This window comes from Macaca fascicularis, chromosome 11, assembly GCF_037993035.2.
Source record: "Macaca fascicularis isolate 582-1 chromosome 11, T2T-MFA8v1.1".
NCBI classification, from domain to species: Eukaryota; Metazoa; Chordata; class Mammalia; order Primates; family Cercopithecidae; genus Macaca; species Macaca fascicularis.
In genome coordinates this window covers 5,269,056-5,340,978 of record NC_088385.1, presented here as the reverse complement: position 1 = coordinate 5,340,978, position 71,923 = coordinate 5,269,056, and the positions used below count along the sequence as shown (strand labels likewise).

Genomic DNA, 71,923 nt, shown 5'->3' with positions numbered 1-71,923 from the left:
CTCCAGCCTCATTTCTGGATACTCTCCAACTCCTTTCCCCAAACAATATTCTCTAGACCAGCATAGTAACTATTTTAGAATTAGAGGACCATGTGTTGTCCATTGCAGTTACTCAGCTCTGTAGTTGTAGTGCAACAGCAGCCATAGCTAATATGCAAATGGATGAGTGGGACTGTGTTTAAATAAAACTTTAATTACAAAAACAGATGGCTTGCTGGATTAGGCTTATGGGCTATTACATGATGATACCTGCTTTAGACAACTGAACTACCTACAGATCTGTGTAGATGACATTTTCTTTCATGTCTTGAGTACTGTACAATCTGCAATATCTCCCTCCTTGATCTGGTTACCTTCAATTCACCACCAGGCCTCAATTTGGATGCCACTTCTTTAAGGAACTAAAGAGTCTTTATCCCTCTACCACCATTGTTGCACTTACCACGCTAATATATTTATCTGTTCATTTGTCTGGCTTTCCCTATTTGTCTATAATCTTTTCAAGGGCAGAAACTGCCATGTCTACACTTTAATCTCTAGTGCCTAGCAGAATACTATTACCAGGCACATGTAACCCTCAATAAAGCTTACATTTCCCATTGAGTGAGTAGAAGCCGACTAGCCCTCTGGCTGACCCAGCTCTAGTCCTAAAACTTTAGGGTTGGCAAAACACTGCCTGACTATGTAGTTGTATCTCCATGGAAGCTGTGATCTGTTTTGGGCAAGTCATCCCTTTCCTTTGGCCTGGACTTTTCTCCCAGGGCAGTAGGTCCAAAATTAAGGACCAACCACTATATCTCTTCTTGGGCAGCACCCGTCCCATCCACCAGGCAGCTCAGAGCCCTCAGCTCTGTCTGACCCCACTTCCGACAAGCACTCTCAGCCACTGACTTTAAAAATAAGCCCTGAGGGGGAAATTGCTACATCTCTTTCCAAATACTGTTGCAAATGCCAAAAGTGGTGGACAATGAACCATTTGTGGTTAAGGGTGGAGCAACCACCATTCAGCCAGGCATCCTGGGGACTCTCTCTGCCTGTTCAGTGTCCTCCCTTGTCAGTGCACCACCAATAAAATGCCAAAGGCATAACTCTCTCTGCCAAGCCATCAGGTAATTAAGCAGCTGAAGGGTCTAACTCACTCAGCGGTCAACCAGATGTCCTGTTCTGAACTTGTGCTAAATCTCAAATACAGATGTAGACCCTTTCTGCAAGACCTTACAGTCAAGTTGAAGAAACAAGACAAGCACATATGAACCATTTAGAAATTAGTAAAAATGCAGTTTATACATTCACTTTTCAAAGTGTATACTCAGTGCCAGGCTCTGTGCAGGATGCTGAGTTACAGAGATGAAAAAGAAGGGTCTCTGCATTCAAAGAGCTGTCATACTAAAATGTATGCCAAAGTAGGAATACTATAAAAGCAAAGAGGGTTTAGAGTCCAAAGAAATTAACAAAGACTAGCTTTCAGAAATGTAGGGCTTGAACTGAGCTTGAGGAAACTATGGGATAGAGACGAACGGAAGGAGAAAAGGATTTTAATTAAGAGAAATAACATGACCAGAGATGTGGAGGAGGACTGGGTATGGAGAGTGGAAAGGACAGCTGAATAGTGGGAGATGAAATTAGACCGGAGAGATAATGAAGGATCATATTGTGGAAGATCTTGAAGATCTAGAATTTAACTCCAAAGGGGGAGATGATAAAATACCTTTCCTCCTTTTCAAAATTAGGCTTTAATTCACACCATCAAACCCATCCTTTTAAAGTGTAAAATTCAGTGGTTTTTAGTATAGCCACAAAGTTATGTAACCATCACCATGATCTAATTCCAGAACAGATAACATCTTTCTGAATATTTCTGAACAGAGAGTTCATGGATAAAATTGTTTTTCAAGCAGATTACCCTAGCTACAAGAGCAGGAATGATTATGTGTGATATAGAATTGGACATGGAAGGAAGCTAACAGGCTCAGAGGCTTGGGAACCCAGGTCAGAAAAGGTCACAGTGCCACCTCCTTTCTATGATATTCTCACCTCATCCATGATAGTGGGATAATTAGCTGAAATAATAATCCGTATTTTTTTCTCCTTGTATTTTTCCTCCCTCATGCCAAGAGCATGGCCAGACGTTTGTGTTCCCTAGCCTAAGCAGTACTGGAAGCTAAGCTAAAATCCTTTCCTGACTTCTGTTTTAGGAATTCTGAACTAAGTGTTAGGATTACATTTGGGGAGGGGAGAAAGGGGACTATTTGGGAGCAGTGGAAGCTGAAGCTGAGAGAGCAGAGATTCCCCGAAGCTGGTTGTAAGTCACAGTGGTTAACAGAACAGATTCTGGTGCTTGACCACCTGGAAATGAGCCTTGACCTTGGGCATGTCACTGAACTTCTATCTGGGTTTCCTTGAAATGGGGATAATGAGAATCAATGATCTTGTTCTGAGGACTAAACTAATGCACATATGTGAAATACTTATAACACTGCCTGTCAGATAAGGAAAGCTATATAAGGCTTTGCTTGTTACTATTAATAAATGAGAGAAAAATAAATCATTGGCACAGGGTGGTGGAGTGTTGTCCTGTGAGGACTATTGGGTGGAAACAAGGGTAGGAAAAGATTTATGAGTAATGAAGAAGAAAAACCTGAAAAATAGAGGGAATATTAAGGATGCAAGACTTTTAAAAATTAATTTTTATTGACAAAAATTATACTATTTATGGTATGCAAATGTTTTGATAGATGTATACATGGTGGAAATGCTCAATCAAGCTAATTAACATATTCATTACCTCATATACTTTTTTGTCTTAAGAACATTTAAAATTGACTCTGTTAGCTATTGTCAAGTATGCAATATATTTTTATTAACTGTAGCCACCCTGTTGTACAGTAGACTTCCTGAACTTATTTCTTCTGTCTAACTGAACATCTGCCTAATTCTCCCCCTAATTTCTTCAACATCTTCCTAATTCTTGCCCCTCACCCAGCCCTTGGTAACCACCATTCTACTCTCCGCTTCTATGAGTTCAACTTGTTAAGATTCCACATATGAATGATATCATGCAGTATTTGCCTTTCAGTGCTTTGCTTATTTCACTCAGCATAATGTCTTCAAGTTTCATCTATGTTGTTGCAAATAGAAGGACTGCTGTCTTTTTAAAGGCTAAATAGTATTCCATGGTGAATACAGGAATACATATTCCTATATTCCTCACAATTCTATGTTAAGGCTGAATAGTATTCCATTGTGAATATGGGAATATATATTCCTATATTCCTTGCATTTTATTGTGTGCAAGGATTCTCTTTTCTCCACGTCTTCACCAACATTTGTTATCCTATCTTTTTGATAGATAATAGACATCCTATTATCTATGTCATCTCATTGTCATTTCAATTTGCATTTCCCTGATAATTACTGATATTGAGCATTTTTTTCATATACTCGGCCATTTATATGTCTTAAGTCTTTTTTTTTTCTTTTAGAAAAAGCTACTCAAGTCCTTTTTAAATGAGGTTACTTGTGTTCTTGTTCTCTAGTTGTTTGAGTTCACTGCATATTTTGCATACTCCCTAGCAGGTATATGATCCCCAAATATTTTCTTCCATTCTGTAGATTTTTTCTTTATTCTGTTGATTGTTTCCTATGCTGCCATATAAGCTTTTAGTTTGATGAAAGCCCGCTTGTCTATTTTTGTTTCTGTTGCCTGTGCTTTTGGGGTCATATCCATCAAATCTTTGCTAGACCAACATCAAGAAGCTTTTCAGGTCTTACATTTAAGCATTCAATCCATTTCAAGTTGATTTTTATATATGGTGTGAGACAGGGGTTAAATTTCATTCTTTTGCATGTGGATGTTAGTTTTCCCCACAGCATTTTGTGAATAGACTGTCCTTTCTGGGTTGTATGTTCTTGGCACCTTTGTGGAAGATTTGCTCATTGTAAATCCATGGATTTATTTCTGGGCTCTCTGTTCTGTTCCATGGGTCTATAATGTCTATCTTTGTAGCAATACCATGGATTTTTCATTACTATGGCTTCATAGTCTATTTTGAGATCAAGTAGTGTGATGCCTCCATCTTTGTTCCTTGTGCTCAAACAAAATTGCTTTGGTTATTCAGGGTCTTTTGTGCTTCCATAAGTTTTAGAACTCTTTTTTGCCATTTCTATGGGGAAAGCCACTGGAATTTTCATAGGGATTGCATTGAGTCTCAGATCACTATGGATAGTATGAACATTTTAACAATATTAATTCTTCCAGTCCATGAACACAGGATATCTTTTCATTTATTTATGTCTTCTTAAATTTCTTTTGTCAATATTTTATAGTTTTCAGTGTACAGATCTTTCACCTGTTTAAATTTATGCCTTTTTTTACATTATACATATTTTGATATTATTGTAAATAAAATTGTTTTCTTGATTCCCTTTTTGTATATTAGTGTGTAGAAAATGCTACTGCTTTTTTATCTTGATTTTGTGTCCCACAACTTCACTAAATCATTTGTTAGTCCTGAGCTTTTTGGTGGAGTTTTTAGGGTTTTCTATATATGAGATTGTGTCATCTGCAAATGGAAACAGTTTAATTTATTAGAATGAAAGACGTAAGGCAGATAACCATTTAGACATAAAAGAGAAAGGGCAGGAAAGTAAAAACAGATGATAATAAATAGGGGTAGAGAAATACATTATTTGACAGACAATAGATAGGGAAATAGATATGAAATAACAAGATTGAGAAGTAAATATATCACACAATGAAACTATAATAGAAATAGAAAATAGTGGCAAAAACAAGCTGATGAAACTGAAAGATCAACTAATGTAGATAAACGACATGCTCAGAGTGGTATATAAAAAATAGTGTTAAATGCTAAATGGAAATAAGTCATAATGGGAAGGCAAAATGGAGCGTGGAGGTAAGAACTAGCTCAGGGGGATTAAGTGGCTTCAGTCTGTGGGATGGAGGAGACTGCTGTCCTAGCCCTGCCCCTTCCTCTCTGCCCACCCCACCCCCACTAACTCAGCTCTGTCTTCTCCAACTTCTAGACCATGTTGTCCTCTTCCTTCAGTTAGGAACACTCTGTTCTGAACGGTTCAGAAATCTGTTTTTTTCTGTCTGGTTGTCTAATGGTTTTGTGTACGCAATTCTTTGTCTTTATTCCAGAAGACTGTGTTCCCAGTGAGAGTGGATCTCCCACTCCACTCTTAGTATCCTACTCAGTGTGAGGCTAAGAGAAAATGTGTTGCGAGACAGCCCTGGTATAGAAGTTGGACAAGTAGGGGCACAACAGTCTCCAAATACCCACTGTCATCACCTGGAGAACATCACCAGTCACTCCTGGAAGGGTCCTCTCTAAAAGCATAAAATAGCAGAAACTTGTCCAGCCTGCCTTGGCACAGAAAAAAAAACATATATGCAGTATCTGAAATATATTTCCCTCTGTGCTTCTTAAGGGTCAGACCTCTGGAACTCTGTATTTTCCTACAAATAATTCGTCTCCCCTACAAAACGGCAAGCTCCCAGAGGACACGGACTATGTGCGTAGAGTTGCGAAAACATTATAGAATGAGCAGGAGCTCATATTCTGTATCCATCACTTCCAACCATCTGAAAGTTTCCACCATCCTGTAGTTTTTGTACTTGGTCCTAAGGACAGAAATTGTGTGGCAAGGGGAAGGGAGATTTTGGTATAATAAAAGAGACATAAGAATTTCCATGACACATGTTCTGAATATAGGACAGGAACCCTGTTAGGATCCAGAAGGAGTTCTGGTCATCTCCGTCAAAGGAAACTCCCCCAGACTGATCTAAACCAGTTCCTTTCCTCCTAGACAAGAGGAAGGAAAAGTCCCATTCATAACCACAGAGAAATAAAAGTCTTCCTCTCTGATTATATGCAATTTACAACAGAGTGTTTCATTTGGTGCCCAAGAACCTGTAATAGCTGGAATTACCCTTGTTCCTCTTCCTCTTTGAAGGGTCAGAGCTGAGAAGTGCTCTGTGATTATGTGTCAGGGGATGGCATCTCCATGCCAAACTCGCCCAGCTCTGGTTTTGTGTGTGTTTGTGTGTGTGTGTGTGTGTGTGTGTGCATGTGTGTGTCCCACAGCCAAAATTTTCCCATCTCCTTGCACTGTTTCTCAATTCGTAAGTAATGAATTCAAATGATTCTGCCATCTTGCCCATCCTTTTTGGGGAGAAGGAAGGAAGAGAGAGGAAAGAAAGGAAATAAGGGAGAACAGAAAGAACCATGCCCCCATCCCACAGCTTCACATGTGGAGTGAGAACTCTAGTGTGAACAAAGCAGGAAACTGAAGTGGGGTGAGTTGTGATATACCAATGGTTATTGCGGGCTGGAAAATGAGACCCTGGAATGACAGACTCCCCAGATTGTGAGGGTGAATGCTGCCACACGAAGATATGTTGTGCCCAGTTCTGCCCAGGAGTTTTGCAGCAGAAGCCCCAGGTAGGCTGGTACACAATATGAAATATTAGAAACCTAACTCTGGTGGTGCAAACTTAAGTGTTGTGAGCCATATGATTTCTGTTACCACCACTCAACTTTGCCATTGTACTGCAAAAGCAGACATAGACGATATGTAAACAAAGAAACATGGCTATGGTGCAACAAAACTTTATTTACCAAAACAGGTAGAAGGTCCAACCTGGCTGACGGACCATAGTTTTCTGACTCCTGCTCTGAGTGATTGTAAGGACCTAGTTCTGAAAAATCTTGCAACTGTTAGAGTAACTGCAGAATCAGAAAGGATAGAGACAGAAAGGAAGAAGAGGAAGAGGCGGTGAATAACTATAGCTGTTTTAAGAACAGGGACGACCTGATGCATCTGGATCTATGGCCTGGGTACACAAAGGATAAAAATCCTAGTGTGAGTAATTTTTTGGATAAATTTAGCAAAGCCTCAGTAGGGCTTTGAGTAATTGTAAGGAAAGCAGTTGTGACTAAGAACTGAGGAATAAAACGTTGGGTCCTAAGATAAAAGAACTTGCTACCTGTATTAATCTATTTCTATGTAACAATTTTACTCAAAATTGGTGACTTAAAAATAAATATTTATAATCTCTAATAGTTTCTATGGGTCAGGAATTTCAGAATGGCTTGGCCAGGTGGCCTGGCTCATGGTTTCTCATAAGGCAGAGTCAGAGGTCAGCCAGATTGCAGTCATCTACAGGCTTGGCTGAGCTGCAGGGCCTCCTTCATGTGCCTGACAAGCTGGGACTGGCTATGGTGAGAGGCCTCAGTTCTTCTCCACATGGGCCTCTCCACAGGCTGCTTGAGTATCCTCTCAACATGGTGGCTAGCTTCCCACAGGGAAGCAATTCAAGAGAACAAGTAGAAGTTTCAATGTCCTTCATCAACAAGCTTCGGAAGTCACACATCATCACTTCCGCCATCACCTATGGTAACCTGATAAAAGAGTCTGTAACAGGGATCCCTATATAGGATAAAAAGTTTGCGTAATATAACCATGAAGCACCTTCCTCCAAAATCAATTATTCTATATTTATTGCTGGGATTTCTTCCTCATGTCAAGCCTAACCTTGTTTTCCTAGGCTTTCAACCTCTTTCATGAAGTCATGGAGTATCAGAGCTGAGGTCACCTTAGAGATTATGTGCCCCTGTATTTCTCAAACACTTTCAGTCAGTGCTTCTAATTATATAGAATAAATACTGTCTGACCTTCCTTTGTTATTTGGAATTTCAAAATCATATTTGAATCAATGTTTTAAAAATATAATATACATAGAATAAAATATAGTCATTTAAGTATACTATTTTAATACATTTTGAAAAATGTGCATGCATCACAACAGTCAAGACACAGATTATTTCCATCACCCCAAAATGTTCCCACATGCCCCTTTGCATTCAGTTCCCACCACTCCTGGCTCAGCGCACCACTGAGCTGCCTTCCGTCAGTATTGGGGTTTTGGGGGTTTTTTCCTATTCTAGTATTTTATTTCTTAAGAAATTGAATCATGAAGTCTGAACTCTCTTGTGTAGCTTGGGCTCAGCAAATGGTTTTGAGATTCATACATGTTACTGCGTTTAACAGTGTCATTGTGCAGCAGTTGTCCATTGTATGGATGTACCACATTTTGTCAATCATTCTCTGGTTGACGTACATGTGAGTTGTTTCCAGTTCAGAGCAATTATGTACATATCTGCTATTAATTTTCATGTACAAGTTTACAGTTTTTGCATGAAATGAATGTCTCTTGGGCAAAGGCCTAGCATGAAATTGTTGAGCTGTATAGTAAGTACACTTTAAGCTTTATAAGAACTGCCAAGAGGTTGTGCCATTGACATTCCCACCAGCAGTGTTTGAGAGCTCCAAGTTGTTCCTCATCCTCATCCATACGTGGCATTCTCATACCGTTTAATTTTAGCTATCCTAGTGGGTATGAAATAGCCTCTTATTGGGGTATCAATTTGCCTTTTCCAGGCAAAAATGATGTTCAGCCTCTTTTCATGTGCTAATTGACCATTTGTATATTTCTTTTATGGAGGGTCTGCTCAAACCTTTTGCCCAATTGAGTTGTGTCATATTATTGAGCTGCAGGATTTCTTTATGTATTCTGAACATCAGTCCTTTCTCACATATATGTGAGATATTTTGCAAATATTGCAAATATTTTCTTGGGGTTGTGGCTTGTTTTTTTATTTTCTTAACAACATTAATTTTATCAAAATTAAAAACTTCTGGCCGGGCATGGTGGCTCCTGCCTGTAATCCCACTACTTTTGGGAGGCTGAGGCAGGTGGATCACTTGAGGCCATAAGTTCAAGGCCAGCCTGGCCAAAATGGTGAAACTCCATCTCTACCTAAAATACAAAAAATTAGCTAGGCATGATGGCACGCACCTGTAGTCCCAGCTACAGGGGTGGCTGAGGCGTGAGAATCGCTTGAACCTGGGAGGTGAAGGCTGCAGTGAGCTGAGATGGTGCCACTGCACTCCAGCCTGGGCAACAGAGTGAGACTCTGTCTCCAAAAATAATTAATTAATTAATTTTAAAAAAACTTCTGGTCTTCAAAAGACACATCTAATTTAAAATTATTTTCTTTTATAGATCCTGCTTTTAGTATAGTACCTAAGAAACTACCTCCTAACCAAAGTCATAAATGTTCTTTTCTGGATACCCTACAAGATAATCTCCATTTCTTTGCCTTTCCAGCTTCTAGATGCCAGCCATATTCTACTCCTTTGCTCATGACCTCTTCTCTCCATCTTCAGAGGCAGAAACACTGCGTTACTCTATGCCTTCCTCTTGTAGTCACATCTTCCTCTCTTTCCTCCCTGTTTCTTCCATGTTTAAGGACTCTCATACTTACGCTGGGCTCACCTGAATAATCCAGGATAATCTCCCCATCTGAAAGTCCTTCATTTGATCACACATGCGACATCCTATTTTTCCGTATAAGGTAACATCCTCATGGTCTAGGGATTAGAACATGGACATCTTGGGGTGGGGATAGCTGAGCATCATTCTGTCTGCCCCACCTGTGGATTGTTCCAGCATCATTTATTGAAATACCTTTTTGTTTTTGCTGAAAGCAGTTGTCTATGCATATGTGAATCTGCCTGGATTCTATTCAGCTGCACTGATCTATACATCTGTCTTGCAACAGTATCACACCCTCTTGATTTCTGCAGCTTTAGAGAAATCTTCACATAAGTTGTCCGACTTTGTTCTTCCCTTTCGGAATTGTTTTCACTATGTTTGGACATTGCCACTTCTTATACATTTTAGAGTCAAATTGTCAATTTCTATAAGAAGTTCTCCTGTGTTTTTAGGCAGCTTTATTGAAGTATAATTTGCATATTATAAAATTTACTTGTTTCAAATATAAAGTTCCAAGAGTTTCAGTAAATTTGCACTTGTGCAACCATCACCAAAATTCAATTTTAAAACATTTCTTCAACTCCAAAAGATCCCTCATGTTCATCTGGAGTAACCACCCTTCTTCACTTGTAGTCTCTGGCAACCACTAATTTACTTTCTGTCTCTATAGATTTGCCTTTTAGCGATATTTTATATAATAGAATCATACAATATGTGATTTTGGGGGCCCGGCTTCTTTAATTCAGCATAAAGCTTTTAAAGTTTTTCCATTGTATAGCATGTATTCGTATTTTGTACCATTTATTGCCAAATAGTATTCCCCGTAAGGATAGACCACATTTTGTTCCTTCATTAAGCAGGCATTTTATTGTTACCACTTTTGGGGTTACCATGAATAATGGTGCTGTGACCATTCCTATATAAGTCGTTGTGTGGATACATGTTTTTATGTCTTTTGGGAAGATATCTAGGAGTGGAAATGCTGGATCATACTGTAAATTTACAGTTAGCTTTCTGAGGAGCCACTAAGCTATTCTTCAAGGGTGTGTCATTTTACCTTCTCTCTAGCAGTACATGGGGGTTTCAGTTTTTCCTTTTCCACAATCTCACAAACCCTCGTTATTGTCTGTGTTTTTTATTATAGAGCCTTTCTAGTGGGTGTGAAAGGATATCTCACTGTAGTTTTAATTTGTATTTCTCTAATGACACCTCATCTATTACCTCATGCATTTATCATTTCTTTGTGGTGAGAACATTCAAAAGCCTCTCTTCTAGCCATTTTGTAATATACAGTATTTTACTATTAGCCATAATCACCCTACCATACAATAGAACACCAGAACTTACTCTTCCCATCAATGGTGACTTTGCTCCCATTGATCAAGCCCTCCCCATCTGCTTCTTCCCCTTCCCCTTCCCTGTCTCTGGTAACCACTGTTCTACTCTCTGCTTCTATAATATCAACTGTTATTTTTTTAGATTCCATATATGAGTGAGATAATGCAGTATTTGTCTTTCTATGTCTGGCTTATTTCACTTAACATGGTGTCTTCCACGTCCATCCATATTGTCATGAATGACAGGATTGCATCCTTTTTATAGCTGAATAGTATTTCATCATATATATATGATGAAATGTGTATACACACACACACACACACACATTTTCTTTCTCCATTTATCTGTTGATGGACACTTAAGTTGATTCCATATCTTGGCTATTGTAAATAGTGGTGCAATAATCATGAAAGAGCAGATATCTCTTTGGCATACTGATTTCATTTCCTTTGGACTTACACTTTGTAGTAGGATTGCTGGGTAATATGGTAGTTCTATTTTTAATATTTTTAGGAAACTCCATACTGTTTTTCATAATGGCTGTACTAGTTTACAATTCCACCAACAATGTGTAAGTATTCCCTTTTCTCCACATCCTCACTAACACTTGCCTTCTTTCATCTTTTTTATCATAGCCATTCTAACTGGAGTGAGATAGTGGTTCATTGTAGTTTTGATTTGCATTTCGCTGATGATTAGTGATGTTGAGCATTTCTTCATATGCCTGTTGGCCATTTCTGTGTCTTATTTTAAGAAATGTCTGTTAAGGTCTTTTGCCCATTTTAAATCAGGCATTTTTGTTTGTTCATTTGTTTGTTTTGCTTTGTTTTGTTTTTTGTTTTGTTTTTTTGCTGTTGAGTTCTTTGAATTCTTTATCTATTCTGGATATTAATCCTTCAACAGATGTAGAGTTTGCAAATATCTTCTCTCATTCTGTAGGTTGTCTCTTAACTCTGTTGTTTTTTATTTTTGTTTTTGCCTTGGAAACCTTTTTAGTTTGATATAATCTCATTTTTCCATTTTTGCTTTTGTTACCTGTGCTTTTGAGGTCTTATTTAAAAACTCCTTATCCAACCCAATGTTGTCAAGTACTTCCCCTATGTTTTCTTACAGTAGTTTCATAGTTTTGGGTTTTATGTTTTAAGTCTTTAATCCATTTTGAGTTGATTTTTGTATATGGTCTTGTATACGTAGTTGGTTTTGTGTACGTAGAGGTAGAGGTTTAAGCTAAAGACCACCTGCTGCAGAATCCCTTCTTGCTCAGGGGAGGTCGGCCCTTTTGTTCTACTCTGGCCTTCCACTGACCGGGTGAGACTCATTCACATTATGGAGGAGAACATGCTTTATTCAAAGTTGACCCATTTCAATGTTAAACGTATCTAAAAACAGCCTCCCAGGAACAGCCAGAATAATGTTGGACCTAGTATCTGCGCACCGTAACCCAACAAAGTTGACACAAAATTCACCATCACAAATGACTATGCATTTATTTAGATCTTTTAACATTTCTCTCAGTAACCCTTTGTGGTTTTCAGTGTGTACGTTTGGAATGTCTTTGGCTAAATTTATTCCTGAGTATTATCTTCTTTTTGCTGCTATTGTGAATAGAATTATTTTCTTAATTTCACTTGTGGGTTGTTCATTATACTACCAACATTTTTGTTGTTGTTGTTAACTCCTTGGGACTTTCTCTCTAAAGAATCATATTCTCTGCAAATACAGTTTTTCTTCTTTCTCTCCAATAGAGATGACTTTTACTTCTTTTTCTTGCCTACCTGCACTGGCTAGAACCTTTAGTATAATGTCGAATAGAAGTAATGACAGCAAATATGTTTGACTTGTTTCAAATATCAGGGTGAAAGTGCTTAATCTTAAACCATTAAGTTTAATGTTAGCATAGGTTTTTCACAGATACCCGTTACCAAGCTTAGGAATTTCCAGTTTTTTCTTAATTTTCTGAGAGTTTTCATTAGGAGTGGATATTAATTCTGTTACATGCTCTTTCTGTGTACATTGAGATTATTATAATTCTTTTTTGTTTTGTTTTGTTTTGTTTTGTTTTGAGACGGAGTCTCACGCTGTTGCCCAGGCTGGAGTGCAGTGGCCGGATCTCAGCTCACTGCAAGCTCCGCCTCCCGGGTTCACGCCATTCTCCTGCCTCAGCCTCCCGAGTAGCTGGGACTACAGGCGCCCGCCACCGCGCCCGGCTAATTTTTTGTATTTTTAGTAGAGACGGGGTTTCACTGTGGTCTCCATCTCCTGACCTTGTGATCCGCCCGCCTCGGCCTCCCAAAGTGCTGGGATTACAGGCTTGAGCCACCGCGCCCGGCCTCTTTTTTGTTTGTTAAATGGTGAATCACATTGATTGATTTTTGACTGTTAAACTAAGATTGCATTTTTGGGAAAAATCCCATGAAGTTATGATATGTTATCCTTTTATATATTGCTGTAATTGATTTGCTAAAATTGTATTAAGAATGTTTGCATCTGGCCAGACGTGGTGGCTCATGCCTGTAATCCTAGCACTTTGGGAGGCCAAGGCGGGCAGATCACAAGGTCAGGAGATCGAGACCATTCTGGCTAACAGTGAAACCCCGTCTCTACTAAAAATACAAAAAATTAGCTGGGCGTGGTGGTGGCGGGCACCTGTAGTCCCAGCTACTCGGGAAGCTGAGGCAGGAGAATGGCGTGAACCCGGGAGGCGGGAGCTTGCAGTGAGCCGAGATCGCGCCACTGCACTCCAACCTGGCAACAGAGCAAGACTCTGTCTCAAAAAAAAAAAAAAAAGAAGAAGAAGAAGAAAGAAGAAAAAAAAGGAAGAAGAATGTTTGCATCTATGTTCATGAAGGATATCGGTCTATAATTGTTGTTATTATTATTTTAATTCTAACATTTTTATCTGAGTATGTTATTATTTTAATTCTAACGTTTTTATCTGGGTGTGGTAAAAATGCTGGTTTAATCAATATTATATGCTGGTTTAATCAACACTATAGAAGAGTTTGTAGAACAGATATTATTTCTTCCTTAAGTGTTTGGTAAAATTTACCAGTGAAGCCATGATCTACTTGGGTAAACGTACCATGTGCCCTTCAAAATAATGAGTATTCTGCTATTGTTGGATGGAGAGTTCTTGAAATTTATATTAGGTAAGATTTGTTGATAACCTCTATCCCTACTAATTTTCAGTCTACGTGTTCTATGACTTACTGAGACACAGTATTGAAATCTCTGACTGTAGTTGTGGATTTGTTTATTTCTTTCTGTAATTATATCAGTTTTGCATCATGTTTTCTAAAATTCTACTATCAGGTACATAAATAGTTATGATTGTATGCTCACTTCTATTATTTGACTCCTTTTCCATTATGAAATCACCTTCTTTGTTGTTTGTAGTATTCTTTGCTTTGAAATCTATTTTGGCACTCCAGCTTTTAGACACTCAAGCTTTCTCTTGATTTATTTTCGAGATATTTGTATCTTTATATTTACAATGTCTTTGTTCTAGGCAGCATACATCATCATTCTGTTTTATCTAATATGCCAATCTCAGCTGTTAATTGACATATTTATACTTTTTGTATTTAATGTGATTATTGGTATGACTGAGTTTAAATCTAACATTGCTATTTTTCTGTTTGTCTCATCTCTGTTCCCTTTTTCTTCTTTGTCTGCTTTTGAGTTAACTGAGTACTTTTAAACATCCCATTTTTGTTGACTTATTAACTGGAAGTCTGTTATTCTTTTAGTAGTTGCTTTATCATTTATAGTACATTTTTAACTTATCACACTCTACCTTCAAGTGTCATTATCTTATTTCCTGTGTAACATAAGAACTTTATAACATTTGTCTCTTCCTGAACTTCCTATTATCATAAATTCTATTTCTACATATATTATAAACTCTATGCTACATTGTTGTGTTTAACCAATTATCTATTAAATATATTTAAATGACTTTTTAAAAAAACTTATTATATATTTGCCAACATATTTACCATTTTGGGTGCTTTTCATTCCTTTATGTAGTCCACATTTCTATCTGGCATCATTTTTCTTCCCCCTAAAGGACTTACTTTAATATTTAACTCTTAGTGGCCAAAAAGTCATCATTTTGCCTTTTTAAAATATATTTTGTTAGGCATAGAATTCTAGATTGACTGTTTTCTTGCAGTATTTTAAATATGTTGGTCCACTGTCTTCTTGCTTTCAATATATCCTACAAAAATGTATGGTCATCCTCAACTTTGTTTTTTCTTTTGGTTGCTTTAAGATTTTTTTTTTTTTTTTTTTTTTTTTTTTTTTTTGAGATGGAGTCTCGCTCTGTCGCCAGGCTGGAGTGCAGTGGCACCATCTCGGCTCACTGCAATGTCTACCTCCCAGGTTCAAGTGATTCTTCTGCCTCAGCCTCCCAAGTAGCTGGGACTATAGGCAAGTGCCACCATGCCCAGCTAATTTTTGTATTTTTAGTAGAGACAGGGTTTCGCCATGTTGGCCAGGATGGTCTGGATCTCTTGACCTCATGATCTGCCTGCCTTGGCCTCCCAAATGCTTTAAGATTTTTTTGTAAGAAAATGTTGTACATATATACAATAGAACACTATTCAGCTATATAAAATAATGAAATCCTGTCATTTGAAGCAACATGGATGAACCTGATGACATCATACCAAGTGAAATAAGCCAGGCACAGAAAGACAAATGCAGTATGATCTCACTCACATGTGAAATCTAAGAGTTGGTCTCATAGAAGTACAGAATAGAATAGTGGCTATTAGAGGTTAGGAGAAAGAGTGCAAACAAGGAAAGGCTGGTCAATGGGTATAAAGCTACAGCTAGGAAAAATAAGTTGGGACGTTCAATTACATAGCGTGGTAATATAGCCAATAACAATGTAGTTAAATTTCAAAATAGCTAGAAAAGAGGATCTTGAAAGTTATCACCACAATGAAATGATAAAGCTTCGAGGCCACAGACATGCTAACTACCTGCCTTGATCATTATGCAATGTATATGTCTACTGAAACACCACATTGTACCCCATAAACATATATAATTATTATGTATCAATTATAGACAAAGTAAAAATAAATACAGAAAAGTGAAATTTTTAGAAGAATTTTTATCCCTGTTTTTCAGCAATTTGATTATGTCACACCTCATAGTTTTCTTTTTTTCTTTTTTTCTTTTTTTTTTTTCTAAGATGGACTCTCACTCTGTCGCCCAGGCTGCAGTGCGGTGGTGCGATCCCGGCTCACTGCAAGCTCCTCCTCCTGGGTTCACACCATTCTCCTGCCTCAGCCTCCCGAGTAGCTGGGACCATAGGCGCCGCCACCACGCCCGGCTAGTTTTTTGTATTTTTAGTAGAGACGGGGTTTCACCGTGTTAGCCAGGATGGTCTCGATCTCCTGACCTCGTGATCCGCCCACCGCGGCCTCCCAAAGTGCTGGGATCACAGGCATGAGCCACCGCACACGGCCCACACCTCACAAATGTCTTCATGCTTCTTCTACTTGAGCTTCTTAGATCTGTGACTTTATAGTTTTCCTCAGATTTGGAAAATTTGAGCCATTATTTCTTCAAATATTTTTTCCATCCCTTCCCCTCTATTCGAGACTACCATTACACATGTATTAGGTTGCTTAAATGATGCTCTGTTCATCAGAAATGTTAGTTGTTTTCAGAGCAGTTTTAGGGTCACAGCAAAATTGACCAGAAAGTACAGTTCCCATATATCACCTGCTCCCACACACATACAACCCTCCTATCATCATCCTGCACCACAGCTGTACTTTTATTACAGTTGATGAACCTCCTCTTACATGTCATTATCATCCAAAGTCCATAACTTACGTAGGAGTTCACTCCCGGTCGTGGACGCTCTATGGGTTTTGAAAAATGTGTAATGACACGTATCCACCATTTTCATATCATACCAAATCGTTTCACCACCCTAAAATTCCGGTGTTCTCTACGTATTCATCCTTCCCACCCCACAACCCCTAGTGACTACTAATCTTTTTACTGTCTTTCTAGTTTGGCCTTTTCCAGAATGTCATAGAGTTGGAATCATACAATGAGCGGCCTTTTCAGATTGGGTCCTTTACACTCAGTGATATGCATTTAAGGTTCCTCTGTGTCTTTTCATAGATTGATAGCTCTTTTTTTTTCTTTTCTTTTCTTTTTAGTTAACATCCCATTGTCTGGATGTACTATAGTCTATTTATCTACTTTTTTTTTTTTTCTTTTTTGTTTTTTTTTTTGTTTGTTTGTTTGTTTGAGATGGAGTCTTGCTTTGTCACGCAGGCTGGAATGCAGTGGAGTGATCTCGGCTCACTGCAACCTCCACCTCCCAAGTTCAAGCAATTCTCCTGCCTCGGCCTCCCGAGCAGCTGGGATTACAGGCACGCGCCACCAAGCCCAGCTAATTTTTGTATTTTTAGTATAGACGGGGTTTCACCGTATTGGCCAGGCTGGTCTTGAACTCCTGACCTCGTGATCTCCCAACCTCGGCCTCCCAAAGTGCTGGGATTACACATGTGAGCCACCACGCCCAGCCCTATTTACCTATTAAAGAACATATGGATTGCTTCCAAGTCTTAACAATTATGAATGAAGCTGGTATGGACTTTTGTATGCAAGTTTTGTGTGGACATTAAGTTTTCAGTTCATTTGGGTTAATACCAAGGAGTGTGATTGCTGATGAGAGTTATGTTTTGTTCTTTTTATAAACTTACAAACAATATTCCAAAGTAGCTATACCATTTTGCATTTCTACCAGCAATGGATGAGTGTTGCTATTATTCCACATATTCACCGGCATTTGGTGTGGTATTTTGGATTTTTGCCCTTCTAATAGATATGCCCTTCTAATAGATATCCCTACATATCCAATAGATATGTTAATATCTAATAGATATCCCTACATATCCAATAGATATGTTAATATCCAATAGATATGTGATTGGATATGTAGGGATACCTCATTGCTTTAATTTACATTCCCTAATGACATGTGATGTTGAACATCGTTCATATACTAACTTGCCATCTGTGTATCTTCTTTGGTGGGGTAACTGTTAAGGTCTTTGGCACATTTTTCATTCAGGTTGTTCCTTTTCTTACTGTTAGGTTTTAAGATTTCTTTGTGTACTTTGGATAACGGTCCTTTATTAGATGTGTCTTTTGCAAGTATTTTCAGCCGGTGGCTTGTCTTCTCATTCTCTTGACATTGTCTTTCACAGAGCTGAAGTTTTTAATTTAATGAGGTCTAGCCTGTCAATTCTTTCTTTCATGGATTGTGCCTTTCCTGTTGTATCTAAACAGTCACTGCCATATCCAAAATCATATTGGCTTTCTCCTATGTTATATTCTAGGAGTTTTATAGTTTTGCATTTTACATTTAGATCTATGATCCATCTTGAGTAAATTTTTGTGAAAAGTATAAGGTTTGTTTAGATTCATTTTTCTCCACATGGATGTCCAAGTATTCCAGCACCATTTGTTGAAAGAATTGTCTTTTCTCCATTATATTGCCTTTGCTCCTTTGTCAAAAGCAACTGACTATATTTATGTCAGTCTATTTTTGAGCTCTCTATTCTATTCCATTGATCTCTTTGTCTCTTCTTTCACCAATACCACACCGTCTCAATTAGTATAGCTTTATAGTGAGTCTTGATGTCCTGTCTATTCTCCAACTTAGTTCTCCTTCAATATTTTGTCGGCTATTCTGGGTCTTTTGCTTTTCCATATAAACTTTAGAATAAGTTTGCTGATATCTATAAAACAATTTACTGGGATTTTAATCGATATTGCATTCAATCTACAGATTAGGTTGGGAAGAATGGACATTTTGATAATATTGAGTCTTCCTATCCATGAACATAAAATGTCTCTCTGTTTGTTATTTTTTGATATCTTTCATTAGAGTTTTGTAGTTTTCCTTATAAAGCTCTTATACATACTTTGTTATGTTTATACCTAAGTATTTCCATTTTATGGGTGCCAATTTAAATTTTTTTTTCTTTTCAAGACAGAGTCTCATTCTGTTGCCCAGGATGGAGTGCAATGGCGCAACCTTGGCTCACTGCAACGTCCGCCTCCTGGGTTCAAGCGATTCTCCCACCTCAGCATCCCAAGTAGCTGGGATCACAGGCGCCTGCCACCATGCCTGGCTAAGTTTTTTGTATTTTTAGTAGAGACGGGGTTTCGCCATGATGGCCAGACTGGTCTCGGACTCCTGACCTCATGATCCTCCCCCCTCGGCTTCCCAAAGTGCTGGGATTACAGGCGTGAGCCACTGCACTAGTCAATAATGTGTTTTTAATTTCAAATTCCGCTTGTTCATTGCTGACATATAGGAAAGTGATGAACTTTTGTACATTAACCTTGTATCCTGCAACCTGTTATTATTGCTTGTTAGTTCTAGGAGAGTTCTTTGTTGATTTTTTAAAAGTTTTTCTCCATAGACAATAATATTATCTGCAAACGAAGACGATTTTCTTTCTTCCTACCCAATCTGTATACCTTTTCTTTCTTGTTTCATCGCATGAGCTAGAACTTCCAGTATGAGTTGAAAAGCAGTGGTTAGAGGAGACGTCCTTTCCTTATTTCTGACGGTAATGGGAAAGCATCTAGTTTCTCACCATTAAGTATGATGTTAACTCTTGGGCATTTGTAAATGTTCTTTATTAAGTTGAGAAAGTTCTCCTCCATTCCTAGTATACTAAGAGTTTTCTTTATTATGCATAGATGTTGGATTTTGTCAAATGCTTTTTCTGCATTTTATGACATAATTATGTGATTTTTCTTTGTTAGCCTATTAATGTGATTGATTACACTAATTGATTTTTGAATGTTGAAACAGACTTGCATACCTCAGGTAAATTGCATTTGGTTCTGGTATAAAATTCTTTTTATAAATTAATGGATTCAATTTGCTAATATTTCACTGAGAATTTTTGCATCGACTTTCATGAGAGATGTTAGTATGTGATTTTCTTTTCTTGAATGTCCTTGCCTAGATTTGGTTTAGAGTAATGTGGGCCTCACAGAATGAATTAAAAAATATTCCCTCTTTTTATCTTCTGGAAGAGTTTGCAGTGAATTGGTATAATTTCTTTCTTAAGTGTTTGGGAGAATTCACCAGATAAATCTGTAAGGGTCTAGTGCTTTCTGTTTTAGAAGATTATTAGTTATTAATTCAATTTATTTTAGTGAAGATAGGCCTATTTAGGTTGTCTATTTTTGTTTGTTGGTTTGTTTTTGTTTTAGCAGATTGTGTCTTCTAAGGACTTGAATAATTTTACCTAAGTTGTCAAATTTGTGAGCATAGAGTTGTTCATCATTTTCCTTTATTATCCTTTTAATGTCCTTGGAACTTGTAGTGATGTGCCCTCTTTCATTTCTTATATTAGCAATTTGTGTCTTTTCTCTTTTTTTTCTTAGTTAGCTTGGCAAAAGGCTTATATATTTTATCAATCCATTCCAAAAATCAGCTTTTGGTTTTGTTGATTTTCTCTATTGATTTTCTCTTTTCAATTTCATTAATTTCTACTATAATTTTTATTTTTTTCACTTAATTTGGATTTTATTTTCTATTCTTTTTCTAGTTTCCTAAGGTGAAAGCTAGATTATTGATTTTTAGATATTTCTTCCTTTCAAATACATGAATTCAATTCTGTAAATTTCCCTAAAGCACTGCTTTCACTGAATCCCACAATTTTCAGTAAGTTGCCTTTTCATTTTTATTTAGTTAAAAGTATTTTTACATTTATCTTGAAATTTTTTCTTTGACCCATGTGTTATTTAGAAGCACACTGTTTAGTCTCCAAGTATTTGGGGATTTTCCATCTGTAGTTCTCTTATTGATTTCTAGTTTAATTCCATTACAGTCTGAGAGCAGACATTATGTTATTTCCGTGCTTTCACATTTTTTCAGGTGTGTTTTATGGCCTGAATATCCCATACATGTTTGAGAATAATGTTAAATTTGCTGTTGTTAGATGGAGTCGTCTATAGATGTAAATTATATTCAGATGATTGATGTTGCTGTTGAGTTCAACTATGCCATAACTGATTTTCTGCCTGCTAGAACTGTCTATTTCTGATAGAGGGGTGCTAAAGTCTCTACCTATAATAGTGGATTCATTTATTAAGAATTGCTATGTCTTCCTGGAGTATTGACAGCTTCATCATTTTATAATGTCCTGCTTTATCCCTGATAAGTTTTCTTGCTCTGAAGTCTGCACAGTCTGAAATTAATACAGCTACTCCCACTTTATTTTGATTAGTGTTAACATAGTATTTCTTTCTCCACTCCTGAACTTTTCATCTATATATGTTTTTGTATTTAAAGTGGATTTCTTGTAGACAACAGAGAGTTGGGTCTTGTTTTTGGATCCACGCTGACAGTCTCTGTCTTTTAATTAGTCTATTTAGACTATTGGTGTTTACAGTGATTATTGGTATCATCAAATTAATATCTTTCATATTTGTTACTTTATTTCTATTCATTGCCCTTGGTATTTGTTCCTATTTTTGTTGCCTGCTCTTTTTATGCCTTTTTTAGTTTTAGTTGAACATTTTATATAATTCTCTTTTCTCTCATTTCTTCCCATATCAACTATATATTTTTTTTACTTTTTTTCCAGTGGTTGCACTAGTGTTTACAACATACGTTGACAATAAATTCAAGCCCACTTTTACTTTTTGCTTTTGTTTATTTAACTTTTTTTTTTTTTTAATAGAGATGAGGTTTCACTATGTTGACCAGGCTGGTTTCAAACTCCTGGACTCAAACTGTCCTCTTACCTCAGCCTCCCAAAGTGCTAGAATTACAGGTGTGAGTCATCATGCCCATCCTCAGGTTCACTTTTTGTTTGTTTGTTTGTTTGTTTTGAGACGGCGTCTCACTGTGTCACCCATGCTGGAGTGCAGTGGCACAATCTCAGCTCACTGCAACCTCTGACTCCCAGGTTCAAGCGATTCTCCTGCCTCAGCCTCCTGAGTAGTTGGGATTTCAGGCATGTACCACCACACCTGGCTAATTTTTGTTATTTTTAGTAGAGACAGGGTTTCACCACGTTGGCCAGGCTGGTCTCAAACTCCTGACCTTAAGTGATCTGCCCACCTCAGCCTCTCAAAGTGCTGGGATTACAGGCATGAGCCACCACGCCAGGCCAAGTTCACTTTTAAGTAGCACAATACAACTTCACAGATAGTGCAAGTACCTTATAATAAAACATTTCTAATTTTCCCTCCCATTTATTGTATAATAGTATATTTCATTTCTACATAAGCATACATAATTATATTATACATACATAAACATACATAATTGAATACCTTATTGCTATTATCATTTTTTTCTCGTTGGCCATGAACCTTGTGATTTGTGAGGAAAAGTATCACATCTATTCATTCCCACAGGAGCCAAGATAAGAATTATATCTGACATCCTCAAAAACCATGCAAATGAGAGTGGAGTGAAATATTTAAAGTGTTGAGAGAAAAATCCACCAAACTAGAATTCTGTACCCTGTGAAATCATCCTTTAAAAATGAAAGAAAAATTGAGACTTCAGAAATGAAGACACAAGGACCCAGGGGAAACTTTCTGTTTTTGTGCTTTAATGGACAGCCATGTAGAAATGGAATTGGACTAAAAGGTATGATCTAATGGTAATAGAGTGAAAAGGGGAAACCCAGCAATGCCTGTCTGTTCAGATTTTTCTTGGCCTCTCTGTGTAGCCTTCCTTCCTCCTGGGAATGGAGCAGGACCTCTCTGAATGAGGGTCTTCAAGGGAGAAGGGAAAAGGGAGAGAGTGACCCTCCTTGTTTTTATGGCTTGCTTTGGGGGAGAGGGGTTCTAGTTTCTATGACTCACCCTGGGGAAGCAGGAATCGTTTTTCTGGTGGGGGTGGGAGCGGGCGGGATAGGGTCTCCCTTTGTCACCCAGGCTGGAGTGCAGGGGCACGATCTCGGCTGCAACCTCCACCTCCCAGGTTCAAGCGATCCTCCTGTCTCAGCCTTCTGAGTAGCCAGGATTACAGGTGTGCGCCACCACAGCCCGGCTAATTTTTGTATTTTTAGTAGAGACAGCGTTTCACCTTATTGGTCAGGCTGGTCTTGAACTCCCAACCTCAGCTGATCTGCCTGCCTTGGCCTCCCGAAGTGCTGGGATTACAGGCATGAGCCACCCTGCCCAGCTGGATTCTTTCGGTTTCTATGACTCACTTTGTGGAGGGGCAGGAGGTAGGAAGACAGAAGGAGGTCAGACAGACCTTGCTTCTGAGACCTTTCCAATCTTCAGTTCCAAGTAATCAGCATGCCAAGGCACCATACTTCAGGGTGTGCCCCAATACTGCTCTGTAAGTCAGGTGTTTGTTCCTCTGGCTCCTTTCAAGAATTTGTTTTTAATCTTCAATTTTCTGAAATTTGAATATAATTTCCTACAGGCAGTTTCTGGCATTTATTTGGTTTGGTGTTCTCTGAACTTTCTGTATCTGTGGTTTGACTTCTGACATTAATTTGGGGAAATTCTCAGTCATTATTGCTGCAAATATTGGTTCTATTTCTTTCTTTTCCTTCTCCTTCTGATATCCCATTGTGCATATATTAGTTACATCGTCTGTAGCGCCTGAGTTCTTGGATATTCTGTTCTGTTTTTTTCATTTTTCTCTTCGCTTTTAAGTTGCAATTGTCATATCCTCAAGTTCAGAGCTTCTTTCCTCAGCCATGTCCAGTCTACGAATGAGCCCATCAAAGGCATTCTTCATTTCTGTTACAGTGTTTTTGATCTAGATTTCTCCGATATTCACCATGAGAACCTGGTAGAGCTTCTGGAGGCAAAAGTCACAAAAGTGTACCACCCCCCACCACCCTCCACTGGAGTTTTTATCACTCCGTCTTATTCACTAAGCCTCCAACAATCGATCAGTTACAGGTCTCGTTTCCCTGCTCCAGCTCTGGTTTCCACGGAGGTTTCAGCTCTAGCAAGTTGTGATTCTTTGTGTGCGCCTGTCTCTCTAGTTTTTCAAGCAACAGGTTGCCCTGTGACACCATCTCTCTCACAAATCTGAGAAAAAGCGTTGATTGTTTTTTAGTGTGTTTGGGTTTTTCCTTGTTGTTAGGATGGAATGACAACTTTCAAGCTACTTATATACCAGACCATAACCCAGACGTCTGTTCTGTTCATGTTTTAGATTATTTTTTTCTCTGTGATTCATGTTGAAAGTTTCTATGGTTACGTTTTCACTTTCACTAATGCTTTCTACTGTAATGTCCAACCTGTCATTAACCCCATCCAGTGCATTTTTCATCTCAAGCATTGTACTTTTTATCTTCAGAAGTTTGATTTAGATCTTTTTTACGTCTCCCATGTCTCTACTTAACGTTTTTTAATCTTCTCTTTAACTTTTGGAACATATTAAATACAGTTATGATAACTGTTTTAATGCCTCTGTCTGCTAATTCTAACATCTGTGTTAATTCCAGGTTGGTTTCAACTTTATTATTATTCTCCTCATTATGACTCATATTATCCTACCTCTCTGCATGACTGGCCTTTTTTACTATATGTTGATTTAATATACAAATTTTGCCCTGTTCAGGGCTGGATGTATTTTATTTCTTTTTCTTTTTTTCTTGAGATAGAGTCTCGCTGTGTCACCCAGGCTGGAGTGCAGTGGCGCGATCTCAGATCACTGCAACCTCCACCTCCTAGGTTTAAGCGATTCTCCTGCCTCAGCCTCCTGAGTAGCTGGGATTATGGCACACGCCACCACGCCCAACTAATTTTTGTATTTTTAGTAGAGACGGGGTTTTACCATGTTGGTCAGGCTGGTCTCGTGATCTGCCTGCCTTGAGCCTCCCAAAGTGCTGGGATTACAGGCCTGAGCCACCACACCTGGCCTGATGTTCTATAAATATTCTTGAAATTTGTCCTAGAGTGCATTTAATATACTTGGAAAGAGATTGATCCTTTTTGTGTTTGCTTGTAATATTTGTTAGGGGGGATCAGAGCAGCATTTGGTCTGAGGATAATCATTCCCCACTAGTGAGGCAAGACTCAACCCAGCACCCCAGGAATGAGGATATTTTCCAGTCTGGCTGGTGGGAACAGGTACTGTTTCCAGTCTTGTATGAGCTCCAGATACTGCTCCCTCTAATCTTTTCCCCTAGTTCCTTCTCCAGCCACAGGTACTGTACACACGTGCTAATCAGGACTCTGTGACCACTTGAGGGGGTCCCTCAATGCATCTCTACGTTCTTTTTTTGTGCAGCTCTCTCTTCTCTGGTTCTCTTCCCTGAAAGCCCTCTTTGCCTTAGTCTTTCTCAGTTCGCTTCATCTCCTCAATTCAAGGTGTCTTCCAGGATCCAACAAGGTTTCTCCTCCCTGCGCCATGCCTGAAATCTCTATTAAATCAGTAAGCCGGTAGACGTGTAGGAGTCATCTCAGCTCCTCGTTTCTCAAGAATCACTGTTCTTTGCTGCCTGATGTCTAATGTCTTGAAAACTGTTCTTTGATGTATTTTTCCAATGTTTTTGTTATCTGCGGCAAGAGAATAAATCCAGTCCCTGCAGAGCCTATTTATCCCTGTTACCAAGACGTGACCCTTCTGGGGTCTCTACTGAATATTCTCCACTGAGAACACCTAGTTCTCTCCACCTGGCTGGTCTGAACAAAGCTTCCCCGTGTGAGCGCTCAGGATGGCTCACCTTACTGCTTTCTGGCAGTGCTTTTCCTAGTTTCACGGAGTTTCATCCATGCTTATGTGGCTTTGCTTTCAGCAACAAACACAAGAGCAAACCTCTGCCGGTTTCTGCACTCTTTCTCTAAGCTGCTTCCTCTGCTTTGGCTTCTGTCCTGCAAATTGTGACTGCCTTAGCCTCACCAAACTTCAGTCTCCGAACCCTCCACTCACTGTCACCCCTGCACTCTGCGTGGGTTCTCCTTTCCTGCGCTGAGGTCTGGAGAGTGCCTCCAGGCAGAAAGAAGAGGGGATCGTGGGATCCATCTCACTTGTTTCCTTTTTTTCAGGGATCATAGTCCTGCGCTTTCTGTTATCCAGTGTTTAAAAACTGCTGTTTCATTTGCCCAGTTTTCTCGTTGTTTATTATGGGAGCACAAGTCAAGTATAGGTTTCTCCATCACAGTGAAAGCAGAAGTCTTCAATGTAAGTGTTTTAAATGACAACATGCAAAGCATTATATTGAAAGTGCTTTTTTAAATGAATATCCCACTCCTACCAAAATTCTGATCACTCCTCTACAGAGGGCTGGCCCTTGTTTGAGAATAGCTCGTCTAGTGAAATCCATGGATGTAAAGCCTTTAATTCAACCACATTTATTCAAACATTTCATAAACCATATCGCATGGCGGGCACGGTGCTCGGTTCTGAAGATCTAGAGACAGTAAGACGCCACTGGTGCCTTAAGGATTTCACTCTCAAAGTCAGCACCTTGTCAGAGTGTTAAAACCCAGTAAGGGCAGTGACAGAGATAATCGTGGGAAATACCAATGAGGCAGGGAAAGCGGGGAGGGGAACAGGCTGCTGAATCCAGTTTAGAGACAGGTGGAAGGTTGTCAAGGATTACTTCCGGAGGTGACACTTAAGCTGACTCTTTAAAGAGGAAAGCAACTCACCACGCAAAGAGAGGACAGTTTGAGCAAAAACATGAGGCAGAAACAGCACACAGTATACCTGGGAACAACAGGCCATTTGAGGTTGCTGAAGCAAAAATTCCCAGAGAGGGAGAGGCAGGGGATGGAGCTGGAGAGGCTGGGAGAGGTCACGACAGGGAGGGCCTTCTGTGTCACACTGGGGAGCCTGCCACTAAGGGCTGAGTCTTTTACATAACTTTGCATGGTGGCTGGCAGGGTGCATGCCCGCCTCAGCACGCAGCAGGTATTATTAGATGATGATCATGAAAGATAAATCTGAGAAACCGCAAAACTCTGAGCGGAGCCAAAATCCCTTAGGTTCCGAGGTTCCAGAAAGTTATCCGACTCCTCTGCCCCTTTGCAAATTCAGCTGAGATGTGTGGCAGTGGTGGTCAGCCAGCCCTGAGGTGCTGCTTTCTCGGCAATTGGCTGAGCCTCTAGACTTGCATCTATGGCTGGAGCATAGTAAGGAGGGAGAAGGGGAGAGCGTGAGTGAGACAGAGAAGAAAGACAGCAGTAGGGGACAGGAAGTCACGCTGAGAGACACAGCCACAGTGGGGCTCAGATTGAAGGGATAGATCAAGAAACACTTTAACGCAAGAAGATGATTTCTGGTGTCAAGAGGAGAATCATATGCTTTCTCCCAGAAAACTCTGCAAATACTTGGTGACCAACCAGACCACAAAGCCACGCGTTCAGGGGCTCCCTCCCTCCCCATCGTAGGGGTCTCTGGGAGTGGGGCAGAGTCTCCAGTCTAAACTCAAGCCAGGATTCAGACACATATGGACAATGCAGATGGGCCGGCCCCAGCAGAAGTCTATTTGTCTGAGGGGTTGAGGGGCCTCCAGAAAAATAATCCACATGGAAGGAAATGGGAATACCACCTGATCAGCTCAACCCATAACAAGACTGAGTCCTTTGCAGGGCAGGGAGTCTGAAAAAACTTCAAATGAGCAGATCGCCAGGGCATGAGTAGTACTGGCCAGGTATTTCTTTCACAGGTATAACATGAAGACAGGGGCTAAGGTACTCTTCCTGGCTTTGAAACAGAACATAAAGCTGCTCTGGCTCCTTGAGGGCTTCAGGTGCTGAGCTGTAGTGAGAAAGGGAACACGCCCGGGCTGCCCAGCAGGAGGTGGAAGGGCTGGAGAACAGCGTGAGCCACACAGGTGCCTGGCAGTGTGCCCAGGAACACTGTGCTCGTGGCCATGTGTGAGACACGCTCTGGAACTGCAGAAATCTCTCGGGGGTGATTTGTAGTGGGGTGAAGTTCCACATGAGTTGGAAGAAGGAAGAACGAGGGAAATGTGGATTATGACTATTAATGAGGCCTGGGAAAAGTTGAGTTCCACTAGGAAGGTACAAAGTTTAGGTTTCCCTAGGGAATCGCTAGCAAGCTAATAGCTGGCTCATCCTCGCAGAAGTTCTACCTGGACACCGTTGATCAGTTGAAATTGTTTCTCTTCAATTCTCCCTCTTGTAGCAAGTTTATGAGCTGCAAATGTCCCTGTTTGCTCAGGTCTAGGGCAGGAATCCTTCCTAGATCCTCATCTCTACAAGTGTCCTTCTCATGCTGATTAAATCCAGTGAGCAACCTCTACCACTAAAAAAAGCAGGGAGGTGCCTGTCTGAGCAAGATGGGGAGGAGATACAGGGAGGGTTCCAGGCCGCCGTGCCAAGCTCGCACAAAGACAGACCTTGAGACAAAAGAGACAAAGACGCTAAGCACAAACAGCTATTTTGTTTTCCACCTTATCGTTTTCCATATTTTCCAAATTATCTATAGAAAGAGGCAAATGCTAGTTTTTCAAAACCGAATGTAAAAAGTACAAGTAAGCTCAGCTTTTCACAATCTACATGGATGAGGCGCATCTGGGTTTTACGTGCTTTCCTTTTGGTCACCCCTCAGGCATTTGATCTTGATTATGTAACACACAGGAGTCACAAAGAGCAACCACCTGGTGTGACGGAGGGCGTTCTGCCATGCAGATGATGCAGAAGGTTGGTGTGGCTAAGCACTGCCAAATCTGACAAACCTGTATTTTGTGGCATCCCCCTTGGGGACAAGGACCCTGTTGTAGAAGGAGACAGACATGAACATATTTTCCTACTCACCTCCACTGGACCTTGGCTCATCCAGCGAGAGTGATTGACAATCCCCAAAGGCTGTTGGCCAACTATTTGCAAGAGGGGTCCATGGAGGGAAGCCTCTTCCACCTGTTACTCTTTTCTCTATCACTTCACATCCACAGGGGTCCCTAAGCCCCAAGACAAGGGTCAAGTGCAAATCTGGTAAGCCAAGAAGACCTAGCAGTTGTCAACTTAATTAGCCTTCAGGAAAAATATATGGCTATATAAGCACAGTAAAGTTGCTATAGAGACAGGCAGAGGAGGTGCATTTAGAACAGGGCCTCATCGCATCACCCGATAAAAATAAGACCCAGGCTTTTTAATAGCATGAATTACTTAAGTTTTAAATTTAACAGGGGACGACACCAAGGCACTCACTGGTTTTCAGAACATTTGAGGAATCTGGGCTGCCTGCTTCTGCATATGTTAGCAGCCATCACAACATATGCTCTGGCGGATGGCAATGAAGAGCTGGAAGCCCACGTGTCTCTCCCACCCCCTGAGATAAGAGATGGTCTTTCTCACTTTGGTTTGTCCTCTTTAATTGGGTGAGATTTTCGATGTGTTTCAGGAAAATTTCTGAGAAATAGCTCTACCGTGCTCTGCACTGGGCCAGTTGCATGTATTATTGCTAGTCATTGTAACAACCTTAGGAAGCAATGATCTCATTTTGCAGACGACAAAATAATGAAGCTCAGAGAGGTCCAGAACTTTCCCAAGGTCACGGAGCTACTAAATGGTGGAGTTGAGATTCAAATCCAGGTGTCCCCATTCCAAAGCCCATTGCTTTATGAGACATGAACCACAACCTCCGCACAGAGAGGAACCCAGGATGAGGTGAATCTAAGAAGCTCTACCATTTTTATTGGTATATGGCATGGACCTTGTTATAGTTTAATCTCTCTCCTAAGGTAGTCCCAAAGTGGATGGGTTCCAAGAAATTCCACAGAGATTCTGAGCTCTACTGGTGAGCACCTCTCCAATTATCCAAGGCAAGTGTTAATTTCAGACTGACTTCTCCTAACCATCCAACATGTTTCTGGACTGTCTCTTCCCTAAGTGAGGACCACCAGCATAATTAACACAAGATTCCAAACATCACTGAGAAAGTGTCCCCACTGCTCTTGCATCCATGAAAGCTTAACCATATGAAACCCAGCTGGAAATCCAAAGTGAAGTTCTTTTTGTTGACAACTTTGTCTTCGGATTATTCATGAACCTCTTACTTTGCAGAAGGATTTTTAAAAACAGTTTTCCAACAAAGGCCTACACAGTAGACTCAATCTGAGCCTCTAAGGCATCATCTTTCCTTGTGGGAAACTGCAGTGCTGGTGAGATGAGATTGGGTCTGGGACAATGGCAGTGGAAGGGAGAGGAAGCCAATGGGGAAGCCAGGGGACCCCTGGTGACAGTAGGAACAAGTGGTACCTATGTCCCTCCCCATTCAGTTTACCAGCTGAGGGTCATGACAGATGTCTGGGCTTCACAGGATCCGAGAAGGCATGTCTAGGGCAACATTGAAACACATGGCTTGACAGAAATTTGAACCAAAGCATCGAACCCAGTGAACGGGCAGAAGGGCAGAGAGAAGGCAGGTAGAAGCCACAGACCAGAGGCTGGGACCCAGGGCACAGCAGAAGGTTTAGAATCAGAGGGAAGGTGGTGGTGCCTCGGTAGAGTCCTTGGGCCATAGAACTCACCCCAGGAGCTTTTTCAGGCTACCTGCAGCCTGCAACGTGGGTGCAGAGTGTGGCTAAGGGAGCTGCCTGCTGGGACCAGCTCTACTGCTCAGGACGCTCAAATCCATCTGTATGCCACTGTCATCACCCCCCACACACTCCTTCCAATCCCTGCACAATCAGCACTAATGTCTCACCAACAGATTAAGACCTGAAGTACAAGAAATAGGATTTTAAACTCAAGTTAATTCAATTCCCCAGGTGACCCTTGTTAACTTATTCACCCTCAGAGACATATTAATAGTTCCTTCTTATATCGTATAGCAATTTGTGGGGTGGGTTTTGTGGTAGCTTTACCTTTTTTTCTCACTTCAGTTAGACATGTTATCTATTTAAAAGTAATATGGGAAAAGGAAAAACGAGTGTAGGAATAGCTTCCTGGCAGAAATACTTTCACTAGTTTCTGAATGTAATATCAGCCCAGCAAAAGTTATCTGCAAATACAGAAGTTATCTGCAAATACATGTACATCAAAGACACTCAAGTTTTTTTTTAACAAATGAATCATTTTATGCTACTGAAATAACTCTGTGATGTGCTATTGGCATTTAAGGAGCTAAATAGACTCTGTGGGCCAGCCAACTTCTACTGAAAACATTAGACATGCACAGGCTTTAGACTCAGGCAAACCTTAGAAGTTCTGGCTTTGCTACTTATTAGCTGTGGTAACTTGGGCAAGTCATTTAACCTCTCTAAGCCTCAGCTTCCTCATCTGTGAAATGAGAATAATATCAGTCACATGCCAGGGATAAATCCAGGGAGGAGAATGGCCAGGGGGCTATGTCAAAGACCAGACACTACTTCCGCCCCAGGTGGATGCCAGGACCAGGACAGTGAGCAGGCAAACCTTGCCCTTGCCCTCCCTCCCTCCCTCCACAATCTTAAAGCTCCTTGAACAACCAACCCCCATCCCCACCCGCTGAGAATTTCCGTGCCCTCCTGCTGAAAGGGTTTGGCCTTTTGGTGTTCCCCTCCACCACGGGCTGTTTCCATGCAAAGCTCTCGAGGGTGACTTGCAGGCTACGGTCATCACCACCACCAGCCTTTCCCATCCCTGCCTCTACCTACTGCCCTCTAAATAAGGAAGCCAGCACTGCCAGGCAAAGAACTTCTGCCCAATATGGGTCCTGGGTGGCCTCTCGCCTCTCTCTTTCCCTGGGCCCCCAGCCAGCTTCCCCCCTCCCTCAGAGATGCTCCCTGCTCACTTCATTCCTGCCTCATAGTTGGAATGACAGTGGCTCCCAGAACCCCTGGGGAGCGTGGAGGGTGATGGGGGTCTGGGGAGGCAGCCAGGCCCAAGAGCAGGTTAATGTTACAGCCCTGGATAAGTGAGCCGGGCGGGTTGACGTCAGGGTGATGATGGGTGGAGGGGAGGGCCGGGCTGCTGAACCAACTATAAAGATAGGTCAAATCAAATAACAGCTCGGGCCGGAGCAAGCGGGCGAGCTAGAGAGCGTCCCCGAGCCATGGTCTCTACCGGCCGCGGCTCAGCCTGGGTCCCTCTGCTCCCAACCCGAGTGCCCGTTGCAGGTTTTGGTTTCATGTCAGCAGCCTTCATCTGCCTTCCAAAAATAAGCCCCTGCCGCCATGCCGGAGGGAGAAAAACAAGAAGGGCGGTATTTTTAGGGCCATTAATTCTGACCACGTGCCTGAGAGGCAAGGTGGATGGCCCTGGGACAGAGGCTGTTCATCACTATGTCCCGGGGAGCAGGACGTCTTCGGGGCACGCTGTGGGCTCTCGTCTTCCTGGGCATCCTAGTGGGCATGGTGGTGCCCTCGCCTGCAGGCACCCGTGCCAACAACACGCTGCTGGACTCGAGGGGCTGGGGCACCCTGCTGTCCAGGTCTCGTGCCGGGCTAGCTGGAGAGATCGCCGGGGTGAACTGGGAAAGTGGCTATTTGGTGGGGATCAAGCGGCAGCGGAGGCTCTACTGCAACGTGGGCATCGGCTTTCACCTCCAGGTGCCCCCCGACGGCCGGATCAGCGGGACCCACGAGGAGAACCCCTACAGTGAGTGCCAGCTGCAGCCAGTTGGGACGCTTGGGGGCTTGGGCTCATGCCAGGCTAAAAGGTGAAGGGGCCATGCTCTAGTGGACAGGATGCACTATAAAGGGGACAGAAATGCTGCTCGCTACTTAGATGATTCCACGTGACTCTACCTGGGTGCAGGCTCAATATACTGGGGTCCAAGCATCCTGGTGTTCCTTGCCATCACCTTGGTTAGATCCTCCGTGGCACTAACTATTTCAGCATTACTGACCCATCTGATGCCTTGTAAGACCACTGGGAACCATTAGTCTGGGAAGCCCGCAAAGCAGGGGTAGGGAGAATGAGTTAGTATACTTAGATCAAATTTGACACAAGCTGATTTTTATTGAGCTTCTTTCTTGGAGAAGGCAAGGAAATTCAATTGCAAAATGTCCAACTGGAGCACATCCGTCTTTTTATTTCAGCGAGCTCCCTCTGTCCCCAGGTTCTTATCCTGCAAGTTGTCGGCTTGCTGTATGGTTAGTCTCCTATCCAAGAAAGGATGGGGGCTGCAGGATCCAAGAAAGCCATCAGCCATGGTGTGGCCGCTGCGTTTTCAAGATCAAGGGGGTTGAGATTTGTTGAAACATGTAGAGTACACATTAAGAATACTAATAATCAGAATGTAGTTTTTTACTCAAGTCAAGGACCTCAAGTAATTATGTCAATGAAAGCCCAGAGTCAAGGCTCATCTTAAATAGGTAGCTAAGTGGTCATTGCAGTCCCTAACTCTGATATGAGAACTTTCCCTTGCAGAACTGGATTTTTCACAGCACAATGGCAGCACTGGATGAGTGCAGCAGCCAGGGTCTCCTAGAGTGAGAGGGATGGTGGATGGGGTGATGGAGTCTGGCTTTCTGGGAGAATGGGGATGGACTGAGATGCCCTTGTTGGCTCAAGTTCCCACTGTGATTTGCACGAGCCTTGGGTAATGTGGCCCCCCTTTCCTTGTCAGGCCTGCTGGAAATTTCCACCGTGGAGCGAGGTGTGGTGAGTCTCTTTGGAGTGAGAAGTGCGCTCTTCGTTGCCATGAACAGTAAAGGAAGATTGTACGCAACGGTGAGTTCACCAGGCCGGGGAAGTGCCAGGTTTACAAGGCTTGATGCTTACGCAGTTGAAGAAAATAGTATGAAATTCTGAGTAGAGAAGTGACTATCTAAATGGGAAAGGAAAGGCTGTTAAAAGGAGCCTGTGAAAGGGAGGGGCCTTGCAGTTTCTGCGTCTTCAGCCTCATGGGTGATTGTCCTCTGCTCTGGCCCGTGTTTCTTCTGTTCCCACCTGCCGGCTGAAGTCTGTGTGATTAAACAGAAACCACAGCTCAGGGAGCCCGTGGGCCAGAGGGAAACCCGCATTCTGGCATCCCGGCTTGCGGGCAGGTGTGATTCCCTGCATTGGCAAGGCCCCGAGAGCAAGCCTATCTCTCTGCCTGGGTGTGCTGCTCCATGGCACGCGCCCTGCAAGATGCCTCGGCCTAGTGAGCCGCAGAAAGAGCGGAATAGGAGGCCGTTTTCATCCTCATCAGTGTGCTGAGATTCTGCGCTAGGGTTTTCAATCCTCTGGTCTCTGATCGTATAAGCTGGAGAAGCAGCCTACCCATTACACACTTTAGGCAGGTACCAGTCCCACCCATTCCCATCCCCACCCCCATAGGTCACCCCTGGGAACGCCAGTGCTGGCACTTGGGTTAATGCCACCAACTTCTAAGCACATTGACCAAAACCTCCGCTCTCTCACTGACCTACTCATTCCTGCAGCCCTCGGCCCATCATTTGCCTTATTCCAAAGTATGGTGGGCAAACATCCCTATGAAGCTGAAGAAATGGAGGGTTCCTTTGACAGAAATAAGCAAGCTAAAAAGGAAGACCTCAGAGCAGGCCTCAAAAAATATCAAAGTTATTTATAGGGAGGGTGTGGAGGGCTGATCTCCTGCCCCCTTGGAGGATAAACTGAGGATTGGGATGTGAAGAAATAGACCCAGGACTGGCACTGGGTCCCAGGGGGGGCCCAACATAGGAGGTCTACGAAATACAAGAATGGGTTCACCAGGTGGCCTCCGTCCCATAATCTTTGGTGCTAACATCTCTCAGTCTGGGTTGGTTTATGTGGACATACGGCATGCATTAAAATCAGTGGGTCTCCCACACGGGTCTGTGGACAGTTTGCATCTCTATCACCTTGGAAACTTGTTAAAAGTATGCATTTCCAGGTACCTACCTAGGAGATTCTTATTCAACAGAGCTGAGATATAGGCCTGGAAATCCGTTTGTTTTTGTATTTTAAATTTGCCAGGTGTTTCTGAGGCATAGGCAGGCTTGGGGGATGGCAGGCTACATGGCCTCTGGAGGGCGGGGTACCACCCACTCCCCTTGTTACACTGAACCGAGAGCTGCAGAGTGGGTGAGATGAGACAGAAGAGACACGTCCTTGTTACTCTCTCTCTGGAAAAGTGTGGTGAGGACAGGAAGAGGCCTGGGGCCAACCCAGGTTTTGGTGGAGCAGGTTCCCCCCCTGGAGAGTGCAGCATCCCAAAGAACCCCTTCTTTCCAGCCTGCATAATGCCCAGAATCCCATAGGATCAGGAAAGCCGGGAATTTGGGCTGTTGGCTGTGGGACTCCATGCAAGCAAGGAACGTTGTAGCAAGTAAATCTCCTGGGAGAAAGCACAAATTTCATAAACTCTTCTTTCTCCTTGTCACCTTTATCAACAAGCTATTTACTACTATTTTCTTCCTACCCAGAAATGAAATGAATTGTGGGGAGGAGAAAATGCACAAATAGAGAGGATATTTACCCACTTCCCACTTTAAATCTCTTGGCCCTGAAAGGAGAAGCTGGGAAAGGCTGGGGAAGGGAATATAAGATTTAACCATCAGAGAAAGTGCCGCGAAGCGGGGAAGAGCATTCAGAAGAGCAAAAGGGAAAGGAGGCTGACTCCCAAAGCCTGAAACCCCCACCCAGCCCCAGCCCTCACTCTGCCGCACCATTGTTGACGGATGACTTTAAAGGGAGTTAAGCAGGTTGATGAACTGCTGGGCTCACTAAATGAGCAGAGTCCAGGAGAACCAGGAACTTCTGGAGAAAGGACCCCGCCCCCTTCACCTCCGCCCTCCCACCCCTCCTACCTTCACCCTCAGTAGCATTTGGCCAAAGAGCATCTTCTCCAGGGAAGGAGCTTCTCCTCCCTGGACCTCAGGGCCAGCCGGGCCTGCACACAGAGAGTGGGGCTGGACAGCTGTGCCCCAAGCCTGGGGCACCTGACGTTTCGTGTGGCTCAGGACCAGATGCTCCTGAGCGACTTCTACCCCTCCCTCTCTGCCCCTCAGAGGCCGTTATCAGTCTAAAAAAACAATTGCCGACCGATCCCCGGAGCCAGGAAGACTCCCGCTGGGTGGTGATTTCATTCACACTATTTCCCTTTAAGCCCTCTGAGCTGCCTCATCTCCCAGGCTCAGCTGCCACTGCCACTACATGCGATTTCTCATGGGTGGGGGAGGGAAACGGGGCTGGGGCTGAGGTGTTGATGAGGGGGACAAGGGAACAACTCGTGGGCAGAAAATAAGGGCCAAGGAAACCTGGCTAGAAGTGGCTTCACACATGTCTGTCTCCTGGAAAGAGGGGCGGGGAGGCTCAGGACAGTTTGCCGGCCCCCCCCTTTAGACAATATAAACAGCTGCCGTGCCCTGCGCACTGGCCTACTGCTTGTGTCAGGCTGCACAGGCTGCAGAGGGCTTTACGAGCATGATCTCGCAGCACCCCAGGAGGGGCATTTGATCTTCACCCTCCCTGTGCAGCTGCGGACACCGGGTCTCCAGGGTCACACGTCCAGCCACAGCTGTGTGCAGCCCTGTCTCAGGGCTCCGTGACCCGAGTTCCAGTTCCTGGCCGACCTACCCTCTAGCTACTTGTCTTACTTTGGGCAACGTCACTGAACTTCTCTGGGCCTGGACTTCTGCTCTCTCAGGATGAGGCAGAAATCAATGAATTCTAGCCCCCTTGGGTCCCCTTTAAAATTCACAAAACAAAACATCGAGGATCTCCACCTGACAGTGGTGCTATCAGAATCCTTTGGTTGAGAAGAATACAGCCTAGCAAAAAGATACCAGCAACTCAGTTATGCTTTCAAGTGATTTCACTTTTACTAAGAATAACTGCATTTACATGCTTTTCATCAACAGTATGACAATGTGCAAAGGAGAAAGTTGATTTTCTCCAGAGACTTTTGATTAGTATCTGGGGCACTGCATTGCGGGAGGGGAGGACCAGCTTTGCCTTGGTTCAGCTGCCACTCTAGCAGAAAACAGAACTCCTGAGGGAATGGGACAAAGGACACCCACCATGAGGAAGTGCTGGGAGATGGACCTGGAGAGCAGCGGGAGGTGCATGCCCTTATGAGGGGCCTGAGGCCCTGCATACAAATCCCTGCCTGCTACAAAGAGCTGCCCAGGAGTGAGAAGAATGAGACACCGGATGAAAAACTTTCCAACATTCCGAAATCAACAGTGCAATTGTGTGCTAGGAAAAAGAGTTGGAAAACGCAGGCATCTTCAGAGCTGACGATATTTCAGCTAAAGACAGGAAAAGAAGCAGTCAGGGGCTGTAGAAGAAAGTCTTAGGACAAAGAGTTGGTTTATTTTTCCTTCTTGCCCACATCCTTCCACCCCATCCTTCTCCATCCAGCCACTCCCAGGAGGAACAGGGGCAAATGGCCCCAGCAGACACAGGAAGAAGATGTTTAAAGACAGGATTAGATCCTCATTGGTCCAGGTGACTGAGCTCTAAAGGCAAGAGGGTGGCTGTGTTGTCCACCTCACACTTTTAGGGGCATTTCTACCCCATGCATGTGCTTGCTCCTCTGCGAAATGCCCTTCTCCATAGCACGCACCAAATGCACATAAGTCTGAATAGACCTACATGGACCTGAAGACACTGTCATGCTGGGGCTCGAGCCCGGCAGGCCCAGGAAATGCGACCCAGGGGAATGATTTTCATTTGTCCAAGTAATCATAAATGGTAGCTGCTTTTATGAACATGGCGTTCACTTGGCTTGAGGGCGTTCTTCACCAGAGCTGAGGAGCCAACATTCCCAAGCCATGAGAACTCAAAAGCTCAGGGCTCTGATGAAGATGCATTCAAGGGGCTGGGTCTTGAGCATCACTCTGGGCAGCAGGAAAATCCAATCAACCTGAAGCATTCAGGGAAAATGCATGATCTCCCCTTCGTGCCACAGATGGGGGTGCTGAGGGTGGAGAGAGAGCAGCAAGGGGAAGGTTAGGGCTTCTGACACAAGCTTCATCTACTAGTTTTCTTTTTTCACTTTACTTTTGTATAGGATTCTGGGGAAGGCCAGAGATATGAGACAGGCCAGAGAAAAGAGCAGAATGGAAAGAAAAAAAAAGTCGTAAACTTAAAAAAAAACAAAAACAAAAAACTGTGTGTATGTTGAGGGGGAGTGGATTTGAATGATCCAAAATCTAACAACCAGAGAAACAAAGTACAATCTATACATCCATGGTCACGCACGCTTAAACAATCATGTTTTAGGAGGCCCAGACGTTTAGAAGAGGCTGGGTTCTCAAATGGACACATTCTAGGCACCGGGAAGTGGGCAATGGCTTGAGAGTTTCTTGTCCAAGTCACTCAGTTCCTCCCACTTCCCCTTCCTCCACCTCAAGATTTCATTTCCTCTCTAGAGCTTGCAAACAACACATGAAACCTCTCCCTTAACCACCATCCAGATCAGAAATAAATTCTCTGGAACTGACTGGGCGGGTTACTCTCCAGGGACATACAAAGTTAGAACAGGGGGGAGGCTGGTGGGTGGAGAGGGGCTGTGACCCAACGAGGAGGAGACCACCCGTTTCTGATCAAAATGTTTTCTCGCTCGTTTCCTGGCCCATCTGCTACCGTAAATTCCCTTCCCACTTTAAATAATGTACTTACTTGACTAGGTAACACATGAACTTGTTTTAAGGAGAAAAGGTATCAGAATATTCTATGGAAAGTCTCACTCCTACCATCATCTTGAAGCCACTGAGTTTCTCCCTAGAGGCAGCCACAGTTACCAGTGTATCATTCCAGTATATCATTCCAGAAATAGCCTAGGCACACGTGCACGCACTGCTATCATCTTTTTAAAATCACACACACAGGAGCATACTATGCTAACACTTTTTCAAACCTTGTGTCTTCACTTAGCAATATATCTTTGAGGCCATTTCATGTCAGTACAGAGAGGTTTCTCATCTTTTCAAGGCTTGTAGAATTCCGTCATGTGGATCTACCATAACTGAGTCAGTACTCCTTTTTTTTTTTTTGTGAGACAGAGTCTCTCTCTGTCGCCAGGCTGGAGTGTGGTCTCGGCTCACTGCAATCTCCACCTCCCGGGTCCAAGAGATTCCTCTGCCTTAGTCTCCCAAGTAGCTGGGACTACAGGCGTGCACCACCACGCCCGGCTAATTTTTTATATTTTGGTAGAGATGTGGTTTCACCATGTTGACCAGGATGGTCTCAATCTCCTGACCTCGTGATCCACTCACTTTGGCCTCCCAAAGTGTTGGGATTACAGGCCTGAGCCACCTCAGTTACTCCTCTCCTAATAGAACATTGTTTTTGGTCTTTTATTATTTAATACTGTAGTAACTTTTGTGCATGTGTGGGAATATGTCAGTAAGATAAACTTCTAGAAGTGGGATTGCTGATCAGTTGCTATAGTCATCCTTTACTCTGGTAGATGCGGCCAAATTGGTCTTTATAGAGATTATAACGGTGTACACATCGGAGGACATTAAACGAGAATTCCTAGTTTCTATGCCCTCACTAATGACAGCATAGTGTCAAATGCTTTTCTCTTTGAAATCTGGCCACTAAACATGTGATCTTACAGTTATAATTTACATTTCTCTTATTAGGCATATTCTCTTCTGCTTAAATGCCATTGATACTTCCTTTCCTGGGAATCTTCTGTTTTATAAATGTTGTTCATTCTCTGGTGAGTTTAGGGTTCTGAATATAGTAACAAAATGTACTCTTTGACATATGTGTATTGTATGGATTTTCATCCAGTTTGCCATTTCTGTTCTTATTTTATTTAAGGTAATATTTTTCAAGTAGAAGACTAATTTATTAATTTTTAAATGGCTTTATTTTTTTTTTTGTCCTGCTTAGAAAGATGTTCCTGATTCTGAGTTTATTAAAAAAAACCCTTTTCTGGATTTTAATGGTTCTCCTTTTTACATTTAAATTTTTGCTTCTTTTGGATTTATTCTGAGGTAAGGGATAAAGTCATACACACCAAACTTTATTATCATTATAATAGAATACCATTCCGTTGCTCCGACACCATGTTTTCTCTAGTGATTTAAAATACCACTTTTACTTTACATTCATGTCAGATTCATTTTATTTTACATCCATGTGTGTGTTGGGATCTACCGCCGGACTCTATTTTGTTCTTTGACCTGTACTGGACTCCTCATTCGCGTAGCTTTACTTGGAATGTTTCAATCAGTCCCGAACTGAATTTTTCCTGGTGCTGCTGCTCCCAAGCTTGCCCACCAACAAGGGAAGTCCTGTGACAGGTTCTATGCCCCATGCACAGGGCAAGAAACCAGGGTCCAGAGAGGCTCCTAATGAGGGGCTGTGGTTCAGAGCCAGCGCCAGCCTCTGCCCTTTCTCTCGCTTCCTGCTCTTCCATACAAGCTCAGTGTCTCCCAGGCACTCCATCAAAAACCGCAGAGCTTAAAAGCTGAATTGTCCAGTAACCCACAGCAAGTCTTACGGGACTGGTGATCCAGGGTAAGGCAGTCTTTTGAGGCTTTTAATGTAAAGTAGTTCATGACTTACTTGGAGAAGAATACTACTGCTACTAATTTGTTTTTAATTCTACTATATAGCAAGCATTGTTCCCAGGACTTTCCATGCATTATCTCCATTAATGCTTAGTCCAATTCTATGACATAATTTTTCTTAACTGTTCTTGCTTCACAGATGAGGGAATTGAAGCTTTAGAGGTTAAATGATTTGTCCAAGCTCACATAGCTAAGTAAGAGGCCATGGTCATCAGTCTAACCTCAAAGCTGTGGCACAAATGTTTTTTTTTTGTTTTTTTTTTTTTTTTTTTTTTTTTTTTGAGATGGAGTCCCGCTCTGTCCCCCAGGCTGGAGTACAGTGGCGCGATCTCGGCTCACTGCAAGCTCCGCCTCCCGGGTTCACGCCATTCTCCTGCCTCAGCCTCCCGAGTAGCTGGGACTACAGGCGCCCACCACCGCACCTGGCTAATTTTTTGTATTTTTAGTAGAGACGGGGTTTCGCCATGTTAGCCAGGATGGTCTCGATCTCCCGACCTCGTGATCCGCCCGCCTCGGCCTCCCAAAGTGCTGGGATTACAGGCCTGAGCCACTGTGCCCGGCCACAAATATGTTCTTGACCTATGTTGATTAGTTCATCCTTTTTACCTTTAGGACATCCCTTTATTCATCCACAAATATTCACTGAGCATCCCTAACAAGGAAAACAGGAAAGTTATGAAAACCCATCCCCTGGCGTGGCATTAACCTGTTGACGTGGCTGGTGAACGCCTTCACATTTATCTCAAGCAAGTTAACATCAGTGAAAGTGCTTTGTTAATAAGCTGCGAGCGTGAGAGAAGAAGATGGGGAAAATGTATGAGGGGGTTTCCCTGTGTTCCCACAGGCAAGGCTGTCCCCTCGCCCACACTCACATTACGTTGAAAGAGCCACCCATGTAGGGGTATCTTGACGTTTCAGTGCTATCCTTATTTACTTATTTCTTTATTCTTGAGACAGGGTCTCACTCTGTCACCCAGGCTGGAGTGAGGTGGAGCGATCATGGCTCACTGCAGCCTCGACCTCAAGCGATTCTCACCTCGGCCTCCAGAGTAGCTGGGACTGCAGGCATACGCCACCACGCTTAGCTTTTTTTTTTTTTTTTTTTTTTGTAGAGACGAGGTCTCACTATGTTGCCTAGGTTCCTCTCAAACTCCTGGGCTCAAGTGATCCTCCTGCCTTGGTCTCCCAAAGTACTGGGATTACAGGTGTGAGCCACCGAACCAGCCATGTTATCCTTATTCAACCACCATCCACTCAGCATCATGTACCAAGCAAGACACAGTCCTCATCTCAGGGATCTTGGAGTCTATTGGGAAAGAAAGTATGGCTGTTCTAAATGTTGCCAGAGGGGTCCACTGAAAGGGCTCTGGGAGTCTTGGGGCCCTGAGGAGCAAGCTACTTACCAGCCTTCAGAACAGCAAGAGGTTCTCATCCAGCTACACTGCTAGCAAGACGGGACACTAGCAGTACGATTCCTTTACAGAAGGTAGAGGACACCTCTGGCACAGCCCGGCAGCCATCGAGCGGGGCTTTTTTATACCCGAGCAAGAAAGAGTCAGAAATTATCCTCCACCCATTTCTCATTCTATGTTTCTTTTCAAGAGTAGATCCCGGGTCTCTGGCTCCCACCTCGCTCTCTGTTCTTCTAGCCCCGACCCAGCTGCTTCCCCACAAGAGCAGGAAATCCCTGCACACTCCCTCAGGGCAGCCACCCAGGCAGGTTGCAGTGAAAAGAGGAGGACTTGGGGTGATGTACTGGGAATGAATTTGTGCATGTGAGACAGGAAGTCCAGCATTCATGTTCTGAACAGGCGTCCCACACACACTCCTCTACCAAATTAGCATGGAAAGGGCCATTTTTTTTTTTGTTGGTCCCAGGCTCCTTGGCATCACCTATCACATTGGGAACCAGGTCCTTTTCCCCATAAAAACACCTGCTCCTCCCCATCTCTGTTCCTGCGTGTCCCTGGAGAACTATGATTGTCTTGGACCGCAGTCCTCAACCTTTTTGGCACCAGGGACCAGTTTCATGGAAGACTATTTCCATGGACAGGGGGTGTGGGGGGATGGCGTGGGGATGAAACTGTCCACCTCAGATCGTCAGGCATTAGATTCTCAGGAGGAGCAGGCAACCCCAGATCCTTCTTCACATGCAAAGTTCACAACAGGGTTCTTGCTCCTGTGAGAATCTAATGCCACTGCTGATCTGACAGGAGGCGGAGCTCAGGTGGTCATGCAAGCGATGGGGAGTGGCTGGAACACAGAGGAAGCTTCGGTCACCCACCACTCACCTCCTGCTGTATAGCCCGGGTCCTGGCTGGTATGGGCCACTGACTGGTACGGGTCTACAGCCTGGGGGTTGGGGACCCCTGGTCTAGGAGGTACCAGACACCTTCTAGGCTCAAAGTCAAAACGGAGAATGGGCCTTTTTGAGGGATAGAAACCTTGAGACTTAAACCAGGAAAGACAGACTGAGGAACCAACAAGCAGAAAGAAAGAGACAGACAGTGCTGGAAAGGGCTTACGAGATCCCCTGTGTCTCCTACCCCTCCACCAACCACCTCTCTCCTTCTTCCCCCACCACAGCCTGCAGAAAACAGAACTGAGGCTGAAAGGGGAGGAACCTGCCCGAGGTCACACAACTAGGAAGTAGAAAAGTCACGAAATAGCACCCTGGGCTCTCATTGCTGCTCCAGGAGACTCCCTCTCACAGTGGACTTGAGAAAACAGCTTATTGTGTCATTTCCTGGTCTGTTCTTTGAATGGCACAAGTTACCATCTGGGGACTTCGTAGAAAGTACTCTGGAAGTCAGGAGACCTGAGTGGTAGAGCCTCAGCTGTGCCCCGTGTGGCACATCATCCCCTGTGTCCCTGGGCCTTGGTTTCCTTATGGTAAAGGAGGGAAGGCGAGAGGAAACCATGAGAGCCTGCAGCCTCTTCCCATCCTAACCTTTCACCGTTTTGTCCACCCAGGATGCTCAGACCTCACAGTGGTTGTCTCACAAAGAGAAGGGAAGGGGCGCCTGGCAGGGGGGCCTACTGTGCGCGGCCCAGCTGGCGTCTGCAGCACTCCTCATTTGTAACCCAGTCTCTGCTGTTTGCCCATGTCTTTCGCAGCCCAGCTTCCAAGAAGAATGCAAGTTCAGAGAAACCCTCTTGCCCAACAATTACAACGCCTATGAGTCAGACTTGTACCGAGGGACCTACATCGCCCTGAGCAAATACGGACGGGTAAAGCGGGGCAGCAAGGTGTCCCCAACCATGACTGTCACTCATTTCCTTCCCAGGATATAAGGACCCGCAAAAGAAGGCTCACGGATTTAAAGCAGCGTCTGTTCTGTTGGAATTTTGCACAAGCGAATAACTCCCCTTGCCCTCCATGGCTTCTGAGTCAGGTTTATCTCGTGCTTGGGGAGACCCCAGTTGTTTCCCTTGGCCACGGGACCCCACAGCATGTAGCCCATTCAAACCAGGGCTGCAATCAGCAACCTTAGAATGGCAATTTATCCCATGCTCTGACCTCCCTCCAGGAGAGAAGGTATCGGTGACACTTGTGGAATGTGACCATGTGCACAGGAAAAGGCCAGGGTAGGAGTTTGTGTGCACTGTTGTATATCCATACAGCTTTATATACATTCTCATAGCAATGGCATTTCAAAGCATCAGGTTTCTTTCTCCTAGCATCATCGCTGCAGGAATCTGCCTATAAGAATGTCAGTTGTCAAACCAGCAAGATTGATGTGTGCTCCCATTCTGCCTCTTTCCAATCATCTTTCCATTCAGAGGCCACTAATTACATGGGCTGCACAGGTCAGCGGGGAGCAGCTGTCCTCAAAGGGCAGAGACGGCATGGCAGAGTGAGAGGGTATAAGGTTGAACTGCAAACCAGAGAGTGATCAAGCACTTCAAGCTTCCTGCCAGTGAGGGCTTTGGGGACACTGGGATGACTTGTCAGGGAAGCTGGGGGAGAAGCGGTTCCCTTCTTGGAGGAAAGGGGTAGAGCAGCATCCAGGGCAGCTGAGGAAGGCTTGTGGAGGCAGCAGAAAGGACTGGATGTTCTAGGAGAGCCACTCTGCCTGGAGAACTCAGGCTGTGTGTGGCTCCAAGAACAAGCAGGGGCCAGGCTGCCTGCCCATAACGTTTCCTCACTTTGAACTGGTCTTATTTTAACCTCAGATGACAAGGATCCTAATAATGGCAACCTCTTTGGCGAGGGGTAGAGGGACAAACTAGGGCATGAAGGAAGTAGAGAGGCTTTGGACTGCAGATGGTAATTCCTCTCCAAGTATGTCCAGGAAACGCACCCAAGTTCTCATCTGATACCCTCACTTCCTTCTTGCTCATCCTCATCTCACATACGCGCTGTGCCTGGATGCAGCAGCATGGGCACCGTGACCTCCAGGCTTTGTGCTCTCTTCCTCCCTGCAGTAGAAGAGGAGTGATAATCCCGTGGAGTCAGGCAGCCAAGCTGAAGCAGCTCCTTGCTGCACAATGCCTTCTTGCCTCCCATCCTTTGAGAATATTTAAAGCAGAGGTTCCCCAAGTGACTATAAATGTTGTCTGCTGGAGCCTTCGGATTCCTGAACCATTGGAATGTTCCTAAATCTGAAACCAGAGGGAGCCGTATCGGAGTGCAAATATTTCTGGCACATGTGAACCATCGAGTTACAAAATGACCTGACGCCCTCTGCAACTCTCGGGGGCCCCGGCCTGCAAGACAATCCCTCATCTGTTGCAAATACCTTCATCTTCAACATACCTCGCTATTTGCAGTTGCATCCATCTATAGATAGATCCGGGTTGAGGGACTCTGAGCTGAAGATGGAGGTTGGCAATCGAAGGGAGAGACACTGGCCACCTCCTCTGCCCTGCAAATGTCAGGGAGGACATGTGCTGGGTGAGGAGGAAAAGGCCACATCCAGATATGCAAAGATGGAAGAGACAGTAGAAGCCCTGGAGCACGGCCGACCCTTGGATGTGGTAGAAAAGGGAGAAAACTGATCCATCTTGAGTCTGTGGAATATTGAAGTGCAGGTCGGCTTGGAGGCGGGGATAAAGCTCTCCACTGTTTTTTAGGGAGTCTCATCCAGTGCAATCAGTCTCTTGAACACGGTCGATCAGGAATGCAGGCACTCCAGACCTGAGGTGCATATCGGTTCCTAGTGGAGCTTGGAGTGTGGGATGGCTGGTGGATGGCGTGACTGTGATCCAGAGAAAAAAAGGAGAAAGACGTTTTAGGTCCCAGAGCATACTGTCCTTTCTTCCAAGATCTTTCAGCTCACATGGCATGAGAGGACCCATCTTCAAGAGAGTCCCCAAAGCCTCAGGCTGCCAGCTCTTTCCTTCAGGTCTCTAGAGAATCACAACGTTGCTCAAATCCTGGCAAGGCATTTCGCCAAATGTCCACTTCCATTTTTCACGCTAGGAGTGAGAAGGAGAAGCTACGAAGTGCCTACGGTCAAGCAGGCATAATACTGAGCCGCTGCACTGCGGTCGCACCAGCACTGGTTATAAGGGGCTGGGTGTCTGTCTAACTGGTACCAGGGCCGATGCTGTATCAGTTGCTAGTATTTGGGGCTTGTTTGTGACAGGGTCTCGCTCTGTCGCCCAGGCTGGAGTGCAGTGGTGTGATCTCAGCTCACTGTAACCTCCACCTCCCAAGCTCAAGTGATTCTCCTTCCTCAGCCTTCCGAGTAGCTGGGACTACAGGTCCAGCTAATTTTTGTATTTATTTTTGGAGAGATAGGGTTTTGCCATATTGGCCAAGCTGGTCTTGAACGCCTGGGCTCAAGCAATCCACCTGCCTCAGCCTCCCAAACTGTTGGGATTCCAGGCATGAGCCACGGCGCCTAGCTGGTTGCTAAGTATTTTGAATACCACCTTTGGAGGCAGGTATGTGTGGGTGATGCTTTAAAATCCTTCCCATGCAAAGGAATTCTCTCAAGGGCTTTCTGTTTTCCTGTAAGTGTCTTGGGCTTAAGAAAAGCCAATCCCCATCCACAGAAGTGAGTGAAGGGACAAGACCAGAGTAAGATCAGCAGGATGCATTTCAGTCCCTTCTCTCCGGCTTCTGTTTCTGTTCCCCGGGCGTGGAGAGTTGTTTCCTATCTGGTCACATGTCCACTGAGTCCTGAACTCAGTTGTCAGGCCCATTGGCTCCCAAAGGCTACAGAAGACACTGCTATAGGCAGGGTAACCAGAGTGCACCCCACTTTCCCATTGAGGACGTACTAAGACTTGGGTCCTCCATCCCCAAGTGCTGAGCAATAAGCCTGGTTTATAGAGTTTTGTAGCTAATGCACCTCTCTTTCATCCTGAATCTTCTTTGGCAGCTCCATGCAAACTTGGAGTTCCAAGGGCCAAGAGGTTGTTCTGTTGTCTCTTCAAGAGCAAATAATAGAGAGGAGAGCAGCATATCTACACACCCTTCAAGATGCACTTCTCAGCTGCAGCTGTAGAGGTTAGCTTAGAAGCAATGCGGGAGCCCCAGGCTCCTTGTAAAACCGCCACCCTTTTCAGGGCAATGGATGAACCTCATAGGAAACCAGAAAACTCCAAATGCCTTGTTCAAGCTGCTGATTATGTTTGTTTCATCATTCACTGCCTTGTAACACCCCTTCCCTTCCCACTTCCCATACATTTTTGAACCTCTCTGGAAAGCAGCATACAATTTTGTAATTAATACCCTACCATTATCCTCCGCAGCCTTCCCCTCTGCCACCACATCCCACAGTACCCTAATATACATGCCAAGCCCTTGGTCAGGGCCAGTCTATGGCCTAACAAAAAGAACATTTTCTTCTGCCATCTGATTCAGGGTACAAACCTCTCCCCTCTTTAGACATATAGGCATCTCTCTCCTGCCCAGAAACCCAGGCCTGAAATTCTCTCCCGACCCTCATCCTGTCCTGGGCAGTTTGCAATTCTCCTTCGACGCTGGCTCTGGGCCACTTTCTTGTCCTAGACCTCAGACCCTTCAAGTTCTTGTTCTATGCAAGTCCTGAGAGAAAAAGGAAATAGGAGAGTCCATGAGCGGCAGTTCTCCTTTCTCCCCTTGTTGAAGTCCATTGCCTTTGCCCATTCTGTGTCACAGTCACTGGTGAAAACATATCTACCAAATGCACATCTACAAATGTCCTCCAAGACACCAGGATCTCCCCTCTGCCCTCTTTCTCCTTCTGCCCCCTTTCATGTGGACACAAGCTAGAAAACTCCTTCATTGGCCGGACGCGGTGGCTCACTTCTGTAATCCCAGCACTTTGGGAGGCCGAGGCAGGCGGATCACGAGGTCAGGAGATCGAGACCATCCTGGCTAACACGGTGAAACCCCGTCTCTCCTAAAAATACAAAAAAAAAAAAAAAAAAAAATTAGCCGGGCGAGGTGGCGGGCGCCTGTAGTCCCAGCTACGTGGGAGGCTGAGGCAGGAGAATGGCGTGAACCTGGGAGGCAGAGCTGGTAGTGAGCCGAGTGTGCGCCACTGCGCTCTAGCCTGGGTAACAGAGCAAGACTCTGTCTCAAAAAAAAAAAAAAAAAAAAAAAAAAGAGAAAGAAAACGCCTTCCTCCTTGTATCCCAATGTTTTTCCTCAAAGACTCTGGGTCAGCTGTCCCTGAGGAAGCATTCTCTGCCGCTTACCATGCCTGTGTCTATAAAGTGGGTCTCTAATACTTGGGTCCCCTGAAGAAAGCAGCCACTCATTCTGCTACCTCCCAGAAAAACTCCAAAGAGAGGAATGTTTGGGACAAGGCCAGAAGAATAGAGAGAAATACTCCAGTCTCTGCTTACATCGGAGTTGATGCTTCCTCTTCCCAGAACAGCGGGAGGATGCGATTATGCCCCAAGCAGGTCCTGAATCTGGCCCATCATGCAGATGGCCAACGCAGAACCATGTTTGTATACCTCACTGAACGACTGAATTCCAGCACCAGAGAGCTGTGTCCTGCGTGGTTTCCTCTTTCTGTAAATCGCTAAGTACCTCAGGCTGGTCCCAGGGCAGAGCTGCCCTCCAGCTTAGGCACAGCGCATAGTACACCCCAGATGCTGTTCAGTCATGTGATTGTGAAATGTGATACCTCTATTTTTTTAATATGTATGTGCCATGCACAAACCATATCATGTTCCAGCAAAAAGTAAAAGGTCTTTTTCTACATTTCTCTAAACTCTTTGACTCCACTCCTCCTATTAAAACTGACAACAAATCTCTGGGTTGTCATTGATTTTCATCTTGATTCTTTCCCCCCTTGCAGGAAGGCAGGCAAAGAGAAACCGAAAGCACTGATTCATGGTGCTGTTGATGATTAAGGCAGGAAGAAGTCCGGTGGCGTACTCAGTCCAACTGCCCTATAGCTTGCCAATGGGGAAATTGGCCCAGGAGGGTGAAGAAAGCGATGGGAGACCATCGCGAGGCAGCATCCCTCTTCCTTGTTTGCCTCGGTCAAAACCATATACACACATTACTATAACTATAGAATTCATTCATTCATGTATTCACCCATCAAGATATACAGAGTTCCTCATCCCTGCCCCGGACTGGGCTCGGTTTTTGGGATACACATGTGAACAAGGTAAATGCAGTCTCCACACTCTCGTTAACTTGCATCACAAAAAATCACCCAAGAGCATGTTAAGACGTAGATCTCCAAGTCCCAGATATTCTGATGACGCCAGGCGGGGCCCGGGAGTCTACACGTTTAATACACACCCCAGGTGGGTCTGACATTGAAGCACCCATCTAGTAGGATGACTGGGATGGCAGGACATTTGAGCTGGGAGGGGACATAAATTATGCCATCTTTTTATGGGTTAAATAAAAAGAAAGAAGACGACTGCAGAGTTTAAGTCATAAGGATCCCACAGCCTCCTGAGTTTCCTCCCTCGCTTCACACTGCCCCCTTCCTGAGCTTCTTGTCATCAACCCTGTCATCTCCGTGCCACATTCCTGCGGTGGCCACCCCCACTCTCACACCCCTTTCATGCCATCTCTGCGGGGGATCCCAATGTGCCTTCAATCAAGCAACTCTGGGTTCCGAATAAATCTACGTTCTCTTGGAAGAGTTGCCTGGTCCTTCGGACTCTGCACCTCATTCCTGTATTATTTATGCAATTAATATTTCTAACATCCTACTATGCGCCAGAAACCACTTGGGGCCCTGGGAATATCACTGTGAAAACTATATATGGGCTTATAAACTGGCAAGGAAGACAGACATTACATAAATAATTACATCAAAATAGGCCAGGAGCAATGGCTCACACCTGTAATCCCAGCACTTTGGGAGGCCAAGGTAGGCGGATTACGTGAGGTCAGGAGTTCGAGACCAGCCTGGCCAACATGGTGAGAACTCATCTCTACTAAAAATGCAAAAATTAGCTAGGCATGGTGGTGGATGCCTGTAATCCCAGCTACTCAAAAGGCTGAGGCAGGAGAATCACTTGAACCCAGGAGGCAGGGTTTGCAGTGAGCCAAGATCACACCACTGCACTCCAGCCTGGGTGACAGAGCAAGACTCCATCTCAGGGTGGGAAAAATAAAAATAAAAATAAAATAATTACAGCAAAACATAATGAGCAGCACAAAAGAGAAACTTCAAGTATATTACGGGAGCACAGAACAGGGTCAGGACCTCCTCTTGGTGGATGAGAGGATCCATCCTTGGGAAAGCTGAGCTCTAAAGGGTCTCAGCCAGATTTGGGGCAGGGGTAGGGGTTGGCAGGTAGGGGAAGAGTGTTGCGAGGAAGGAAGGATGCAGCAGGTGTTTGCCAGTAGAGCCGCGGAAAAACATGGTCCCTTCAAGAATTTAAGCAGGGTCAGTATTGTATCCAGGATGAGAGGAGCATGGGCAGGATGGAGCTCAAGATAGGTGGACAGGAACTGTATCCCGGAGCACTGGGAAGCTGTGTTAACATGCTTGAATTTTTTTAAATTTTGCTTATCATACAATCCACCCTTAGTGTATATGACTCGATGAGTTTTAGGTAAAGTTAACCATCACCATAAATCAGTTTTAGAGCATCTCATTACTCCATTAAAATCCTTCATGCACATTTTTACGAGGATGTACTTATTTATTTTAGAGATGAAGTATCTCTCTGTGTCCCAGGCTGGAGTGCAGGGGCACAGTCATAGCTCAGTGCAGACTTGAACTCCCAGGCTCAAGCAATCCTCCTGCCTCAGCCTCCTGAGTAGCTGGGACCACAGGCACACACCACCACAAACAGCTAGTTTTAAAAAAACATTTTTTTTTAAGATGAGGGCTCATTATGTTCTTCATGCCCATTTAATCCCCTCCTCCCTGCTTTCACCCCAGCTACCACGGATCTACTTTCTGTTTCCATCATTTTCCCTTTTCTGGATGTTTCCTATTGTCACACAATATGCAGTCTCTTGTGTCTGGCTTCTTTTCACCAGAGGAGCTTGAATTTTAATCTGAAAACACTGAGAGGCCCTTACTGAGGTTTAAGAAGTAACAAGACCAGGCCGGGCATGGTGGCTCATGCCTGTAATCCCAGCACTTTCGGAGGCCGAAGCAGGAGGATCACTTTCGGTCAGGAGTTCGAGACCAGCCTGGGCCACATGGCAAAACTCCGTCTCTACTAAAAAGACAAAAATTAGCACGGCAGGGTGGCACGCACCTGTAATCCCAGCACTTTGGAGGCCGAGGTGGCGGATCACTTGAGGTCAGGAGTTCAAGGCCAACATGGTGAAACCCCATCTCTACTAAAAATGCAAAAAATTAGCCGGGGGTGGTGGCATGTGCCTGTGTCAGAGGTGTTTGAACCAGAGTGACTCCCTCTTGAGTGAGGGCTAGGAAAATGAGGCTGCCACTGGTGGGCCGCATTCCCAGGAAGTTAGGTATTCCTGGCCTCCAGATGTTTATGGTTAAGGGAACAGATTGACGTTTAATAAATGCACCCAGACTTTGGTCTATAGGATTTCTATAGGATGATTGGACTGTAAATGAATACAGTAGATGTATTCATCTACAGTAGACTGTAGGTGAATCAGAGTGTCCTGATTCTGATATCTTGAGAACAAAAACATTCCTAATTTTGTTTTAAAGATAATAATATTGATTCTTGCAAAATATAGTAATTAAGAAAATTAATCCTTCATCAGAAACCCTTGTAGCAGAACCCATCTCCCCGTGATCTGTTTTTATCCTATATATAAGTGAGTATTGTACTTAGGGAGGACACGTTCCTCCTCGTACTTTTGGAAACACCCTGCTCTGTCTACGGAGTAGCCATGCTTTCACCACTTTGCTTTCTTAATAAACTTGCTTTTGCTTTGTGGATTCGCCCTGAATTCTTTCTTGTGTCAGATCCAACTCTCTCGGGTCTTTATTGGGACCCCTTTCCTGTAACACCTGTAGTCCCAGCTACTCAGGAGGCTGAGGCACAAGAATCGCTCAAACCCGGGGGCAGAGGTTGCACTGAGCCGAGATCGCGCCATTGCACTCTAGCCTGGGTGATGGCGCAAGACCCTATCTCAAAAAAGAAAAAAAAAAGAAAAAGAAAAAGTAACAAGACCAGGTAGGGGTTCTAGAACAATCATCAGAACTGTCTCCCATAAAACGATGTGGTGAGGTGAGCCTGTGTGCAGGGAGAGCAATTTGGAGGCTCCCACACAGGAGTGTTCCAGGCTAGAGGAGACGACGCTGGAGAGAGCAGTGACGCCTGGACGGAAAGAAGCCCACGTGTGTGGGCCGAGCGCGGTGGCTCACGCCTGTCATCTCAGCACTTTGGCAGGCCAAGGTGGGCGGATCGCCTGAGGTCAGGTGTTCCAGACCAGCCTTGCCAGTATGACAAAACCCCATATCTACTAAAAATACAAAAATTAGCCGGGCGTGTTGGCTCACCCGGTAATCCCGGCTACTCGGGAGGCTGAGACAGGAGAATGGCTTGAACCTGGGAGGCAGAGGTTGCAGTGAGCCAAGGTTGCGCCACTGCACTCCAGCCTGAGTGACAGAGTGAGACTCTGCCTCAAAAAAAAAAAAGTAAAAGGAGTCCTCATGTGTGGCTCACCCCAGGGAGTGCCTCTCAGGCTGAATCCGATTCTTGTAAAGCACACAAGAACCAGTCCCCTCCATTTTCTGAGGGAGATCCCAAGAGATTTCACATTCCTTGCCTGACCATTCATGTCCCTAAAGGGACCAGCAAGAAGCCTTCTGCTGCCCTGCTGCCATCTGTCTATTGTCAGGGCCCTGAGACTAAACCCGATGGTGCTAAACACAAGCAGACGGACACCACAGCCTCATTTCACACACAGACACTTGGCCAGGACAGCTGCTTTTCCTCCTTTCCTCCAGCTTTAGGAGGAAAAAAAGCCAGAATGCCAAGAAAACAGGCTAACAACAGATCCCGTGAAAACCATATCCCAGGGACATTCTGAAACGTGTCCGTATTCCATTAAGACTTCCACACTGTATTCATCTACAGTCCAATCATCCTATAGACAAACGATGCTCAGGATGAAAACGCTAAACCCACAAAATGCTCAGTTAACAAGGATGTTTATTTAAAAATGAATGCATAACTTTAAAAAGATTTTTCAACACAAAATTTGGGACACACCTCCCCAACAAGTTTAATGCTGTTTGTTTTTTCAAAATCAACCAACCAGCATATTCCATTCCTTGCGCATTCCTATGAAGGTTTCCGTGAAGAGAGAAGGGAGGTTGATGACTGCAGCATTCGAGAGGCTTAGGCTGTGGAGGAGGTTGGAGGGTCACCAGGTTGGCCAACTGAAGGGTTGGTTGTAAATGTCAATATTGGCCATTCATTTTTCTTACAAAGAACACAAGAGCCCTCCCGTCTGGTTTTCGTGGGACACATGGTCTCCAATAGAGCAGGCACACATCCCCACAAGGCACGGCTACTCGTGGTGCCAGGGACCCCTGGGACCTGCCTCTACTGGCACAGATGCACATCCAGTGCCATCTCAGAGCTGGGGCCCCCGAGCAGTGTGCCACACACAGTGTCTTCAACAACAGACACTGATTTCCTCACAGTCCTGGAGGCTGGAAGCCCAAGATTGAGGTCTGGCAGGATGGATGTCCTGTGAGGCATCTCTTCCTGGCTTGTAGAAGGCCACCTTCTCACCATGTCCTTATAAGGCCTGTCCTCTGAGCTTAAGAACAGACACCGCACACCTGCATGTCTCTTTCTCTTCCTGTAAGGCCATAGTCCTATTATATTAGGACCCCACCCTTATAACCACCTGTACTTCCTTACAGACCCTAACTCTCAATCCAGCCACACTGGGGGTCAGAGCTTTCATATATGAACTTGGGGAGCACACATTCAGTCCATACCGGTGCCTTGCTGCCATCTGGGGAAGGCTGCCCTCACACAGGGTGTCATTCTAACTTCCTATGCCAAGACTGAAGTCAGCAGCTGGTGCATTTACCAGGCCCCCAAGTGGTCTGCTATCATCAAAAGTAGCCCTAATTGGGGGGTGGGGGCCCTATTCTTTTGGATGTGATAGGCAGTTACCTCAAAGGCAGCTATTCTCAAATGGGGGTAATTTTGACATCTAGAGGACATTTGGCAATGCCTGAAGACCCTTTTGGTTGTTACAACTGGGGAAGGGAAGTGGGTAGTGGATAGCAGCTAGGGATGCTATGCAGTGAGTGGTGGTTGGTGGCTGGGGACGCTGAGGGTTGGGTGGTGGGTGGTGGCTGGGGACGCTGAGGGTTGGGTGGTGGGTGGCAGCTGGGGACGCTGTGGGTTGGGTGGTAGGTGGCGGCTGGGGACACTGTGCAGTGGGTGGTGGGTGGTGTCTGGGGACACTGTGCAGTAGATGGTGGGTAGCAGCTAGGGATGCTAACCATCCTACAATGCACAGGATATCCCCCTACAACAAAGAATTACTCGGCCCCACACATCATTGGTGCCGAGGTTGAGAAACCCTGCTGCAGGGTATAGCACCCGTCTGACTTGGCCTGAAATTCTTCTGTTAACTCTCATAGAAGACCCAGGTTAGGAAGTGAAGGCGGGGAAGAAAAGCTTCAGATGCCATTGTCAACCCTTACACCTAGACTCTGTCCCCAGGAAGTTCCCTTGGGAAGGTGGTAAGGGCAATGAGTTCTAAGGAATTGTCCAGAGTATAGAACTGGCAGATGGGCACTGAGGAATTTTGGACCTGGGTGTCAGGTAAGAGTTTCTGGGCTGAAGGAGCATTGTGAGGGCAGGTGACCTCCTCCTCACATCACCCTTCCTCTTCTCACACCCGGCTGACGCCTGTGCCTCTAGCTTCCTCCCCACTCCACTGGCAAACAGAACCTGAGTCAGAAATAGTTTTTACCTACATAATCTTAAGTTCTTCATTCGTTTTTCAAAGAATATTATTTTCATTTTCTTAAGACTATAAAATTAAAACATGTTTATGGTAGAAAATTTACAACACCCAAGAAATTAAAAAATAATCTCACCCCTCATCATCTCACCACCCAAAGATCATGGCTGTTAAGATGTTGTACTTCCCTTCGGTCTTTCATATGGAAGACAAATCTAGCACATGGAACATGCACAGTCGGTGAGACGTTACCGCCAGGCAATTTTATTTTTGTCTCTCACTGCTCTCTGCAAATATGCTGGATGAAACCAGTGTCCCTGGAGGAGAACTCGGGCTGTCTCTAGATTCTCCTAGCCACTCACAGCTAAGACAAAGCCATATAGCTATTCCAGAGGCAAAGCACAGCCATGATTCAGAAATTATCATGCCAGGCAACAGAATACTCTACACTTTGGTCTTCATTCAAAAGTAAGACTTCCTCCTCCACCTCGAGCTGGGACCTGCTGGGGTTGGGAGGCATGGCCGTGGTCAGTTTCTGCTCTCTTTCCAGATACCTCTCCCCAAGCTTGCTGACTTTTTTTCTGACCCTTTTGGGCTACAGACAGAGGCTAAGAGGAAAGGGGTGGGTAGGGAAGTTGTCACCTGACAAGTCCTGTTATAAACTGGCTTTGTGCTCCTGGGCCTCGTAACTGCCTAAATGGACTCTCCCATTAGGGGCCACTCGAGACCCTGCAGAGCCCATCCGTCTCTGTACAATACCCAGGGCCCCGCAAGCTCATCCTCCTTGGGGACCTCTTGCCTCCTCCTTTCCAAGCCCCACGGGAAGCCAGCTGTCCACCGGCAGCTTCTTTGCACCAGGACCTGTTACCTGTCCAGGTGGCTCTGCTGGACGGGGTATAAGTCATCCCGGCTCTCATGTGTGGCTCACACCCGGTCTCTGGGAAACACGCAGACAATCCTGGCCCCTGCAAACTCCGGAATGAAGCCCGAGCCCGGGGCAGAGGCAGCCTGCCCTTCACTCTCAGCACTGCCGCAGCAGGAAGCACACGCTCTCTCCTGCCTTGGAATTTCCAGGTAGGCATCACACAGAGGTCCATGGTGCCCCTCAGCTTCAGGGACACATGTCAAGCCTTCCATGGGGTCTTACTGAAGTTTCTCTTCACTCATGAAGCTATTTCAGGCCTTCCTGAAAGGTCCCCTAAAATGTCTTTCCCTCAGAAAGACTTCTCAAAATCCTTTTATTTTCCAACCCTCGATATGGGTGAATCCATGAATTCTTATTATTTTTTTGAGATAGAGTCTCACTCTGCCACCCAGGCTGGAGTGCAGTGGTGCAATCTCAGCTCACTGCAGCCTCCACTTCCTGGGTTCAAACGATTCTCCTGCCTCAGCCTCCAGAGTAGCTGGGTTTACAAGCACCTGTCACCAAGCCCGGCTAATTTTTGTATTTTTAGTAGAGATGGGGTTTTGCCACATTGGTCAGGCTGGTCTTGAATTCTTGGGCTCAAGCGATCTGCCCACTTGGGCCTCCCAAAGTGCTGGGATTGCAGGTGTGAGCCACTGTGCCCGGCCTTGAATCCTATGACTCCCATGGATTTTTGAGCATAGGCCCGTAAGGCCCGTCAATATTCTGTGGCCCTTCTCCATCCTTCTCCACCCAGCCCTGCTCCATCTTTTGCCAGAATTAGCTGCAGGTTCCAATAGGGCTAGAAAAATAACGTATCTCACAACTTTTATGATTTTCTACCCCTTTTTAACTAGAAAAAAAAAAACAGGCAAAACAGCAATAACAATAAGTGAAAATATAACTTACAATCTCCATAAACAACAGGAGGAAGGTGGAGAAAGAACAATAGAAAATTTGAGGAAGCACAACAGAAAATAGCATTCATTATTTGTAGCCCTCTTTATGGACCTAAATGTGAGTTTTCCTCAATAACACGGACTGTGTTATGTGTTTCTTAGTTTGCTAACAAAATGATGTGTAGGGAACTAAAGATGTAAATGTTGTATGAACAAAACCAAATAACACTCTGCAGGAAAAAAAACTATATTCCCTATATTATCCGAACGTTTTCAAAACTCCACAAGTTTTCAAGCGCTTCCAAAAAATTTGTGTTTTTTCTAACTTTCTTCCGATTTTCCTCCCACGCTTCCCATTGCTGTTTACCTTTTGGTTGTGCACACTTAATTATATTTAATTATATTAGACCTTGGTTCCTCCGCCCCTCAGGGCCATCGTGTGAGCTGGAAGCGTGTCTCACCCGTCTCCCAGGTGGAACCGGGCGAGCAATCCATCCTAAGACCCGTTGGTACTGCCCCCTTGTGGCTATTTCCTTAATAATAATAACATCACCACTAAACTTCATCCTGAGATGTCTAAGAAACAGTCACTGAACACCAGTTGTAACTTGGGACTGGGATGCTGATTTTAGAGGAGAGGAATAGGGAGAGGTTTGTGAAAGGATACAAAATCCTATCAGGTAGGAGGAATCAGTTCTAGTATCCTACATCACTGTAGGATGACTCTAGTGAACAGCAGCGTGTTACGTAGTTTCAAATAGCTAGCAGGACGTTAAATGTTCCTAACACAAAGAGACGATAAATATTTAGAGGATGAATAGGCTAATTACTCTCATTTATTCAGCATTATATGTACTGAAACATCACCATGTATCTCCATGAACATGTACAATTATTGAATATGTACAATTATTCAATTTTAAAATAAAGTAATTTTTAAAAATTTTTAAAAAATGAATGGCTTATAGTCTTCGCCTAAAGAGAGGTCACAGACCCTTGTGGAGGACAGTCTCCTGCCCGGCTAATCCTGCTTTAACTCAGCATGCATTGTGTTGCAGAGGAAAAAGTGGCTCACGAGAGTGGATAGGATGTGAAGGCTCATGGAAGAAAGGCCACTGAGGCAGGCACAGCAAGGATGCAGGCACGCGGAGAAGAGAAGGGATATCCCAGCCGGAGCAAGGAACCCAAGCACAGGCCCCAGCCAAGGTGTAAAGGCAGAGTAAGTTCAACCTAACGTGGGACTTAGTGCATGCACTTGGGGGCAGAAAGGTGGGGGTTCAAGTCCCAGGTGTGCCATTCAAGAGCTGCATGATCTCAGGTAAGTTACTGAAGCCTCGGTTTCCCTTTTCATTAAAATGGAGACAATAGTGCCTCTTCCACAGAGTCCTTGCGAAGATTAAGTAGAAGAATATACGTAAAGTGCTTGGCACCGTACTTGGCCTGCAGTAAATGTTCGATAAATGTTAGCTGCTAATGGCAGGTGGTGCAGGCTGTTTTGGAGTGTGGGTGGCATTTACGGGTGCAGAGGGGAATAGAATTTGAAGACAGAGCTTGAATGCCAAGCTAAGGAGCTTAAAATTATCTTCTACACAGCAGTGAACCACAGTAGATTTTTGCAATGAGGTGGCATGAGGTGATTCGACTATTTTAAGAGGAGAATTCTATGAAGAGGATAAAGGCTTGGAAGCAACAAGGCTGCTAATTCATTTATGAAATAAATATTTATTTTAAGCCTACTAGTTTTAAATAACTATGCTGGTGCCTGCGAAGAACAGTGAACTAGAGAGAAAGCGGACTGTTGTCTGCTGGGAGCTTTCATTCTAACAGAGTAGACACATCCATGAGTTTCCCACGCAACAGTACAGCATTACTTCATGTCATGGGAGGGCTGGCAAGGAAATATACACAGGGGTAAGACAGAGAATAACCTTGGATAAATAAATCACTTAAGCTCGCTCTGCCTCTATGTCTTCATCTCTTAAGTGCAGGTTATATTCCTGCCCTGCCTACCAAGCAGAATCAGTGTGTAGATTCAAATGAGAGGATATGCTGGAAAGAGTTTTGTGAAGCGTAAGTCACTTATAGAAGTAAGAATGAAAATGGATTCTTGGCTTGGCACAGTGGCTCACATCTGTAATCCCAACATTTTGGAAGGCTGAGGCAGGCTGATTGCTTGAGCCCGGGAGTTCGAGACCAGGCTGGGCAATGTGGTGAACGCTCGTCTCTACAAAAAGCGGAAAAATTAGCCAGGCGTGGCGGCACATGCCTGTAGCCCAGCTACTTGGGGGGCTTAGCCCGGGGAGTTCAAGTCTGCAGTGAACCGTGATTGCACCGCTGCACTCTAGCCTGGGTGACAGAGTGAGACCTTGCCTCAAAGAAAAAGAAAGAAAGAAAATGGATTCTTATGAGAATCTCTACTGTTAATGGATTCTTAGGAGATTAAATTTAAGGAGTACAAGCACAGTTTTGTTAACATGGATATATTGCTTAGTAGTGAAGTTTCGGCTTTTAATGCATCCATCATGCAAATAATATACATTGTACTCATTCAGTAATTTCTCATTACCCAACCACCTCTCACTCTCCCGCTCCCAAGTCTCCAACTTCTATCAGTCCACACTCTATGTCCATATATACACATTATTTAACTCTCACTTAAACGTAAGAACATGTGGTATTTGACTTTCTGAATTGTTTCACTGAAGCAACCGCCTCTAGTTCCATCCATGTTGCTGCAAAGGACATGATTTCATTTTTCATGGCTGTATAGTATTCTATTGTGCACACATACCACATTTGCTTTATCCAGTCATCCACTGATGTACATTTAGGTCGATTTCATATCTTTGTGCTATTGTGAATAGCGTTGCAATAAACATATGAGTGCATGTATCTTTTTAATATAATGATTTTAGAAAATGGATTCCCAGTAAGATCTTTAAGGCCTTTGCCCTAATGTTCCCTCATAATCAACTCATCTGGTTTTTCCTGAGCCACTCCACACAGCAAGACAGAGTTATTTTCTCCCTTTCCTGGATCCCACTTCTTAGAATCATACGGAAAGATGAAAGGGAAAAGGGGAAGGGAAGGGAAGGGGAAGGGGAAGGGGAAGGGGAATCTCTGTAAGGATTAAGCACTTTCAGCCCTGTTGCATCAGTGGTTCTCAGTGGAGCACTTCGGCAGTTTGGGAGGGTGTCTGCTTATCACAGTGACTGGGAACGCTACTAGCATCAGGGAACAGGAGCCACACATGAGAGGCATCTGCAACACAGAGGAGAGTCTCCCATCATGACAAATTGTCCTGCACATTGCTTGGCATTCAGAATGTCATGTAGGTAGAACACCTGTGTATAAATCTGAGCCTAGAATCAAACTGCTTTACATAAAGCAGAGAATGTTTTTCTCCATCGCTTTAAGACGCAGTTTCCCAACCAGGGTATCAATCTAGGGAAGACTGTATTTTGTTTGAAACCTTTCAAACACAGTGCACCATCTGAAAAACCCTAGCATGTTACACCACTAGTGGCAGTCAGTTATCAGTACAACATTTGTAGCTCTCACATTCACAGTGATTCTCTCACTATATGTATTTACACAGACATACCTAATCCTATCTCAAATGTCAAAAATGGCACATAATTTTTAGTGGAACACTTTCTTGCCATTCTCAAATCCAAATGTATTCATTATAAGTCACTATGAGCGTCTGCACCCTCCATTGTCTTAATGTGGCTGTGCCTGAGCATTTAGAACTTGAAATATAATCTTTTAGGTGACTTTCCCCCTTTTTTCTCTACAGTTAAGGCATCATGCTAATTTTTAAGGGATATGTGTAGGTACTACCATATTGACCATCAGTTTCACTTTTAATAGGAAAGAGACTGTTACAAAATATTTGTTATTAAAAGTGCTGTTTGGGGTGACAGGAGAGAGAAGGACTGCGGTAGTTTGTTTAACTGGAGAAAGTCAAGCAAAAGCTCTCAGAAGCCCCTGGTGATCTGTTCCCACGGCAGATTGAGAACTGTCATTGAAATTATTTACCCCACGCTTCTGTGGCCTTGCTGCTTCCTTGTAAGGTCTGTCTGAGAAGCAACTAACTCTGTCTGGTCTGAATTTAGCAGAGCCTGGGCCCCTAAAGCAAAGATCAGGGAAGATGTCCTAACAGCTGCTGATAAAAATTCATATTCTATCCAAAAGCCCGTATTAATCCATGATCCTCCTAGGCTGTGACTGGGGTCAGGGAAAGCCCCTGAATTACAAAGAATAAACAGTATTCTCTGGATGGTTTCTCCTGGGGACAACGCACAGGGCTGTTGCAGCCAGTGACCTGAGCCTAGTTTCTGGGGTTAAATTTAAGTCCCCCAGGGACCCCTTCCCCCCATCTGGATCCCTCTGGCGATCTGTTCCTCACCCCTGGAGTCCTGGTTAGCAAGAGGACGCTGTATTTATAGAGCATCTTTCTGAGAAGAGCTCTAAGCTCTTTTCGGAGATTAGCTCATTGCGCAGGGGTTAGAGGGGAGGAGCAGCAGCAGGAGGGCTGTGTTCCTCTCCCTTTAAGGCAGAGGAATGAGCCCCACATGGAGGCTGGGGGACTTGGGTTCCCTGAGCCTCTGTCTGCAGTGTGACCTCCACCGAGTCACATAAACCTCTCCCCGTTCCTGGCTGGCGCTCAGTGCCTGGCCCCTGCACCCTGGATGCTGAGCAGTAGGGAGAAGCCTGAGCTTCATGTGTATTTCTGTGTTTCTCATGTCTGGGGCAACCCAGGGGTGAGCTGGCTGCCGCTCCCTACAGAGCTCTTTTCAGGACAGGGCAGGACCTCGAACTGAAATATTTTTGTGTATAATTGTGATGAAATATGCATAACATAAAATTTGCACTTTTAATCATGTTTAACTCTGCAGTTTAGTGGTGTGGCCTATATTCACAATGTTGTGTAACCGTCACCACCATCCCTCGCCAGAACTTTTTCATTTTCCCCAACTGAAACCCTACCCCATTAAATACTAACTCCCCATTGTCCCTCACCCCCAACCCCTGGCAACCACCATTCCACTACCTGTCTCTATGAATGTGCGTATTCCAGGTGCTTCATATGGATGGAATGATGCGATATCTGTCCTTTCGTGTCTGGCTCATAGCATTTAGTGCCATATCATCAAGGTTCTTGCCTGCTGTGGCAGCAGACTGAATTCTTAGGTCCCTCTAACCTAAGGTGAAGAGGTGAAGCCAGCTGGACTTCCTGGGTCGAGTGAGGACTCCGAGAACTTTTCTGTAGCTAGCTAGAGGTTTGTAAAATGCACTAATCAGTGCTCTGTTAAAATGCACCAATCAAGCCGGGCGCGGTGGCTCACGCCTGTAATCCCAGCACTTCGGGAGGCTGAGGCAGGCGGATCACGAGGTCAGGAGATCGAGACCATCCTGGCTAACACAGTGAAACCCCGTCTCTACTAAAAATACAAAAAATTATCTGGGTGTGGTGGCGGACGCCTGTGGTCCCAGCTACTTGGGTGGCTGAGGTAGGAGGATCGCTTTAACCCAGAAGGCAGAGGTTGCAGTGAGCTGAGATTGCACCACTGCACTTCAGCCTGAGAGACAGAGTGAGACTCTGTCAAAAAACAACAACAGCAAAAAAAAACCACACACACACACACAAACGCACCAATCAGAGCTCTGTAGCTAAGTAAAGGTTTGTAAAATGGACCAATCAGCACCCTGTAAAATGGACCAATCAGCACTCTGTAAAATGGACCAATCAGCACTCTGTAAGATGGACCAATCAGCGCTCTGTAAGATGGACCAATCAGCGCTCTGTAAGATGGACCAATCAGCGCTCTGTAAGATGGATCAATCAGCGCTCTGTAAGATGGACCAATCAGCGCTCTGTAAGATGGACCAATCAGCGCTCTGTAAGATGGATCAATCAGCGCTCTGTAAGATGGACCAATCAGCGCTCTGTAAGATGGACCAATCAGCGCTCTGTAAAATGGACCAAACAGCAGGACATGGGCAGGGACAAATAAAGGAATAAAAGCTGGCCACCCCCAGCCAGCAGCAGCAACCAGCTCAGGTCCCCTTCCGCTCTGTGGAAGCTTTATTCTTTCGCTCTTCACAATAAATCTTGCTGCTGCTCACTCTTTGGGTCTGTGCCATCTTTAAGAGTTGTAACACTCACTGCAAAGGTCCCAGACTCCATTCTTGAAGTCAGCGAGACCACGAACCCACTGGAAGGAACCAACTCCGGACACACAACCAGACCCCAGACCTGAGACGCGCCACGGTTTCTCATGCACACACACACTGGGGAGAGAAATGTAGACTTAGCTTGACCGCGTACTTTGAATTCCATAAAGTCTGCTTTCAGGATCCTTGACTGTGGATCTTTTCATACTCTTCACGCAGGGCTGCAGATCTAGCAAATAGAAACACAATACCTGAATTACAGAATTTCAGATAAGCAATGAAAAATGTTTTAGTACAAGTATGCCTTCATGGAATATTTGGTAACTTAAATTAATTATTTATCTGAAATTCAAATTCCCCTGAGTGTCCTGTGTTTCACCTGACAGACCTCTCCCCACGCCCCTCTGCGCCCTTCGGAAACCTCTTCCTTCCTGCTCTTCCTTCCCCATATCGGTTATTTATCCTTACAAATTTAAGCAGTGTCAATGTAAGTGAAAAGAATAGGAAATAGATACAGAGAAGATGTGGTTTGAATCTCAGCTCCATACCCTGCCGGCAGAAAATCAGTTGGTCTCTCCAAGTTTCATTAACTTATGTGGAATAAAGATGGGAGGAATGAAGATGATGGTACCAACTGCACAGTGTGGATTTAAGGGTCAAATGATGGATGTGAATATTCTTGACATGTATTAGTAATTTCTTTGCTCTAGCCATGGAGTGACAGATTGTGCTTACCCTCACCTCACCTGCATTTGTAGGAATTATCTGCTCAAAGTGATTGGAGAGAGAACATGAGGACAAAGGGCAAACATGTTTTGAGAGCCCCAGAAATCACACTTGCTCTGGGCAGCTGTTGCTGCCTCTGTGAGCATCGTCCATGGCTGCAGGGAGACAGCTCCCTTCCCCCGTGCGCCCTCGTTCTCCCACCCTTACAGTAGCTGTGAGTAATTGGAAAGGAAGCTGCTGCTCTGCAGCTGATGACACGCTGGCAAATGGCTGCCTGTCCCTGGCTGGCCCACGAGATAAGCATCAGGCCCAACGCGTGCACAATTCCTGTCACGTTTAGTACCGCGCTGCGGTTCATGGTAAACAGTTCCCTTTCAGCCAACAGTTCTAGGAATCGGCGGAACATTGAATGCTCGAGCTGGAAAAAACCGACAGGGGCCAGCAAGCCTGCATCTCCCCTGGAGGCTGAGCATACCCCAGATAGCCGCTCAGTTCTTAGCAGTTCTCAGGAGGCTGCTCACAGCTGCCTGGGGGCACCTGTTCCGGAACTTTCGCCAGTTGAGGGAGTTCACCCACAGCCAGCCTCTTTTCCCTTTCCGTTCAGTCCACCCCAGTTCATTTTCTGACTCTGTGCCACTGTGTGCTCAACGCTGTTAACTGCCGGGGGAGGACACCAAGGAGAACAGTGCCCGGTCCCTGCATCCAAGGCAAAGCCGGAGAGCTGGGGCATGAGGGTACAGTCCCTAGAGACAGACCACCTGCGTCCATGTCCTGGCTTCCTACCTGTGTGGTCTTGGGAAAGTCATTTACCCTGAGTTAGTGAGGCTCAGTTTCTGAGACTCAGTTTCCCTACCTGTAAAATAAATGTGATCCTTAGTACCTCCCTCATAGAGTTTGTTCTATGAATTAAACCAGGAAATGCAGCCATTCCTCAGCATCCATGAGGGACTGGTTCCAGGACCTCCCTTGGATACCAAAATCCACAGATGCTCAAGTCCCTGATACTAAAAGGTGTAGTATTTGCATATAAGCTATGCACATCCCCCATATACTTTAAAACATCTCTAGATTACTTGTAATACCTAATACAACGGAAATGTTACATAAGTAGTTGTCATACTGTATCACTTAAGGAGTAAAGACAAGAAAAACTGTTCCGTGTTTTCAGTACAGATGGCAATTTTTTGGAATATTTTTGATCTGTGGTTGCTTGAATTCATAGATGCAGAACCCACAATATTGAGGTCTGGGTATATATCTCAAGTGCTTAGAACAGTGCCTGGCATGTAGTAAACATTCAATCCATGTCAGCTATTGCCACAGTCCTTTTGGGGATTCAGACATGTTCATACCAGTCATTACTAATACAAGCAGCAGAATATGTTTTATTAGGTTGGTGCAAAAGTAATTATGGCTTTTGCCATTTAAAGCAATGATAAGAGCCGCAATTACTTTTTTTTTTTTTTTTTTTTTCTGAGGCGGAGTCTCCCTCTTTCGCCCAGGCTAGAGTGCAGTGGCGTGATCTCAGCTCACTGCAAGCTCCGCCTCCCAGGTTCACGCCATTCTCCTGCCTCAGCCTCTCTAGTAGCTGGGACTACAGGTGCCAGCCACCACGCCTGGCTAATTTTTTGTATTTTTAGTAGAGACAGGGTTTCACCATATTAGCCAGGATGGTCTCAATCTCCTGACCTCGTGATCCACCTGCCTCGGTCTCCCAAAGTGCTGGGATTACAGGCGTGAGCCACCACACCTGGCCATCATTATTACTAATATAAGCAGCAGAATGTGTTTTATTAGGTTGGTGCAAAACTAATTATGGTTTTTTGCCACTGAAAGCAATGACAAGAGCTGCAATTTCTTTTTGCACCATCCTAAATATTTATGTATTCTACACTACAGCATGCTTTTTATACTTTATCTCATTCAAGAAAATATAAGAACGAGAGGTAATAAAGGCAATCATTTGCGACCAGAATTTAATGCATAGAACTGAGAGTAGCCTTAGAATCAATCTAATACAGATCCATCATTTTGCAGAGAAAAATGAGATTGAAGTAACTTGCCCACATCACACACGCTGAGGGTGGGAACACAGGGTGGGGTTTTCTCTGTCGTCCAGGGCCTGAGGAGATACTAAAATAACCCAGGGCAGAAATCCAGCAAAGCACCCAAGTCAAAGGCCCGGCTCTGCTAATTCCCAAAGTGGAGACATGTCATGGTATTGAGAAAAAAGGTTTGCGCTTTGTTAGAGACCCACAGTCTAACCTTGGCGTTGGCACTTACTAGCCATATGACTTTGGGCAATTTGCTTGGGTCTCAATTTTGACATTTGTTTCTTCAGATTTACTAAGATCTCGTTTATAGTAGAAAACACACATTTCAGAAAACAAAGTCTGCATTCAAATGCTCCTTTGATTTTATAAGGCGGAAAAGTACATTTTCGGGCAACTTGAAAAGAACTGGGGAAGATAAAATGCTTAGAGAGACCGTGTGGGGACCTCTCATCCGGGCACATAATAAGTGCCGAATAAACATGACAAATAAATCAAAGGTAAGGATGTAGTTGGTGTTTTGGTGATTCTTTCTCTGGAAGCGGAAACCTAGAAGATTTGTCAATCTATTCATTTATTCAGTTATCTCATAAAACATGCACTGGGTCTTCACACGAGTCTAGCTCTGAGCTGGGCAGTGGAGGGAGGAGAAAGTTGAGTCCCGACACTCAGGAGGTTTACGGTACCTGGATGGAGGCAAGCCTGCAACATGAAAAGTCCATCGTTGAAACGGACATTGAGCAACGCCGAAGGTCGAGCGCAGTGTGTGATCACTGCTGAGTGCACAGTGCAGGAGGGAAGCCTCAGGCTGGGTTGGAGAAACTGGAATAGGCCTCATGGGGAGTCTTGAATCAGATCCTGACAAGCGGGCTTGGGTGGGAGGCAGCTAGAGGATCTGAGAAGTCATTCTGGGCTGTGGGAAATAACGCAAAGTACAGCTTGGGAGTCCTGGTTGGTGTTCTGCCTCTCATTTCCTAACCCTGTGACTTTGCACGGGTTAGTTAACCGCTCTAAGGCCTCATTTTCTCACCTATAAAAACAATTACAGGTGGCTCACACCTGTCATCCCAGCACGTTGGGAGGCCGAGGCAGGTGGATTGTTTTGAACCCAGGAGTTTGAGATCAGCCTGGGCAACGTGGTGCAACCCTTCTCTACGAAAAATACAGAAAATTAGCTGGGCATGGTGGTGTGCACCTGTAGTCCCAGCTACTGGGGAGACTGAGGTAGGAGGATCACTTGTGCCCAGGAGTTTGAGGCTGCAGTGAGCCGTGATCATGCCACTGCATTCCAGCCTGGGTGACAGAGCGAGACCCTGCCTCAAAAAAAAAAAAAACAAAACAAAAAAACAAAAAAAACTTGGTCAGCTCAGGCTGCTACAACAATAACAAATATGATACACTGGGTGGCTTTAACAATAGAAATTTGTTTCTTAAAGTCGTGGAGGCTGGAAATCTGAGCTCAGGATGCATGGTCAGGTTCTTGGTGAGGGCCTCTTCCCAGTTATGTTCTCACGAGCAATCTTGTGTGTCTTCCTCCTTTTGTAAAGGAATTAATCCCATCGTGGAAGTTCTGCCCACAGGATTTCATCTAACCCCAATTACCTACCAAAGGCCCCACCCCCAAACATCATGGATTGGAGATTAGGATTTCAACATATGAATTTGGGTGGGGAGGGGCCACAGATATTCAGTCCAGAGTGATAATAGAATACAGCCTGTTTCCTAGAGTAGTTGGGAGGATTAAATGAGGTAATACAAGCTGAGCATGGTGGCTCACAGCTGTCATCTCAGCACTGTGGGAGACCAAGGCAGGTGGATCATTTGAGGTTAGGAGTTTGAGACCAGCCTGGCCAACATAGTGAAACCCCGTTTCTACTTAAAACACAAAAATTAGCCAGGCATGGTGGTGCGCACCTGTAGTCCCAGCTACTCAGGAGGCTGAGGCAGGAGAATCACTTGAACCTGGGAGGCGGAGGTTGCAGTAAGCTGAGATTGCGCTGCTGTACTCCAGCCTGGGCAACAAAGCGAGACTCTGTCACAAAAAAAAAAAAAAAAAAAAGAAAGAAAGAAAAGAAAAAGAAAGAAAACGAAAAAAAGAGGTAACACAAACTATTTTTTAAAAAACGAAACAAACAAACAACAGCACAATGCCTGGCACACAGTAAGAACTTCATCAACTTCAGCTGCTACTATTTTGTCAAAATAGTACGGAGACAAAACACTACAGAGACAGTGCCCACTGTCTCTGTGCCCACGTGGGAAGAGAAGGTGGAAGAGAAGGTGATACCGTTAGATGTTAACGGTATCAGAGGAGGAGAAAAGCAATCCCAGCACGGAAGCGTGGCTTTCTCTGTTTGGTAGAATCTCTCTGACAGGAGCTCAAGAGAGCGCACAGAGCAATCTAAGAGAATTCACCTGGGACAGCGTCTTCTAGAAAAAGCAGCCATTCAGTAAATATTTTGGGTGGATAGATGATTTGATGGGCTAGAGAATTATTCCTGAAAGTTCCTTGCTTGCATTACGAACCAAATTATCAAGCCTTTCTTAAACTGCTTATGCTTTTCTGGCCATACCATTTTCCAGGTCACAAGAAGCAGAGTCATGGAATCCTTCCCCACATGGAAAAGGATTAATGTAGCTAGAAGGCCCAAGTTGAAATCAAGGCCCTCTGAACTTTTTAAAAAGCGCATCCTTGCCCGTCATCAGTTATAAAATAAGCACATTCCTACGAGTATCCCTTCAGAGCTTGATTACAAACCAGAAAGAATGATTGCAATGCATGTGTCCATTAGCTCTAAAATTTGGAAGCTTTTGCTGTATGAGTCCACAGAGATCACCTGGGTGGTTGTTGTCAACCTGGCTGCATTTAAGAATCACCTGCGGGGCTTTTAAAAAATACTGATGCCTGGTTTCCACTTGAGTCATTTGTGGATTCCGAATCAGAATCATTTTTCAACCATTCACCTGTGGTGCAGCCTGTTCTATTGTTATATTCTGCAGCTGCCCAGGTGATATAATGTATAGCTTGAGTAGAGAGTAAATAGTCCCAGCCAGCCCTCTCCTTTTGCATATGAGAAAAGTGAGGCCCAGAAGGCATAAATAACTTCAGGTCACTTCTAACTACGCAGGAACAATACTGCTTTTCAGATCTCATAGGAACTACATCTGGTACCCACATGTGAGCCTCTGAGGCACTGCGTTGGTGCTGCCCCCAATATTCCCTATAATTATATGATAATGAGCTTCAGCTTCCTCTTTGAACTCAAGGGAGGCAGGAACTCTCCTGCCCTTTCACTATTTTCCCCTCTGTGCAGCCTCGAGCTAAATGTTATCGTTAATTTCTTCAAGCCCTCCACAAGGGGAGGAGAGAAAAGAGTTAGTATCAGTCATAATTTTATAAATACAAAAAATTGGAAGAATTCAACATTCCCCATCTTAATAAATAAAGCAAATTCCATCCCAAGTGCCAAAGGTTTCAGCTAAGTGTGGTCTGCAATCGACTGATTCAACACTTGAGGCTTTCTTAGGAATCAGTCCAGATTCCTATATGATTTTCATGCTTGATCATCCTCCTTAATTCAGCCAGGATGAACAAATCTCTCAGAAATGGTCAAACTGATGAAGTATACTAAATCAAAACTAAATCAAACAGCCCATGTTAACCAGACACTAACAAAGAGACTTTCTTTCATGTTCTTTTACTCAGACCTCACTACATTGAATAAACCGGTCTTCTTCATTGGCCTCTTGTATAGATCCTCCGTTATGTTTATTTCTGTTGAAAACTTCACATCAGTAGATGTATGCTCCAAAGAGTATCTCTTACGACTTTTCAAGGGTTCCCAAAGTGTTGTACACGTGATTTCTGAAGCTTCTACTTTTCCATATGAGCCATACCTCTGCCTCTCTTCATTAGCAAGGAAACAGACAATTTACAACTAGTCCAGGTCTGCAGCGTAACATTCAAGACCTCCTGATATCGCCTCTCTTTCCTTCTGTCCTACTGATTCAGGCCCTTTCCAAGTTCCGACGCTTCTTGGAATCGGAACCGCACACTGGGGTAGACTGTTGACGAGCATGCCTGGGAAGAGAGGGGGAAAGTTGGATCGGGGGAAAAGGAAGGTGGTCAGAAAGACCCCTAGCCTCTGCACCTCTACATGGTTTTGTTTCCCAGGGCAATTGTATCATGCCTGGACAAAACATTTTCTGAGAAATAATCATCATTGCTGTCCTCTTTCCTGGACCAGTTTTGGCAGGTGCTGGCCGGAAACAAGTCTCTTCTCTTTACTGGAATGGTGTCCTTATTGCTCTTTCCGGAATTTGCATGTTATTTATGCCTCGCCATAAAGGAGGACAAGTCTCAGGCATTGGGCTGCCTCCATTCATTCAGCCCATTCATGGGTAAACACTCATTAAGTATCTCCTGTGCTCAGACCAGTGTTAGGGTTATGAAGGGGGATATGGCTACTACAGAAAGAGAGTGCACCCTTGTTCTCTGCTGCTGGTCTGTTTCACCAGGAAGATGACGTAAAGGGGGAGAAAAAGAGGACTGTTACCAGAAGTCGACTGAGCACAGATTAACAGTAGCTTATGTATTAGCTGTCTTCATAAAAACTGCATCCAAAGATAATTTTGGTACATAAAAATTGTATTAGAAGTATACTAAATAAACTCACTCTTTTAAAGGTTATGAGTCAGGTCACTTAACCAATACTAGAGAAGAGTTCTATCAGGTCCTTTCTGGCTTTAAAATTCCATAATTCTTTAAGATCAGCCAGATCGTGTTCTAAGTGTGAAGAGATTGAAAAGAGAAAAAAGTGAGTACTAAGAAAAAGGCAGAGATATAACAATATCAAAATCTGCAAAATAATTAAGGATAATTAGGATAAATGCAGACTTTATACAGCAAATCTCAAAATATTAACACTTAAGCTCCCCTCTCAAAACTTATAAAAGTTTTAGAAAAATTAAAAATAAATAGGAAAATCATTTGAGCCCAGTAGTTTGAGACCAGTCTGGGCAAGAGAGATCCCATCTCAAAATAATAATGATAATAAATTAATGAAAAGGGCTTTAGCAACCATAGGTTCAAGGTGTGGGGATTGCCCTACAGAGTAAAAATATCATGGCTCTTCTTGGCCACGATTAGGGTTTCTTTGACAGCACAGCTTTTGAAAGTTAGTAGGCTTCCATCAATTTGCTTCTGGTCAGTTCCATGGCTTATTAAGCATAGGTCAAAGACTTTGTCTGGATATATGTTCTTCGAGTCTCCTGGTCATTGGCCTTTGTTCTCTGCCCATCTCCCTGGAGCTAGTTTAAAGACCTCTGCCTGGAGACAATCCAGAATATTCGCAGGCAGGGAGTCCCCACCACCAAGCTGATCTTGACAAAGCCTGTCCGGTGTGTCAGTGGAGAAGCTTCAAGGAAGGTGTTTAAGAGAGACCTGGCCAGTAGGGATTTTCTGGGCCTCAATATCTCCTGCAGATAAGATTCCTGCTTTCTCTGCTTTAAGACAGGCATAAGTGTGTTTCTTTCTTATAGCACTCTACCAAAGGCCACCCAAATAATAGCCGCTGCGCATTAATACCCTAAATGTGAAACCATTTCCCCTAGTGCTCTCGATGGGCACTTACCGTCCCCAAGTTCAATGGAAAATAGTGGGATCCATTAATTTACAACCACATAACACGGTCGCCAGCTTCCCAGCCTGGACCAGCAGGCTTCTCGATTCCTGCTGCCTGCAGGGACACCTCCTCGACTCACCCCAGTCCTCATTTTAGGGTATGGTGCATGTAGCGCCTCTACTTCCTCATCCCAAATTTTGTGAACATACCTTCTCCAAATCAATTTTCCATGTCACACAATGAGGGTGGACTCCAAGCATGGCCCCCAGCTTGGCCTGCACACCATCCCTAGTCTTTGCTTTTCACATGGGCTGGCGTCATCCTCAGGCTGGAAGAAAAATTGTTGAAGCATTTCCTGATGTCACGTACAGACAAAATAACACATATGTTTCTCATGCTTTCCTTTGGGAGCAAAAATTAATTTTGGCCAGTGAGGAATCAGGAGAGGATGCCGGTGGGCTTCGGGAAAATTCGTGCCCCCAAAGGAAAGCACACTAGCCCACTCCTGAATCAATTACTAGCAAAAGGAATGGGATCACCATGGCTGGTTCAAAGTGTGGTTTCGGGTCCCTGGAGCCCCTGAGATCCTTTAAGGGGGTCCATGAGGCCAAACTTATTTTCATAATATTATCCCCTTTTTCTTCCTCATTCTCTCACAACGAAGTTTTAAAGACTCCATGACGTGTGAGATCACAACAGATTGAATGTAGAAGCAGATATGAGAATCCAGCTGTCTTCTATTAAGCCAGGAAGTAAAAAGATTTACAAAAATGCATAACAATACTGCTCTACTTATTACATTTTTTCAAAAATATAGTTATTTTCATTAAAATATGTTAATCAGAGTAACATATTATGAACTTATGTGTAGTTATCTTTTTTTATTGAGACAGGGTCTCACTCCTATCACCCAGGCTGTAGTCCAATGACTGAATTCTGTTCACTGAGGCCTTGGCTTTATAGGCTCAGGTGATCCTCCCACCTCAGCCTCCCACCTCAGCCTCCCACCTCAGCCTCCCCAAGTGGGAGGATCTATAGACATGTGCCACCACGTCCAGCCAATTTTTTGTATTTTTAGTACAGACGGGGTTTTGCTATGTTGCCCAGGCTGGTCTCAAACTCCTGGGCTC

General features: G+C 44.2%; 1 protein-coding gene and 1 long non-coding RNA gene across 2 annotated transcripts; one reads left to right on the top strand and one right to left on the bottom strand.

Moving 5' to 3' along the window:
• The first annotated feature begins 31,662 nt into the window (after window positions 1-31,662).
• On the top strand, window positions 31,663-48,311 carry FGF6 (fibroblast growth factor 6). The gene is made up of 3 exons (XM_005569853.4): window positions 31,663-32,248; window positions 33,222-33,325; window positions 43,231-48,311. Exons 1-3 carry the CDS (start codon window positions 31,903-31,905, stop codon window positions 43,405-43,407), a joined length of 627 nt encoding a protein of 208 aa, XP_005569910.1. The 5' UTR covers window positions 31,663-31,902; the 3' UTR covers window positions 43,408-48,311.
• LOC135966141 (uncharacterized) lies at window positions 32,592-35,530 on the bottom strand. Its single transcript, XR_010579255.2, has 3 exons — window positions 35,389-35,530; window positions 34,481-34,652; window positions 32,592-33,558 (listed from the first exon to the last, which is right to left on the bottom strand). It is a non-coding gene; the product is annotated as an uncharacterized lncRNA (long non-coding RNA).
• Window positions 48,312-71,923: the final 23,612 nt, after the last annotated feature.

What these genes read in the sequence shown, in the direction of transcription:
- FGF6 (XM_005569853.4), top strand. Translation starts at nt 31,903, where the DNA reads ATGGCCCTGGGACAGAGGCTGTTCATCACTATGTCCCGGGGAGCAGGA. An exon ending in CCACGAGGAGAACCCCTACA is followed by an intron (nt 32,249 to 33,221) that starts GTGAGTGCCAGC and finishes TTTCCTTGTCAG; the next exon opens with GCCTGCTGGAAATTTCCACC. An exon ending in AAGGAAGATTGTACGCAACG is followed by an intron (nt 33,326 to 43,230) that starts GTGAGTTCACCA and finishes TGTCTTTCGCAG; the next exon opens with CCCAGCTTCCAAGAAGAATG.